At 43.8% G+C, this 69,543-nt stretch overlaps 5 protein-coding genes and 1 long non-coding RNA gene across 9 annotated transcripts in view; 4 read left to right on the top strand and 2 right to left on the bottom strand.

Moving 5' to 3' along the window:
* The window catches only part of LOC310711152 (uncharacterized protein), a 27,222-nt gene extending 7,392 nt beyond the window's left edge, over positions 1 to 19,830 (top strand). The window contains exons 7-17 of the mRNA XM_083512620.1: positions 163 to 271; positions 2,384 to 2,535; positions 6,047 to 6,127; positions 6,375 to 6,378; positions 11,998 to 12,096; positions 12,968 to 13,091; positions 14,289 to 14,537; positions 14,947 to 15,073; positions 16,593 to 16,687; positions 18,621 to 18,801; positions 19,618 to 19,830. Coding sequence (XP_083368746.1) covers positions 163 to 271; positions 2,384 to 2,535; positions 6,047 to 6,127; positions 6,375 to 6,378; positions 11,998 to 12,096; positions 12,968 to 13,091; positions 14,289 to 14,537; positions 14,947 to 15,073; positions 16,593 to 16,687; positions 18,621 to 18,801; positions 19,618 to 19,727 — 1,331 coding nt within the window. The 3' untranslated portion in view covers positions 19,728 to 19,830. The remainder of the gene's footprint in view (positions 1 to 162; positions 272 to 2,383; positions 2,536 to 6,046; positions 6,128 to 6,374; positions 6,379 to 11,997; positions 12,097 to 12,967; positions 13,092 to 14,288; positions 14,538 to 14,946; positions 15,074 to 16,592; positions 16,688 to 18,620; positions 18,802 to 19,617) is intronic.
* On the bottom strand, positions 377 to 8,367 carry LOC310711007. Its single transcript, XR_014528334.1, has 2 exons — positions 8,233 to 8,367; positions 377 to 2,196 (listed from the first exon to the last, which is right to left on the bottom strand). It is a non-coding gene; the product is annotated as an uncharacterized lncRNA (long non-coding RNA).
* Positions 19,831 to 23,339: 3,509 nt separating the features above from the next.
* On the bottom strand, positions 23,340 to 25,050 carry LOC310710990 (cytochrome c oxidase subunit 6B1-like). The gene is made up of 3 exons (XM_083512416.1): positions 24,914 to 25,050; positions 24,246 to 24,346; positions 23,340 to 23,568 (listed from the first exon to the last, which is right to left on the bottom strand). The coding sequence occupies exons 1-3, from the start codon at positions 25,017 to 25,019 to the stop codon at positions 23,515 to 23,517; spliced, it is 261 nt and encodes an 86-aa protein (XP_083368542.1). The 5' UTR covers positions 25,020 to 25,050; the 3' UTR covers positions 23,340 to 23,514.
* Positions 25,051 to 29,209: 4,159 nt separating this feature from the next.
* LOC310710968 (sulfotransferase 2B1-like) lies at positions 29,210 to 36,436 on the top strand. 2 transcript variants are annotated; one of them, XM_083512357.1, is made up of 7 exons: positions 29,210 to 29,376; positions 30,266 to 31,141; positions 32,586 to 32,794; positions 33,526 to 33,652; positions 34,524 to 34,618; positions 35,240 to 35,420; positions 36,234 to 36,436. In XM_083512357.1, the coding sequence occupies exons 2-7, from the start codon at positions 31,135 to 31,137 to the stop codon at positions 36,341 to 36,343; spliced, it is 729 nt and encodes a 242-aa protein (XP_083368483.1). In that variant the 5' UTR covers positions 29,210 to 29,376; positions 30,266 to 31,134; the 3' UTR covers positions 36,344 to 36,436. The 2 variants fall into 2 exon arrangements, with proteins under 2 accessions (XP_083368483.1, XP_083368482.1); XM_083512356.1 differs by having other exon boundaries at positions 29,211 to 29,376; positions 30,266 to 30,414.
* A 2,164-nt stretch (positions 36,437 to 38,600) lies between these two features.
* Positions 38,601 to 48,722, top strand: LOC310710962 (sulfotransferase 2A1-like). Its single transcript, XM_083512337.1, has 7 exons — positions 38,601 to 38,795; positions 40,317 to 40,461; positions 40,839 to 41,035; positions 43,355 to 43,472; positions 44,958 to 45,052; positions 46,424 to 46,604; positions 46,799 to 48,722. The coding sequence occupies exons 1-7, from the start codon at positions 38,616 to 38,618 to the stop codon at positions 46,906 to 46,908; spliced, it is 1,026 nt and encodes a 341-aa protein (XP_083368463.1). The 5' UTR covers positions 38,601 to 38,615; the 3' UTR covers positions 46,909 to 48,722.
* Positions 46,927 to 68,110, top strand: LOC310710964 (alpha-tectorin-like). 3 transcript variants are annotated; one of them, XM_083512347.1, is made up of 8 exons: positions 46,927 to 47,062; positions 61,078 to 61,125; positions 61,398 to 61,472; positions 62,186 to 62,316; positions 64,377 to 64,658; positions 65,741 to 65,878; positions 66,913 to 67,223; positions 67,964 to 68,110. In XM_083512347.1, coding segments are annotated over exons 2-8 (975 nt in total). In that variant the 5' UTR covers positions 46,927 to 47,062; positions 61,078 to 61,088; the 3' UTR covers positions 67,965 to 68,110. The 3 variants fall into 3 exon arrangements, with proteins under 3 accessions (XP_083368473.1, XP_083368472.1, XP_083368474.1); XM_083512346.1 differs by lacking the exon at positions 46,927 to 47,062 and adding an exon at positions 57,946 to 58,499; XM_083512348.1 differs by lacking the exon at positions 46,927 to 47,062 and adding an exon at positions 58,550 to 58,573.
* Positions 68,111 to 69,543: the final 1,433 nt, after the last annotated feature.

The raw sequence follows: 69,543 nt of genomic DNA, 5'->3' as shown, positions 1-69,543 counted from the left end.
AGGTTGCAGATTCTCCAGGCCATTAATACACATCAATAACATCAGCTACCTGAGGGGTTGCCTGCCTCACAGCTGAGGACGAAGAAGAAATGTCCCAATTTAAGTTTACGTAATTTCAGGTGAACATCTTGGTGGTTGCCACTTGCTCTTGTCTTGTTCTAGGGATCTGCGGGGACTGGAAGAACCACCTGACAGTCGCACAGAGTGAACGCTTTGACCGTGTTTACTGGGAGAACATGCGTGGTGTGAATATGACTTTCCCTTGGGAATGAAGTATACAGATTGTTGATCCTGTTTTTCTCCACATTCTTATGTATCATATGGTTTGGCTAGTTTCTGCTACCACTGTGCTAATAAACATACCTGATCAGGAATGGTACAGTTGTTCTTTATTTTTTTTACCAAATCACAAAGTGTCTTTAGAGCTTGGAAGTCTCACTGCAGCAGCTCCAGGAGAAATGCTGAGACTGAGACTCCCCTTGAACATCGCCTTCATAGACCTGATGAAGGCCTTCAACCTCGTCAGCCAAAAGGGACTCCTCACACTGCTCAAGATAGGATGCCTACGGAATCGTCACAAGATGATTGTGTTCTTCCATGATAACATGCCTGGCACCTTCCAATATGAGGGCACATCCTCAGATACCTTCCCTGTTTGTGTTCTTTTCTCAAATGCATGAACTGCTCTTATGAAAGTTCCTCTCTGAATGCTAAGCAGCAGGGTAAAATGAATAAATTTATATAACAGGTTAGAGACTGGGTAAATGAATATTTATCTGTTCATTCCTAAAAATATTTATATACCACTGTATCATAAAACTAAACAGTAAAATCACAAAAAGCTAAGAACAAGTTAGAAAGCAAACAAAAATTAAGTAAAAACAAACAGCAACAGACCTTGCTGGAAATGTACTCTTAATGGCCTGCACTGGGCAAGCAAAACAGAGAATTTTCAAGCAGGCGTTTAAAAGGTGGTACAGAAGGCTCCCACTGAATCTCTGTTGGCAAGGGGTTCCACAGGGCAAGGCCAATGACACTGAAAGCTCGGTTTCTTGTTTTCTAATGAGACACATCAACATGGGGCACAACTGAAGATGCTCCTTTGTAAATCAATGCAAGTATCTTGAACCTGGCTCAGTAGCAGATGAGCAGGCAGTGCAGCTGTTTTAACAGTGGTGTCACATGTTCTCGACCAGAAGCTCCTGTTAGCAATATGGCTGCAGCATCATGCAGCAGCTGGAGTTTCCGAACCAGACCCAGAGGCAGGCCCACAAGGAACACATTACAGTAATTTAGCCTCAAGGGTGCCAGTGCATGAACTACAGTGGACATGCTATAGATTGGGGCAAAAGCTATTCTCAGCTGGTATGTTGCTTGAAGAAAAGTGGGAAGAGCAAAGACTAGAAGAAAAATAAGAGAAGAGGCAGCCAGTGGTGGAAAGTTCTTCACAAGTTAAATTGCAGACTGATTCAGGCCTATTCCAGTGACGGTGGGGGCAGGGATCTAGGCTTAGGCTGAGTCAGGTTGAGGCAGCCCAGGATATCAGAGAGATCCAGGCCTGTTACAGGACGTGGCGTTGTGTAGGGAGCCTGAGGGGTCTGCTTTGCTAGGATGTTCCATGCAGTGAATCAGTGGCGTAACTAGGTTCCCTTGTGCCCTTGGCAAGGAGCTTAATTGTGCACCCCTCCCCCCCAAATTGCCTTTATCCTGCGGGTGAGAAGTACACACAGTGATTTTTGCACCACTGGCAGGAACCAGTTTCATCAGCTCCTAAGTTTCTGCTGGGAATGCCCTGGGGAAGCAGATCTGAATGATGAGCTGCTGAAGAATCACGGAAATGGCCCTCTCTGGCTGCAAGACGCTCCTCCTGTATCCCGAGCTCAAAGAACATGCAAGATCATGAGGAGGGGAAGAGAAGAGACCAGAGATGAACATAGACAGTTGGAGACTGCTTGGGCAACATCTGGGAGAGGAGGTGCCTTAGAAAGTGTGCAAGAAAGGGACATTCAGTCCAGACAACAGCTCTATATGGGAAAGACTGACCTGGAAAAATTGTTGAGTTGCCATTTCCTTGAATAAAGCATTAATTTCACTGACAACGGACTCTGCCTCTTCGTGCTGACCAGTATCTGACCCAGCGCTGCCAGATATGACATGTATTCAGAATTGAGTTTCTTGAATTTTTTCCCACCACACCTGGTGGTACCACTTGAGCATCTACTGATGGCCCACCACCACTTCCTGAACTCTCCCCTGCCCCCAGTTATCCCCGGAATTTGGCTCTAGAACAGTAGCTACCTGAATGTCCCTAAGGATGTGGCATAATCTCTCTCTCTCTCTCTCTCTCTCTCTCTCTCTCTCTCTCTCTCTCTCTCTCTCATAGCTTTAGTTTTTCAGTATCATCAATGCCTTATTTCAAATACAAGGGGATCCCATTTTCTCCAGAAATGTACTCAGAGGAAACACTCAGCTATGTGGAAAACGACTTCAAAGTGTTGGATGATGATATAGTGAATGTCACTTACTCCAAGTCAGGTCAGTATTGCAATTAGGTAAATAGATTTTGGATTTAGTGGACATAGTGTCCACTAAACCTGTCAGCCATAAGTTTGCTTTTGACATAAGTCATGAACAACCACCATGTAGCTGCATAGTCCTAAGCTTTGGCTTTATCCCTGGGAACCCATGAAAAATGAATGAGTTTTTCAGATACAGTCATACCTTGGATCCCAAATGTCTCTGAAGCCGAACCTTCTGGCTCCTGAACAATCAAAAATGGGAAATGAGTGTTCTGGTTTTTGAACTTTTTTCGGATGCCAAACATCCAGCACAGCTTCTATTGTTTCTGGCACACCTGCACAATCGGAAACCAATTGGATGCCTTGCCTTGGTTTCCGAAAACGGACTTCTGGAACGGATTCCGTTCGATTTCCAAGGTACAACTGTATTGTGATATATAGGAGCTTCGTAAATGAGGTATGAAGGGGAAGTCCGGTTTGTTCTCCATCTCTGGATAATGATTAGTCAAGGAGCAACAAGCAAATAAATGTCAAGAAATTTATAAAGAAAGAAAGATGGGCAGCAAACAAGTTGAACATCTGAATAGACCTGTCTGCCCAAGATATCCTTCATTTCCTGTAAAACCTGGTTCCAAACTCTGCGCACGTGAATAAGTCCACCACATGTGAAAGTTACATGTTTTTCACTTTCTGAAGTACACAAAGTGAAACAAAGGCAATCCCTGAATTTTGCAATGCACTTCTTCAGCTAAGTAATGTGTACAAAAATGCATATACTAGACTAAGTGTGCATAAAATGTATACTTTAGTGGGGAAAAACATAGAAATGCATTATATTAGGGGGAAACGCTTTGTAAAAATGTGCAAGAGAATTCACAAACTGATTTGGAAATATGGAGAACTGAATTTAATATTTCAAAAATGAGAAATGTTGTGTCAGGATGCACCCCCGGATTCGAAAGAAGGGGGTGCCAGTCACTTGGCACCAGCCCTTGGTGAAGTCGGCTCTTCCTGACGCTGTCTCCAATCTGCGTGTGCTGGTTCGCTTTAGCTCGAAAATATAATTGGAAATATATAATTGGAAAGAAGCTAAAGCACATACATCAAGCAAAGTTCGGGAGATAAGACTGCTGATTAATGGATCTCTGGGATCGGAGCGGCGGTGCGGGACAAATAAATCAATTGGAATCTAAAGGACGAGGAGGTGAAGGAAGTGATGGCACATTCGTCTACATACTATCAACCTTTAGAGATGGTTTCCAGGTCCGTCTTTCCCATATAGAGCTGTTGTCTGGACTGAATGTCCCTGTCTTGCACACTTTCTAAGGCACCTCCTCTCCCAGATGTTGCCCAAGCAGTCTCCAACTGTCTATTTTATTTATCACAAGCAGGAATTTAAAAACTGTGTGTGTGGGGGGGGAATTAAAGATCAAAGAGAGGATCGGTAAATATCGGAGAATGGAAAAATTCTATGACGCGGTTTTAAATGGCGTCTCGCAAGACAGGCTTGTCTAAGAAAGACGGGGGGAGGAGGACCAGGATTACTGGAATGTGAATGATGATTGTAATGCGATCTTATCCTGGCAGAGCCCTCTTTGAGATATCTGACAAGCCTGGGAAAACTAAAGGGCAGACCGAAGATAAACTTTTGAAGGAGGAGGGGAATGGCGGCTGTCCCTATGAGATATGACTTGTGGAGTGTGTAAAACCCACACAGACGATGTTTGCTTTCAACCTGCTTGTGAAGATTATCAGAGATCGCAAAGAAAGGAATATATGACAACAACAAGAAGATGAAGAAAGTAATAAAGAGACTATCTGGACAGAACTGGATAGAACTGTTTAATTAAAGCAGTAATAGAAGTGATGTTTGGATCCTCGTTCGGAGCTTGATGTATGGGTACTGTCAGGGAACTGACATCATTTGGTTGTCTACCAAAGGGTTACTGTTCAAAGGAGGGTGCAAGAAGCTACGGCCAAAGAGACTGGGACCGTTCGAAGTAGCCCAGCAAGTTAATCCGGTGGCCTTTAGGCTCAAATTGCCATCTCACATGAAACTGCACCCCGTGTTCCACAGGTCCTTACTCTCACCGTTCAGGGAGGGGAGGGAATTTCTGGGTCAGCAAAGTGAAACACCCTTGCATCCACAGATGGAGGAAAGGGAACTCAGTGGCGATGCAGCTGAAATTCTCGATTCCAGGTGGAGAGGGGGGCGAGTGGAATATTTGGTGGCTTGGGAGGGGGAGCCAGTAGCGGAAAATGCATGGGTCCCAGCAGAAGAGATTAGGGATGAGTATCTGCAGGAGGAGTTTCATAGCAGGTATCCGAGAAAGCCCAAACCACCAGAGAGGTTCTGGGGGGAGCAATTTGGCACCACCGATGAAGAGGAAGAGTTTGAGGGTTTTCCCGCCTCCGAAGAGGAGAAAGGGGAATTGTCCGAAGAAGAATCCGACTGGGGAGATTGGGGAGAGAGAAGAGACAGCAGCAAATGGAGAGGGGTGTTTGAATCATCAGATGAAGGGGAGAGTTCCTTCCGGGGGTTTCCTGCATCACCGTCCGAGGAAAGGACAGGGGGGTTGGAGGGCCCTGGGAGGGAGGTGGATGTCAGGGAACTGACATCAGAGCAGAGGGGAGAGGCGAGGCTCCCAGATTCTGCAGGAGAGGGAACGAGTAAGGGAAGAGAGAGAACGTTATCTGGGGAAGGAAGTCCAGGTGACACCAGGAAGAAGGGAGAGGCAGAGAGCATCTCGGAGGTGAGGCTCCGAGACTTCCAGTGAAGTCAGTGAGGAGGTTGGAGGACCACCACTCGGCACGCCCACTCTGCGCAGAAGGCTTCCGCGCAGAGAGGCGAGGCGAAGGTTGTCCGTTAAGGAATTCTTATGCTTGAGGAAATTTAGGAGACGCCCACTCACGGATTCTGCTAGCGACTGAGCAGCAGCGCAAAGGGCTGCTCAGTCAGGGAAAGACACAACCACACCTAAGTAGTTTGGAACGGCTGGAGATTTACACACAAGCAACCCCATTTCCCGTGACAGGTACCCCCAACAAAATTTTAAAATTTGGCTGTATAATTTGGAATTAATGTGTTTTGAAACAATGTGATTTGATTGGCCTGTTAATAAAAAATATGCTTAAAAAAAGGATTGTTTATGCTAGATTTGGCAGGTTCTGTGCCTTTCACATCTACAGTATTTGGAATGCAAGCAGAAATTCAGCAGGCAGAGCAACAGACACACAGTTAATGGAGATCTCTGTGATGCAATAAGAAAACATGTCTGGATGAGACACCCAGCTGGTCCAGGTACCCAACATGCATGCATTAGTGCTGTTGGAAAGCCAGATCAGGAGGGTGGGAATGGCTGGCGAGGGGTTCAGAGCAAAAGCCTAGGGGGCATGTGTTTTTTCCCCTAACATCAGCTACCTGAGCTGCCACATGCCGGAGTACGAGGAAGAAAAGTTCTAATATAAGTTGAAGCAATTTCAGGGGAAATGCTTTGTGGTTGCCACTTGCTCTTGTCTTGTTCTAGGGATCTCCGGGGACTGGAAGAACCTCCTGATAGTGGTGCAGAACGAATACTTCGACCATGTTTACTGGGAGAACATGCATGGTGTGAATATGACCTTTCCTTGGGAATGAAGAATCACAGAACATTGTTCCTGCTGTTCTCCACCTTCACATTCTTATGTTTGATATGGTTTGGGTACCTTCTGCTAAATAAACAGATACTTGATCTGGAATAGTGCTGTTGTTCTAAATTAAAAAAATTTACATGTGTGTTTTCATACCTGCCAACTGTCCTCCTTTGAGCAAGAGATCCCAGCTTAACAGAAGGTGCCCCGGCTCCTCTTCTGCAGGAAGGCAAGGCCTCGACTGCAAGTCCTCCATTGAGGCCTGCTGTGGCTTCAGACGTTCTTCTAGAAGCTGGGCTGCACTTCAAATTGCACTTCCAGAAGTGTGGCGCTGGCTTCTGGAAGAACAACAGTGGCTGTGGTGGGCCTCAACTGAGGTCTTGTGGTGGCAGCAGCCTTGGCATCGTCATGGCAGCATCAAAGGAGGAGAGACAGTGAAAGTAAGGCACTGGGCCCAAGACAGCAGGCTGGGCCAAGGAGACCTGAATGTGTGTGTCCTGGATTTGGGTTGGGAAATGTTGGATATTATGGTGTTTTCATTTAACACATGCTGGAATGCAACAAAATGTCCCTCTTTGCTCCCTGTAGTTTATCAGCAGAGACAAATTAGTCTCCACCACAGTGGAAAAGCTGAAAGCAGGTTTTGCCCAAACCCAGGGAGATTGTGTCTGGCCACGTTTCTTTTTGCAACTCACAGCATGCATCAATTTGCCAGAGAATGGGGTACCATAATGACTCACTCTATCCCAGCCTACTCTTGGTCTGGGCAGCAGCAATCTGGTCACAGCATTCTGCACTAGCTGGAGCTTCCTAAGCAGACTCAAGGGCAGCCCTACAAAGAGCTCATTACAGTATTCTTGCTTCATAGTTACATGGACTACATTGGTCAGGGTACCCCTGCCAGGGACGGCCATGGTTGGTGAGCCAGACGGAGCTGATAAGATGCATATAACAGACTATAGACTGGGGGGAAAGCTATTCTCAGCTGGCATACAAGTTGAATTCCAGTCTGATTCTGGAATTTCCCAGCAACGATGGGGGAAGAGATCCAGGCTTAGGCCAAATCAGGTTGTGACTCAGGCTGGGCAATGTATTGGTACACTGGTCCAAAAATGTTTCGTGATAGTGATTTCATAATATTTGACCTGGAAATATATCATAAATCACGACGTGTGTGTGATCACTTCTACATTAATTGGGGGGCAGTACCATGGTTTCCAGAAGGTTTCAAATTAACTTCAATATTCTACAAATGACTGCTGCAGAGGGAGATAAAAGTGACAGTAGGTCCATTCACCAGCTCTGCTGCACCTCCTGGCTCCTCTCCTCCCTGAACTGTCTGCTATCGGCAGTCCTCCACCTGTTTGCAGCAGTGAGAGAGAAGGGAGAGTAGTGTGTCTGTCGAGAGACCCGCTTCATTTCACTTCTCTTCTTCCCAAATAGATCCCATGCAATCTGGTTATCAGTTTCAGATCTTTGAAATTTTTACGAACAGGTTTTCTTCCTGCTCCCTCTCGACCCTTCGCCTTCCCCTTTCAGATTGTATTTCAAGATTTTAAGGCTGTGGGTGGGGACTGTTTGCTTTGCTTTACTGCTGTCATATATAGCTGTTCGGGAAATGTTTTCAACTGCTGAACATGTGAAATGCTTTAAATCAATAAATGAGTATCAAAGGTTCCAAATTGAGGGAAAAGTTCACCTCACCTGGCCTCCTATTGGCAGAAGTAGGGAAGATCAAAGATTGTTTTGCACTTCAGGTAAATAGCCCCAACTCATCCTATGAGAGTAGGCCCAGAAGCAGTTATGCATGTGTGTGGATGGGGTGTGTGTGTGTGTGTGCCTTGCTTTGGGCAGGTGTGACTATGGTGCTGCATTCTCTTCTTTGTTTAAAGCGATTTCCCTTCAGTTGATGCATAGTGGTAGTGAGCGAGAGGATGCAATTTGGGCCTATTTCCTAATGGGAAGTGGAGGTGATTTGAGTTAATTGTGCTACAACTTGTGCCCATGATCTGACTGAGAGATGAAAGCCTGATATGATGTGCACTCATAACTGAGTTCCTTGGCCAGGTGTCACCACCCGGACTGGTGACACCACTTGAGCATCTATTGATGGCCCATCGCCACCTCCTGAACTCTCCCCTTCCTCCTGCTCCCCAGCTATCCCCAGAGTTTGGCTCTAAAACGGTAGCTACCTGAAAGTCCGTAAGGATGTGACATAATTTCTCTCTCATCTTCAGTTTTTCAGTGTCATCAATGACTTATTTCAAATACAAGGGGATCCTTTTTACTCAACAGCTGCACTCAATAGAAACACTCAGCTATGTGGAAAATGAATTCCAACTGTTGGATGATGATATAGTGAACGTTACTTACCCCAAATCAGGTCAGTGGTGCAATTAGGTAAATAGACTGGATTTAGTGGATTTAGTGACGTCATCAGATTAGATGGTAATTGTTATTACTTCACTAACTTTAAATATTAAACACACAAAGAATAATATAGAATCATAGAGTTGGAAGGGATCCCGAGCAACCCCCTGCAATGCTGGAATCTTAGCTAAAGCATCCATGACAGATGGCTATCCAACCTCTGCTTATAAACCTCAAAGGAAGGAGAGCCCATTACTTCCCAAGGGAGTCTGTTCCATTGTCAAACAGCTCTTACTGTCAGAAAGTTCAGTGATATATTATTATTATATTTTGTTACATACCGTACAAATGTTTGAGAGATCCAGAAATGAACAGTGGCTTTCCTGTTTGGCATAATATGGTTCACAACTTAAGAAAGAAAAGTGGGAGAATGGTTACTGCAGAAAGATTTTAAAAAATGCTATGAATAATAAGATCATGATTCCATTGAAGCATAAAGGAATGGTCAATAGTAAGCCCGGGAATGCAATCAAATCCAGATAAAATCATATTTTGCAGGAACTTGCCTGCCGTAAGTTTGATTTTGATATGAGTCGTGAATGATCACCATGTAGCTGCATAGTCCATACGTTCATAATGAATGAATGAGTTTTCAAAAATTGTGATTTATATACGACCTTCTTTAACCAAGGGGTATCAAGGGGAAAATTCAGGTTAGCCTGGAGTGCCCACAATATCCTTGATTACCTCTAAAACATGTCCCCAAACTTTGCATACATGTGCACAAGTCCACCACATGTGGAAGTTACACATTTTGCACATTCTGAAGTTTACAAAGTGAAACATAGGCAACCTCTGAAATTTGCACTTCTCTGAATTTTGCAATGCAGCTCTTAAGCTAAATAACGTGTACAAAATGTGTATATACGGCAAAAGTGTGCATAAAAGGCATACTTTGGGGGGGATATAAGTGCATTATATTAGAAGAAAGTGCTTTGAAAAAAATATGTTAAAAAATTCACAAAATGAAGTGGAAATATGGAGAACTGAATTTAAGATTGCAAAAATGTGAAACCACAACAGACATATTCTGCATACCTAGCCACTGGTGATGTTTACAGAAGGAAGAAAAAGAATATCTGAAATTTCAGGGGATGTCAGCAAACCTTGAAAAAAGAGAGATATTTTCAAAACATTCATTCTTTCTGGAATATCTGAGCCCATATATATTTACAGCATGAAAATTGAAGTACATGAGGTTACTTGAAAATAATCTTAGGATAAGTTTATATGCTATAGTATGTTTCAGGGACATGATAACTGGGTGGCCCTCCCACAATGACAGCTCTCCTGCCTTAAGGAAGAAGGAAGGTCCTGAGAAAGGAGAACATCACCTTGAAGAAGAGGGAGGAGTTCCCTTAGAAAGGACCCATTTCTTGGGAGTTGGTATGTGACCTGTGCTTCTTAACGTTTTCATAAAAGATCTTGAGTTAGGAGAGAGTGGTGAGGATTTTGTTGAGGACACTAAATTGTTCAGGGTTGTTAAAACAAAAAGAGATTGCGAAGAGCTCTGAAAGGACCTCTCCAAACTGAGTGAATGGGCAGTAAAATGGCAAATGCAAGTCAATGTAAAGAAGTGTAAAGTGATGTATTTTGGAGCAAAACGTTTTAATTTCCCATACATGCTCATGGGGTCTGAACTGGAGGTGATGGACCAAGAACGAGACCTTGGAGTCATCTTCGATAGCTTAAGGAAGAGGTTGACCTAGTGTGCACTAGTCATGAGAAAGGCTGATTCCATGCTAGGAACCACTAGGAAAGGAATGAAAACAAAGCTGTTGCTAACATAATGCTGTTACACATATCTATGGTGTGACCACACTTGGAGTACTGGGTACAATCCGATCACCACACATCTCTTTAACATTAGAACTTGTGGATATCCAATGAAGCTGAATGTTGGAAGATTTAGGACAGAGAAAAAGAAAGTACTTCAAGCAGTGTATAGTCAAACTGTGAAAATCACTCCTCCATGAGTCACTGATGGTCACCAACATGGATAGCTCCTTGAACACTGGAGAAGAGACAGCATTAGATAACTTTCTTTCTCTGGCAATAGAGATCCTGCCATCTTCCCTTCTGTGGGACACACGACCAAGCCAGCGTAGACATCACTGAGACAGAAAGTGCAAGCATGCCGGGAATGTGGGCTTGGGAGAACACATCTTTGTTTGGAATTCTGTCCTGCCATTTGGTACCCAAAATCCTCCTGATCTTCATCTTGGTATTGGAGGTTAGCCCCACATTCTCTCTCCCAAACCCTTTTGGAGAAGTGAGCCGTTGCCAGAGCTGCCATTAGGCTTGTCTGGCTCAGTAACAATGGAGAGATTTCTGGTTATGGTGGAACCTAGGTGGACAAAATGGTCTACCGCCTCAAGCATGTAGCCACCAATGCAGATGCATTGAGTGCTGGCGACATCCCGACCCAAGGTGTTGGTCTCCGTCAGGCTGATGACAAGGCCGGACTTCATGCAGGCTTGGATATAACAGTTGTTGAGTTTCTGTGGAGCTTCCCTGAATGTGCTACCAAGGCTGCATTGTCTGCAAACAACCTCTCAGATTACGTGTCATGATGCAATGTATGAAAACCACCTTTAGGGGGCGGGGGGTGTTCTTTGTAATTGTCAGTCCTAGTTTGTTCTTCTGGGCTTTCTGTAGAGGTTTCCTGTGTGAGATGGCAAAGTCCTCAAGAAAACTCCGTGTATACCTAGGAAGACAATTCCTGCTTCCTTCTGTTAGGCTCCCTTTTCTTTCCTTAAAGAACGATTGCCTGATTCCCCTCTGTCTGATTTCCAGAATGGAACATGCACGGATTTAAAATTAAATGCTAAATCAAATAAATTCTATAATTGGCTGCGGCAGAGGGAGAGATGGGACACTCCAGTGCCTCATTTTGCTCTTGAACTGGCACTTGAGTTTTGTTTCTTCCTCCTCCCTGTCCATTCCCTTTTCCTTTGGAGTTGTGTCTTTTAGATAGGGTCTGTCGGCTTTGTTCCAATGTAAGCTTCCTCTGGGATGTTCTCAGCCACAGAGAAGAATAAAATGCTGTAAATCATTAACTGGGTGTAAAAGGCCATTGTGAACATTCTTCATCTCACCTTGCCATACTGCTGGCAGAACAAGGGAAAGGAAGAAACCAGAAGAAGGAAAGATCAGAAGCAGCCAGTGGTTGTAAGTATGGTACAGGCTGAATTCTAAGGTGGGTTGGAGGATCCTTTAGGGCTATAAACACATCATAAAGCAAAAACAAACCAATACCTCCCCTCCCACAAACACATTTAAAAGGCCATATAATGTTCAATTGGCCAAAGGCCTGGGTCCCCCCCCTTATGTTTGCTTTGCTACTATGTGAGCTTATGTGGGAGTGTTTCACAGAGCAGAATGAAAAGTTGTGAATCAGGAACTGAGCATCAAACAGCACCTTGAGCAGCAAGTTCATCTCACCTTGCCATACTGCTGGCAGAGCAAGGGAAAGGAAGAGACCAGAAGAAGGAAAGATCAGAAGCAGCCAGTGGTTGTAAGTATGGTACAGGCTGAATTCTAAGGTGGGTTGGGGGCTATAAAAGGAGGGGGGTTGTTTCAAAGGTTTATCGTTACTCAGAACCTCCAAGTCCCATAGAGCCAAATGTATACCTCTTTGGTTCATAAAAGCCCTCACTTTTTTACACTTATTCTTTGGGGGGTCCTGATGCAAATTCTCAGGCTCTTGGAATGTAACAGGACCATAAGTTAATGCAGATTTTTGCTGCGTTTGTGGCTTTGGTGAAATAGCCATTTAAACTCTGATTCCATGACCATAGTGTGAGAGTTAGTCCACAAGCAATTACATGTGTATTTACAAGCAATTACAAGTGGAAATATTCCTACCCGGTCCCAACAATAAGGCGGCTGACATTTGTCCATAGCAAGGTCATGCATACCAAAGTTTGAAAAGGGGGCGGTTGAGTTGGGAGACCCGGCGAGGAGGCGAGAGAAGGAAGCCCCTGGCCGCGAAGCAGTTTAAAACACCTGTGGTCACGTCCCCCACCGGCATAGACTGGCCGAGAGGTGTGACGCATCTGGGGCAGGTGCAGAAGGGGGTCTCAATCCTATGCCCACAAGCTGGGTCATTGCAAGGGCCCAGATGCCCAGCCACAATGCTGCCCAATGCGAAAGGTGAGGGGGTCCTACCTGAAGGTCCCAAAGGATGTGGTATCAAAACTCACTCTCTCATATATCTTGATAAATATGTTCTAATGAATAATAATGTGTTTGTGAGAGGGGGTTACTGCTTTGTTTTTGCTTTATTGTGTATTTTGTATTTTTGTGTGGCGAACCACACTGTTATCTTTGGCTGTATACAAATTTAATTAATGGTGGTGATGGTGATGATGATAACATCTTTACAGTTTTTCAGTGTCATCAATGACTTCTTTCACATACAAGGGAATCAGTTTACCTGTAGTGGACTACTACTCAGAGGAAACGCTCCGCTATGTTGAAAATGAATTCCAAATGTTGGATGATGATATAGTGAGTGTCACTTACCCCAAGTCAGGTTAGTGGTGCACTTAGGTAATTTTAAACTTGGAGTAAACGGTGTTTCAAAGATGATGATGTCCTATTTCAGAAACATTAAACAATAAAATAGCTAATCTCTCCCTGCATCCATTTTTGATGCTTCATATCTCTTTGTATGTTAAGACACACCTTTTTCTTTTTCTTTTTTGACAAGTCGGATCACGAAATTAAAGTTTCATTTAAAACCAATTATTATGGTTCTGTCATGTCTAAAGGCTGTGTGTAACATTCCACTCTACCAGGAGCGCCATGCAACTGACAAATGCATCTTAAACTCCTGATTCAAAACACTGGACAGCTAAGCGGGTGGCTTGCATCATAGATTTTTGTTTTTCTAGATACACAGCTCCTGGAAATGGGGACTCTCTTAACACCACCATGCTAAACCTCCTTACTCGGAGGTACCTCAACAATTAAGGTATAGCTGACCTATAAAAAGATCAGGAAGATACACTCTTGCTTAAGAGAAAGATGCTTAAGGAAAACAGGTCCAAGAATTTCAGATAGTCCATCCAAAACTTCTACAGCTAACTTTAATCAATAATTTCGTTTCCCATTTTCTCTCACCTCATCCCTCCCCACCCCCCTCAGTATAAAGCTGTTTTGGATTCCTGATTAAGCAGACAATGTTCTTATCACTGAATGCAGCAAAATCAGGTGGTATTCTCCTTTAAATTGAGGGCCACCTAAAAAATCTGAGGCTTAATTATGCCCTCTTGCGGAATATCTGTTCTTCAATACTGGAATAGCTGGATCACATGTTTGGCCAAGTATAAAGCTGTTCTGCTATATTTTAACAGGAAGATTCTAGAGATGTGCCTCCTGCAGGTGTGAGCAACAAGTCATCCATGAATGCTGACTGTATATAGAAAGCTAAGTAATATGTCTGCTATAGATTAGTCACACTGGTAATATCCTCACTGGCTACACCCTCATCAAAATAGTTCATTCAGTTTGGTTCACCATGTTAAACTAGACATGAATTTTTGGAATCTTGCCTGCGTAGGAGGGTGCTGAGTAACTTGCTGTTCACAAGAAATCATTCCATTTTTTTCTGATCCTTTCAGTTGATTTTGCATGGGGCATACTGGTTCTATTGAGCCATGGAAGGGGAGAGGGAACAAGATAAAGGAAATGTGTTTATTGCAGAATCAAGAGGGGTTGAGAAGACTACCTAATATTCCTCTAGGTACCCATTGGATGCAGGAGATCCTGGGCTTAATCTGGCGTGATGGGGACCCCTCCTGGGTTCAGAGTTTACCAACGTGGGAACGGATAGCTTGGATTGACAGTATTCCGGGCCTACAGCTTGCCTTGAAATCTCCTACACCCAGGCTCCTGACATCTCACCTGCCTTTCCACATTTTCCCCAAGTCCTTCCTGCACTCCAAGGCCAAGGTAAGAGAGGAACAATTGACACATCAAAGCTTCTTTTGGCTCTGTTAGGCAGAATGACCTGCTCAGTGTTTCAAACACTCCACCTATGGCCCTAGTCAAGACAAGTATCTAACCCAAAAAGGGTGGGGAGATAACCCCTGCCCAAATCAAGGATGGAGGAAGACAGTTTGCTGCCTGAGGTGTGGCAGAAAACACACATTACCAAACACTAATTCCTACTAGCTTCTGGGGGGTATAAGGATGGTATACAAATTTAATAAACAAAGAAAGAAACAAATAAAACAACAGTAAATTAAACAACAAAGACTTTGCTTCCTTTTCATGAGACCCAACTAAGCTTCCTCGGTCCGTCTCTAGTTAGGGCTGCTTCTGTTGCCTTCCCTAAATATGTCCCCTCCCTCTCTTCCAGGTTATCTATACCACGCGTAATCCCAAAGATGTGATGATCTCATACTATCATTTCAGCAAGGGCTTAAAAATAGTGGAGGACCCTGGAACTTTGGAAGAGTTCATGGAGGAGTTCCTGAGTGGGAGTGGTAGGGAAAGGGGGAAATCAGCCTGTCTCATTTGTTCTACCTCACTGTTCACTATGTTATCAAGGCTCTTTCCTGCTCTTTCCTCTCATTTCCTTTCGTTGTATCAGAGAAGTACAATTCCCAGTGAGATAGGTGGGGAGAGGGTAGGATGGGAAAAGGTCTCGCAGTACTCGCCTCATTTTCTTTTAAAAAGTAATGAATGTCATTAAAAGGGGAATTGGAATGGCTGCAAAATGTAGGGAGAGGATATTATGAATCCCTGGCTCTAGTGTCGTATACAATATTAGATCTCTTGTCTATGTAAATAGAATCATTAGACAACCCAGTCGCTAGGTAGTACTAGGCTTAGTTGTATTTGGTTGTTATTGAAAGTTCCCTGCTTCTGTAAATAGGTGCCACTGTGGTGGGAAGGTAAACGGTGTTTCCGTGTACTCTGGCTTCTGTTATGGTGTCCTGTTACACCAGAAGTGGTTTAGTCAATTTCAATTCAATTCAAAATCCTTTATTAGGCATAGCACACCACACATTAACAAACAAACATCATATACAGACTGTATAAAATACGGGCTCAGCGAACACAATTTATCCCAGTCCTATTCTTAACTCCAAGAAATAAATCGATGTACATAGATAATATAATACAACACAGCAACATCACCTACCATTAAAAACCACTAAGTCTCTTTATCATGGCCCATTCTTTCATCATGGACAGCACTTAAAAATTCAGCCGCAATTAAAGTAATTTGGTCATCGCTGTCCGCCAACAGGTCCTGAACAGTTGGTTGTTTAAAAATCTGTCCATTAAATTTTAGGGCCTCAAATAATTGTTTTCTGGCATAACTGCCAAAATCACAGGAAAAGAATATATGCTCTAGAGTATCGGGTTCCTGTTTTCTGCATTTGCAGAGACGCTCTGATTCTGGGATAGCTAAGTATCTTCCTCTCACTACCACCGAGGGAAACATGTTAAATCTGGCCAACATAAACAGCCTACACGATTCATGTTTCTTCAGATTTGTCATGTATCCCTTTTGGAAATCTCTACACAAAGGGAGATTTAAGTGGATAGGAGAGCAGGTGCTGTGCTTTGCAATCTCAAGCATGGCGAGCACACTTTTTTCTGTGAGAGTCTTCCTGATAATTTCCCATGTTTCTTTGGGATCAGAGATTTCAAAGTCAATTAGAGTGAGCCCTATCGAATCCAGTTTTCTCCTACAGATCAATGATAGATTGTAGATTACACTATCACTTAAAAGATCGTAAAGTAGAGAAGTGGTTTAGTCATGCTAGCTGCATGACCCAGAAAGCTGTCCGTGGACAAACGCCAGCTCCCTCAGCCTGAAGCAAGATAAGTGCCACACCCCATAGTTGCCTTTGACTGGACTTAACTGTTACCTACCTTTTACCCGATTGGGTGAGTAAAGGCCCTTTGTAGGTTCCTGACTGGTGTATCCTTTATGTCTTTCCTCTCGCCTCTGAAACTGTTTACTTTGCTCTTTACACTTTGCTCTTCAAGTGTCTTATGGTTCCTGGTTTGAGCATGTGAAAAGCTGGATGGAGATGAAGGACAAATCCAACTTCTTCATCATCACCTATGAAGAACTACAGCAGGTATTGGCCCAACCTTGACAATATTCACACTTCCAGGTTGTGTCTCCAACTGTATGTCATGTGACATATTATTTTGCCATTTTATTTTATTTTTTGTTCTGAAAAAGTCTTCTACAATTGGCAAGGTGATTCTGAGTTAGAGAGGTGCAAATTCCCAAGTAATTCTCACCTTTATCTGGTGCTTTCTGTCCAGTTGCAGTTGCTTGGTTCTGCATAAGTCTATGCTCTGTTTCATTGTTTGCTGATTCAGAAATATATGCATTTTTAACACACACTACCATCGCAGCTATCTACAGATATTTACAAATCAGTTCATCTTCCCTGCATGTTCCCTTTCAAAATTAACGAAACAGGTAGCCCTCTTAGCCAAGAGCCTTGGGACACCTTAGAGACAAAGCTCATGGTGTGACTAATGGCCCATCACAAATCCACCTGTCACTGCAAACCTAAACATGCCCTTTCAGAAGTAAGTCCTATTGAATTCAGTGGGGCTCACGACCAGGTAAGTGGAATTAGGATTGAAGCAATTCTTGCTACCTTGATTTCAAAATTTATTATAAAGTTTCTATCCTGTCTTGTTTCTCTCACGTCAGGAGAGGCAGTTTAGTTATGCTGTAAGTGCAGAAAACTTGGGTGGTGGTGGGGATGTAAAAGATTTTTAAATTTAATTTCACTATTGAAAGGAACATTTAAGGTGGTAAGAACGGGCAGTCAAATCCAAATGGTTCTCCACTCTTAAAAAAACAACCTGTGGAGCAGTGATAACACTAGCAATTTTCAGAAGAGATTATTTATTTCCTTGTGAAAAGAACAATAATGATTGATGTGTTCCTTTGGTCTTTAAAATGTTATAGGGGAAAAAATCACGATAGGGTTTCATCCTTAATCTGCCCCCTAAAACCATATACCTGTGGATGAGTATATCTGAATTTTGTGGGATTTACTTCTGAGTAGACGTGGTTAGGATTGCAGCATAATCCTTTAAACACATAATAACACTTCCGAAGAGGCACCTTTATGCATCAGTTAATATATTAGCAACATACTTCAAAGAAATTTATGTATCTATTTATATACAAAGTATGTGTGTTAAAAAAGGAAAGTGTCCTTTGCAGAGAACTAAGGGACGCGGGTGACGCTGTGGGTAAATCCTCAGCGCCTAGGACTTGCCGATCGTATGGTCGGCGGTTTGAATCCCCGCGGCGGGGTGAGCTCCCGTTGTTCGGTCCCAGCTCCTGCCCACCTAGCAGTTCGAAAGCACCCTTAAGTGCAAGTAGATAAATAGGTACCACTTTATAGCGGGAAGGTAAACGGCGTTTCCGTGTGCTGCTCAGGTGCCGGTTCGCCGGAGCAGCGTCATCACGCTGGCCACGTGACCCGGAAGTGTCTCCAGACAGTGCTGGCCCCTGGCCTCTAGAGTGAGATGAGCGCACAACCCTAGAGTCTGTCAAGACTGGCCCGTACGGGCAGGGGTACCTTTACCTTTAAGGTGAATAGTGCTCACAGCAAATCTGTGCTACAGAGGGGGTTTGAATGAGCAGATGGAATGAAACAGTTTGATAGTCCATTTTCAATTGATTTCTCCAACATTTCTATTTTGAGTTCAGAGTTCCTTTCTTCTTCTCCAATATATTTAAAATAAAATAAAAATGACTTAAGGCCAAAGAGCCTGATATTACATGCGCGGTGGCATTCCTTTGTTCTACAACAGACCAGGTGTAGCCTACAATCTGCTGTTCTGTACTTAATTCAACATCTTCGAATTCAGAGCTGTCTCCAGTATTCCCTGGGTCCTGTACCAAATTTGAGGTAGCCTTGAATCATTCTTGCTAAATGCTCCCTGCAAGAATGGCCTCTGTATTCTTCTTTCTCAAGAATCTCCCTGTGGCAGTGTCAATATGAGAATTCGGTCATTTGCTTTTTCCTTCTGCAGGACCTACAAGGAAGTGTGAAGAGGATTTGTCATTTTATTGGTAAAGAGCTGAACAGTCAGCAAATCGACTCTGTGGTGGAAAATGCCTCCTTCCACAAGATGAAGGACAACAACATGTCCAACTTTACTCAATTTCCAGATACCTATTTTGATCACACAAAAGGAAAGCTCATGAGGAAAGGTAACAAAATACCCTGTGATAAACAAAGGCCGTGGCTTGTGCAACCTATGAAAAGTGTGTGTGTGTGTGTGTGTGTGTGTGTCTGTGTAAGAGAGAGAGAGAGAGAGAGAGAGAGAGAGAGAGAGAGGGAGAGAGAGTGTAGTGGTGGGGAAGAAACTTGATTCAGTTCACATTGAGTAAGCCTACTCAGCTCACACTTTCCTGTACTGAAACTCAACAGTTCTTTGAAATTCACACTTCTCTGAAATTTGTGTGCTATTTTCTGCACAACTGATCAGTGCAAAAATGAAACTGCTAACATAATGTAGGCTGGCTTCACCCTCCCAAGGCTGGATACCTGGAGGTCTCCGCCTACCTCAGCCAATTGCCCAACCCCGCCTGAGGAGGCGTTGCCAGGGGATTGGCCAGGTAAGAGGAGAGACCGCCCTGCCCACACAACAGAAGGTAAATCTTACATGCGAAACATCAGTTATTTAAGATTTGAAAAAAGAGAGAAAAGGAGAAAAACTAAAATTGACAGATTTGCCCATTCTTACTTGTGAAGCTTTAGGAAAATGCAGCTAAGTAAGTCTAGGCCATCAACATGGAAGCATAACTACTCTTGGGGTACCAGTTGAGGGAGGGCCTGGGAAGAACAGCCAGGGAGCAGGTCCTGCTATTCCTTAAAAAAGCCACCTGAGGCAGCTGCCTTGCTTCATCCAGTGGAAGGGCAAGTCCTGAGCAAGATGAAATGGGGTCCTGATTTTAGTTGAAGTAATTTTAGTGGATCCTTTTTGTGGTTACCTAGTGGTTTCACACCCTCTTGTGTTGTTCCAGGTATCTCTGGGGACTGGAAGAACCACCTGACTGTGGCACAGAATGAACACTTTGACCGTGTTTATCGTGAGAATATGCAGGGTCTGTGCATGACATTTCCATGGGATTGAAGAATGTCAAATTACTCCTCCTGCTATTTTGTCTCATTCTTTTATGTCTCTAGTGGTTCTGGTATTTTTGAACAGAAATTGAAAGGTTTTATTGTGATCGTTACTTTTGTGCCTCCTTGTTGTTATTATTATTAAGCTTCTGGTCTCTCAACACCTACTGGAATGCATTAAAATGTCCTTCTTGGCTCCCTGAAGTTTATCAGCAAAGCTGATACTCTGATCATTTCCTTGGAAGGTAGGAAGTGGGTTATCAGCATACTCTTGTACGACCAGTTTCCTTGGATCTGAAGTGGTAAGGTCAATGATGGAAAATCACTCCTTCAAGTCCATCTCTTCCTGTCTCTTCCACTTCTGGAGAGTGATGGATCTTTCACAGCCACTTTGGTGTGTTCTGAGGTCAGCAACTGATGCCCTAGCTCCTCAGGCCCAGAAGTGGTGTCTGGGGTGAGAGCATGCAATCAATTTTGCAGCTCCAGCGACACAGCATGGCTCCCGACTGCCCTACTTCTGTGCATCGTATTTCTCCAGGGGCTCATCTCTTACAACGGATGATCTTCCTCCTCCCTAAGGGCACCCCACCTGTGTTGCTGTTCCAGCACATCCCACTCAGCTCTATTGAGAAACTCTGCATGTTGCCCTGTACTGTACAGGATTGCCCTGTAATTTTTTTATTCACCTCTCCATCCAGGGAAGCAAGAGGCATTATCAGAGTGAAAGAGCACCTCACAGCCAGGCAGAAGCACACAGAGGAAGCTCAGTGATGGTGAAAGATGCAGCCTAGGGAAAGGGGGAATGGCCAGAGGAATCCCAAGGGCCAGATAAGAGAGGTGTGGAGGGCTGCAATCAGCCCTGAAGGCCAAGGCTTTCATTCTTACCTTGTGTGTTTATTCAGAAGCAAAATCCACAGAGTTCAATAGTAAATGTACATAGGTCTGTCACTTTACAATGCAGCCCTACAGATATTTACACAGCAATCTGAATCACCCTGAGTAGGGCTTGCTTCCTAGCAGTCAACTACCTAATGTTTTCCTTTTGTCCAGGTGAAGGGCTTTTCACAGTGTGAGAAAAATATCACCTTAGTTGTTTTTTTTAATAAGTTTTTATTAGGATTTTCTCATTTTTTAAAACAAACACACAAAAACATAAACATACATATCAACATTACACCCAAATAACACATATAATTTTAAAATCTTATTTTCTTAACCACTTTCCCGGACTTCCCCCACCTCCCCTTCTTGCATCCCCATTAAAAGTTTAGCCCAGCAAGTTCTTTGTACCCAAATTAATCCCTTATTAATATTTTACTTAGATCATCTTAGTTAGCCAATTTCAAACTTCTATAATTCATTTTAATACCCAACATCAACCCCTTTTTCTAAGATCGATCCACATTCCCTTTCACGAAATTCCCAATTATTAAAATACTTACAAAAAATCTTAACAAATAAGAGCATATACTTGTAACCCTTTGGATTCTAAGGCTCCCCCCCCCCCCGGTTTTGATCCCTAAAAAATTGTCCTTCAATCTAGCAGTTCTCAGCCTGGATCTATCACATCCGAGGCCTTTAAGTCTCTTTCAGTCCCTTTCAGCCGGTTTTGTTGACTGTCCTTTATGTTGATCATCCGATCTTGGAGCATCTTTGACCCAAAAGGGTCTATATTTTTTCCAGCCAGTTCTCCATATTCAAAGGAAGAGTCCAGATCCTGCTTCTTGTTCTTTCCAAGTCCAAATATCCCAAATGTCCCAAACGTTCCAGTTTTCACCTTGGTCAAATTTGTAATCCATAATTCTTCCGGACTCCCCATGGGGAAGAGTCCCCACTCTTCATTCTCGATTTCAAACCAAGTTTTCAACATCCGAACTTTATCTTCCTTGTATTCTGACCTTAGAGACTTCTGGTTGTCCTTTTTCACTTGCATCATTTCTGCTCCTCCTTCACATTCCTCCAAAACAGCACATATATCTTGCTTCCCAGCTGTAGATTCTTCATGAGTCAAGTCCACCGCTTCAGCAGAGTTGTTTATTTTAAAATTCAAAGTTGTCAGATTCGTAGCCATAACAAGACTCTGCTCTTGCAGCTTTCCCAGAAGTTCAAAGACCCTATCCAGCTCTGCTTGTAATTTTCCATCTGGAGCCATTGTAATGTCCCAGATCCCCTCTAGAGGGATTTTGGTTACTAAGTGTTCTTTTTCCAACAATCAGGTTATTTTGTTATTATTGCCACTCTAATTTTAAAAGCTTACAGTCCAATGTAACAAAAGTAACCGACACAAGTAACAAAAAACGGAATTTCCTGACTTTGACAGCTCAGTTGACAGCTGTCAAACTCTGTAGATATCTTCGCAGGCTCCCTCACGGGTCACTCCCGGATCCGGGGGGGGGGGGGGTTACACTTCAACTCTAAAAATCAGTTCCAATCCTCCAGCAATAAACTTATAAGTCCAAATCGTGTAATTAAGAATTTTATCTCAAAGAGAGAAAGACAGTCTCTCGATCTTAGTTGTTTAATTCTTGCTTTAAATTGCCTGCAAGGGGGGGGGAGGCGGACTTCCTTTTGGCACCTCCCCTGGTCGTACCGAATTCGATCAAAAAGAATTTTTAATTCCAAATTCCGTATTACTCACGGGTTGTTACATTTTAAGTCCAAATGATCAAGGAAAGAAGTCAGCGCTCTCCAGCCATGGCTTGCGGCTTCACTCCGTGGAAGAAGCGGTCTACTCACAGCACCACGCCACTCTCCGCCACCCGCTCCGAAGCCTTTAAAAAGGCTTCTTTGTGGGTCGGAGGGGGTGCAAATGGTGCCCGCCGAGTCACCAGGTCCACAGGCATCCGCACCTGTGGTTTCTAAGGGTCCCCGCGTCGCCGCCGCGGCAGGACCCCTCCTCCACCGAGCCGATTCCCTCCGGAGCTTGGAGGGAATCCGCCATTAGCTGGTCGCACCAACCCGGAAGTCCGAAAAATATCACTTTAGTGCAAGAATGCCAACTTGAATAAAATATGGGGGGGAGCAGGTAAGCCTCTCTCCACGTAATTGATCACAGGATGCAGCACAAATGCACCATTTAATTGGTAATGGCTATCAAATATTTTACTGAGGGCCCGAAGTGACATCAGCCCCTAGGAGTTGACTCCTATGCTACAGTGCCAAAGCAGCAGTGATGAAGTCAGGCCTTAAGCCCAGCAGGAAAATAACTCCCTTCTGTAAAATGTGTTATCTAGGCTCCCGCCTCTTGCATGAGCACAGAATTCAGGGACTTTTATTATCTGCTCATGTAACTTATTACAACATATCCAAACAACCTGCGGAACATTCTTTTATCATGAGCACCAAGTGGGAACTGGCCAACTGCAAGAGAAGGCTGACTGTGATGTAGCCAGATCAGCCTCCAATCTAACAAGCAAGTAGGAAATTCAATATGCAAAAGTATTCCAGACTGCTTATCAAATGGAAGTGGAGAGGTGGTGGTTTATGGCAAAGCAAGGAGGGGTGCTGTGGAAAATTATGTGAGTCGTGTATCCTACACGTTATAAGAAGCACCCCAGTCATTGACAACAATACCACAAATTCACACATAATCAGCCAATCTTAACACAAACCATGGCCACAGGTTTTTATGCCTTTTATTAGAATTTGCACTGTTCACATGATGTTGGACGCTCAAGTCAGCATGACCAAGAAAAAGCATTATTTCAGACTATCCTTCAGTCACCGCATTTCGGTGGGGGGACCTCAGCAGCACAGCAGTGTCATGAGAAAGGGAGCAACTGGCAGGGGCAAGACAATCAGATCTTGCCAGGAAAAGTCCCCTCTTCTATGCGCTCATCCCAGCTAGTGACCTGCAAAAGACCAATAAGCTTCTTTGATTAGTCATATCTTCTGGGCTAGTACAGAGGCAAAGTGACTAAGACTACAGATCTCCTCCTGCCCATGGAATTCTGCAGCTTTCTTTGTAGAAAATTACATTTCTAATCCTCATAACTATAGATTATAATAGTCTTCTTTTGTGGGTTTTGTGGGAGTTGCCTGCAAAATGTTGCAATGTTCACAAGGTGATATTTATGTTTCCTGCATAGCTATCTAGCTTATCCTCATATTTAATAAAATTTTGACCTTGCAATTTGTCCATGAAAAGGTCCCCAAGGAAAAACAATGAAAATAGTAGTAGTTCCAGTTATGTTCTTTTATTACCCATCACTTACCAATACATATCCTCCTTGTTCTTTTGCTACATGCAGCTAAAAATATAGGAACACATCAGGCTCACATTATTAATTTTATGCAAAATAATAGGTTTTAGTGGTTATCATTTTGAGCAGATTGAAGTTTTCTGGCATACATTAAGCACCTGTCTATTGCATCTCTGAGGCTTCACCCAACACAGCCCATGGTCCACAGAACCTCCCCTCCAGTCAAATAACAGAGCACTGAAATGTGCCAAACACCACCATCAAGTCCACCCTGACACCTATTTCTCTTTCACATTCCTTAACCCTGTTCAGTTCCATTCACATACCCAAGAAACGGGGCAAAGGGACGTGTACACTCTTTTGTACCACTGGCAGACATAAGGGTCTCCTCCCTTGGCATTCATGGCTTTCTCACAGCGGTGGAAATCTGTGGAGAGAGAAATGTTTCAGACTTATGAAGACAACCACTGTAGCTCCTCTAGTACAGAGCCCAGGAGACAGCTTTTTAAACCCCAAACTGTTTGCAAGACTCTCTTGATGTATTCTGCACAAGGTGGCGTCAGACATTAGTTTAGCCTATCTCTGCTTATTTTATTCTTATTTAATCCTTCTTTCCTCCTCTACTATAGAAACTACCCATATCAACTTACAAAAAAGAATACATAACACTTGCACATTCTCGTAATAAGGATATTATAGTGATAATATTATGGTCTGACCTGTTGCATTTTCCTATTTTTTCCACTTACTGCCTCATTTTATGCACAGATCTAGAAGTGCTGCAGCCTGAAACTTTTAGGAAGACTTGCACAGTACACTATGGACCTTGCCTGCAATAGTGAAAGTCAACAGTTTGGAAGTTCAGACATGGTACAATAGGACAACTACATTTTTTATACTTCTCTGGCAACTCAGATGTCAGATGATGAATAGTCCTAGTTTCTCATTACTCACCCAAGGATGCAAAAAATTCACACAAATAAATTATACTCACCAAGATAATTCTGCCAGCAGTTCCAGGTTTGGTTTTGATTGGGGAACCGGCTGTCAAACGGAGCCATTCGGTAGTTTTCCAGCTTTTCATTTATGGTTTCAGACATGTTCTCTTCTCTGAAAGAATATATAAAATCAGCAATGTGAAAAGACCCAGAAGATTCACAGCAGTAACACTTAGAAGCCATATCCCATGTTAAGGGATTATGTGTCCCAAATGTATTTATATCTTCAAGGAGCATTCCAACAACTGGATGGCAGCACAGTCAGATCATGGGAGCAGAACACTGCTTAAAAGGTAAAAGTAAAGGACCCCTGGACAGGTAAGTCCAGTCAATGGTGACTATGGGGTTGGGGCGCTCATCTCGCTTTCAGGCCAAGGGAGCCAGTGTTTGTCCACAGACAACTTTCCAGGTCATGTGGCCAGCATGACTAAACGACTTCTGGTGCAACGGAACACTGTGATGGAAACCAGAGTGCACAGAAACGCCGTTTACCTTCCCGCCACAGTGGTACCTATTTATCTACTTGCACTGTTAGTTTTCTAACCCCAGCCCACCAAGCACGCATACACACACACATGTATACCTATCAATCCATGCAGCAAAGAAATACATTAACACAGTATTATCTCTGTTATGTACTGAAGTTCTCACCCTGGGCCAGCAGGGGGATACTGTAGATAGTTTTCACTCAGGTCCACATATGCAAATAAGGGATTGAAAGTGACGTTCAGTGACTGGATAGTTACAGAAAGTTGCTACAGTTGCATGGTAGTGGAGCTCTATATAAGCAGGTTGGCTGAACCCTTCAGTTCAGTTCTGTTCTGGCCTGTGAATAAACAAGAGCTGTCTGAAGAATCGCTGTGTCGTCTGATATGTTCACCCACAACTTAACAATCTCTGTACACCACCCCCTAACAAATCTACAACATTAAAACCCCATCACCCAATATCTGCCTGATAAGAGGCCAGAAAGATATTGCTTCAAGTCCCAACATTGCTGTGGACATGCTGGAAGGAGAGTAATAGTATGCAGAGCAGGTATAAGGGAACCTCTGGCCCTCCAGATGTTGAACTACATCCCTGGCAAATGGTGATGCTTGCTGGGGCTGAAGGGAGTTGTGGTTCAGCAACATCTGAAGGGGCAAAATTTATTCGCACCTGCACTGCTGCGAGTCCTGGAAGACCCGCTCCCTACTCTGCTAGTTTTTTTCCACCTGGCCTCGGGTCCTGGCTGACTCCAGCTACACAAGCTGAGGTTGCTGAACAGACTCTTGGTTTGGGGTATTGTTTGGTGGGTTTTATTGCTATTGCTGATACAGTGGTACCTCGGGATACGAACGCTTCAAGTTACCTTTTTTCGGGTTACCAACAATTGTAACCCGGAAGTAAGTTTTCCGAGCTCTAGGAGGCCTTGCCGCTGCCTGGAGCCAAGCCCCAACATCCGTGGGGCCTGCGGAGGCTCTGCGAATGCTGGGAGCCAAGCCGATTGTGATTGTGGAAGAGGACCCTGAGTCCCCATCCAAACATCAGCACAGGTAAGAAAAAAAACACATTTTCATTTTGTACTGTTTTATTGATTTCATTTTATGGATCAATGGCCTCGTTAGATAGTAAAATTCATGTAAAAGTACTGTTTTAGGGGTCGCTTTTCACCATCTGGCTCCTGTTTTGGTGTGTTTTGTTTGTTAATTGAGTCCCTGGCTGCTAATCAGAGGCTTCCTGTTGAGTCTGCCATCTGTTGAGTCCCGAGCACCCATACAACACAGAAGTAAGATTTGGAGGTTTTGTTTTTGCTAAATTTTTTTTGCGTTTTGGTTTGTTTGTTTGTTTTCGGTTTTTTGACTGTGACTTGTTCTTCATTTTATGGGACTGACTTGTGACTTCGCTTTTGTGACTGTGGCTTGTGACTTCATTTTTGTGACTTGTTTTTGTGACTGTGTGGAACCCAGTTCAGGTACTGATTGATTGTGTGACTGCAGAAATGGATAAAAGCCCCCCATCCAAACTGACTATCATCAGTGTACGTAAGAAAAAAGAAAATGTTAATTTTTTTCCATCTAAAATACTGTCTTATTTATTTTATAGTACAGTACATTGATTATTGCCTTCATTTTATGGCTCAATGGTCTCATTAGACAGTAAAATTCATGTTCAATTGCTGTTTTAGGGGGTGTTTTTCATCGTCTGGAACGGATCAATCCACTTTCCATTACTTTCAATGGGAAAGTCTGCTTCAGGTTAAGAACGCTTCAGGTTAAGAACGGACTTCTGGAACCAATTAAGTACTTAACCTCAGGTACCACTGTAGTTCAAAGTGTTGCTAGGTGGCCCTAAAGTTACCTCCAACTGTTTGGAAATTTCCAGTTCCAATGCCTTCTGTTCCAATTGTTTGAAAGCTGGCTGGAACATTTTGTGACTTGCTACGTTTTGCAACGAATTGCGTTATGGCAGATTCATTTATGCCAGCGCCGTGAAGTATTTTAGAAACCTTTTTTGCAGGATGGCATAGCAGTGCTTAATTTTTTTTTCTTGGCTTGCAAAAGTATAGAAAATGAGTGTTCTGCTTAATGGATGCATCAGACCAATGAAGTGTTTGATCCTTCTAATAGATTTGGCAAGTGTGTAATGATCTATTGAGAAAAGGAGCACCCACAGATAGATGATATTGAGGCAGTAATTCATCTTACTTTGTCTCCCCCAGTAATCCAACAGGCACAAATGAGTATCATTGTGCATATTGCACCATAGTCGCAGTGTGCTGGTCCCAGGGGGAGGTTACTGTGAGGCATGGTCAGAGACCGGTCCTGGGTCGAGGGTCTGGAGACTGTCCACCAAGGGCGAAGCAGGGTCCAAAGCAAGGAGCCGGGCAAGGTCGGGAACTCTGGAAGAACAGGTCTGGGTGCCAGCAGAAACAGGTTTCCAACGACATTGCTCCCGCAACCTGGGACCGGGCTGACTGGCCTTTATCTTCTCTGAGGCCAGGGGCAGTCCCGGCCCACAGGTGACTCACCTCTCCTGGCCTTAAGGCGAACACTCCTCCTGAGAGAACCCAGTTCCCTCCGCCTCTCTGACCTGAGCCTCTGCAGCTCAGGAGAAGCTGGAGGGTTACTGGACCCAGGGGGAGGCTCACCTTCCCCTTACAGGGCTGGGAGAGGTGCACCTGTAGGCAATGGGTCCTCAACCACCTCCGGAGCCAGAGTGGATTCATCTGGTGTCTGCTCCTGAGGAACCGGCACAGGTGCAGGCGCTTCAGATTCAAGGCCCTGCCCCGGCTCAGCCGGCCCTGGAGGCGGGGACTCCTGTGCAGGCTGGGATTCCTCCGGTTCAGCCTCTGAATCAGATTCCCAGGCCATCACACGCAGCCTTTGATTCAAGCAGAAATCAAGCATGGCTCTCACTCTCTGGCTTCTGCCTGCTTCTGGCCCAGCTAGCTCTCATGCACTCTGGCTTTTGTCTTCCCATCTGCCCTCCTGCAGAAAACTTTTATTAAACTAACAACCTGTATTTAGGGCCATTACCAAGAAGCTGGCCTGGAACCCCCCAACTTTACAACACTACCTCTCTTCAAGAACAAGACACCTGTCTATCCCCCACCGTGTAGAAACAAGCAACAGAATAATAGCTTCCCAGTTGGAAAATAACACAAGTTAACAAAGACGTTAAACACACATAATCCAAAACAGTCGAACACAGTTACACTTCTAACACCTCAGTTACACTTCAACACTGGTCCAGTAACAACTTTATATTTTATTCTTCATTCAATTTATATATTGCCCTTCATCCGAATATCACCGGGGTGTGTGTGTGTGTTTCACAGCACAGAAATACAAAAAGAGAACACAGAACACATCATAAAGCAGAAACAAACCAATACAGTGGTGCCCCACAAGACGAATGCCTCGCAAGACGGAAAACTCGCTAGATGAAAGAGTTTTCCGTTTTGGAGGTGCTTCGCAAAACGAATTTCCTATGGGCTTGCTTCGCAAGACGACAATGTCTTGCGAGTTCCTGCTGGTTTTTCCCCCCCTTCCCCCCTTTTTCTAAGCTGCTAAGCCGCTTATCAGCTGATCCGCTAATAGCGCTAATAGTGCTAATCCGCTAATCCTTCAATGGGCTTGCTTCGCAAGACAAAAAAACCGCTAGACGAAGAGAATCACAGAACGGATTCTTTTCGTCTTGCAAGGCACCACTGTACTTCCCCTCCCACAAACACATTTAAAAGGCCATATAATGTTCAATCGGCCAAAGGCCTAGGTCCCCCCCCCCCTTATGTTTGCTTTGCTAAGACGAAAGCTTATCTGGGAATGTTTCACAGGACAGAATGAAAAGTTGTGAATCAGAAACTGTGTATCAAACAGTACCCTGAGCAGCAAGTTCATCTCGCATGACATACTGCTGGCAGAGCAAGGGAAAGGAAGAGACCAGAAGAAGGGAAGATCAGAAGCAGCCAGTGGTTGTAAGTATGGTACAAGCTGAATTCTAAGTTGGGTTGGGGGCTATAAAAGGAGGGGGGTTGTTTCAAAGGTTTATGGTTACTCAGAACCTCCAAGTCCCATAGAGCCAAATGTATACCTCTTTAGTTCATAAAAGCCCTCATTTTTTACACTTATTCTCTGGGGGTCCTGATGCAAATTCTCAGGCTCTTGGAATGTAACAGGACCATAAGTTAATGCAGATTTTTGCTGCGTTTGGGGCTTTGGGGAAATAGACATTTAAATTCTTGATCCCATGAGCATGGTGCGGGAGTTGATTCCACAGGCATTTACTTGGCGTGTGGAGGGAAGAGTGTTCTGCTTTGGGCAGTTGTGGCTGTTTTACTACACCCCACTCCTTATTGTCTGAATCGAGTTTTGCTCTGTTTATGCACAGAAGTCCCAATCCTAGTGATGTGATCGTGGCTTATTTTTGAATGGAAGTAAATGATTTGAGCAAATTATGCAAGCAAATAGTGTGAGGAATTTGCCCTGTTGATTTCATGGGATTTGAAAACCCACTATTAGGTCTACAAATGACTGAATTTGTTAGGGTTTGTTTCCATGTGTCCCAGAGATATGAATCATTGTGGTTGATGACACAGCTATGTCCACAATTCGGCCCCAAAACAGTGACTACTTGAAGGTCCCTAAGGATATGCCATCAAAACTCACTCTCTCATACATCTTGATAGATATATCTTAATGAATAATAATGATGTGTTTGTGGGAGAGGGTTATTGCTTTGTTTTTGCTTTATTGCGCATTTTGTATTCTCAGATTTTATTTTTGTGTTGGGAACCGCACTGTGATCTTTGGATGAAGGGGGGTTTACAAATTCAATAAATAATAAAAATAGTATTATCTTTACAGTTTTTTAGTGTCAACCATGCCTTGTTTCACATACAAGGGAATGAGTTTGCCTGTAGTGGACTTCTACTCAGAGGAAACGCTCCGCTATGTTGAAAATGAATTCCAAATGTTGGATGATGATATAGTGAATGTTACTTACCCCAAGTCAGGTTAGTGGTGCACTTAGGTAATTTTAAATGCTGGAGTAAATGGTGTTTCAAAGATGATGATGTCGTATTTTAGAAATGTTAAACAATAAAATAGCAAATCTCTCCCTGCATCCCTTTTTATGCTTGACATCTCCTACAGGCTTTGTATGTTAAGGCACACTTTTTTTTTTTTTTGATAATTTAGAAATAAAATAGTTTCATTTAAAACCAATGATCATGGCCCTGTTATGACTACAGGCTGTTTGTATCATTCCATTCCAGCAGCAACACCATGCACAAATGCACCTTAAACTTGTGATTTAAAACGCCAGACTCCTAAGCAGATAGCCTGCACGATATATGTTGTATTTCTACTGTAGCTGATTTATAAAATAATCAGGAATATACACTCTTGCTTAAGAGAATGATGCTGGGGGGGGGGGGGGGAGGAGTCCCAACTCATCCCAAATTTTTGCGATAATTTCAGAAACCATCAGATAACCCAACCAAAACTGACCAGTAATCTGGTAATGGACTACAGTTTAGTTTGCACTGTCCCCTATTCGCCCTGGACTTCTTTTTTCACAGCCAACTTTAATCAATCCCTTTATCTCCCATTTTCTCTCCCCACATCTCTCTGCCCCCTGCCCCACCCACTGAGGTACAAAGCTGTCTGGATTCCTGACTAAGCAGAACAAGTTCTTATCACAAAATGCAGAATCAGGCGGCATTTGCCCTCAAATGGAAGGTCAGTTAAGGAATCTCAGGCTCAATCTTAAACTCTCAATCGTAGCCTCTTGTGGAATATCTGTTGCCTGTCAGGGTCCTCAGTACTGGAATAGCTGGATCACTGGAATAAAGCTTATCAGCTGTAGTTCCAGGGGTCTTCCTCCTACAGGAGTGAGTTGATCATTTGCTTGGCTTCCAACCTAGCACAGTTAATGTGACAGGAAGTGGCTTGGTCAGAGGGCAAACCAATGCTGCTGTGGTGTGGTGTGGCATGAGGGGCTCAGCTGCATGGTGGGCTTGGTGGGAAGGGAATTGCAGGGCTGTAGCTGCAACAAGCATTTTTATTACTTCTGTTTTCTCGAATGATTTGCTCATGTCAAAAGCAATTGTATTTCAGGATATTCATCTCTGAATGTTGTTTCTTTATATAGAAAGCTAAGTGATATGTCTGTTATAGATTAGTCACACTGCTGACATCCTTACCTGCTACACCGTCATCAAAATGGTTCAATTTGTTTCACCATGTCATGAATTTTTGGATTCCTGCTTGTGTAGGAGGGTGCTGAGTAACTTGCTGGTCACAGAAATTCATTCCAATTTTTATGACCCTCTTAATTGATTTTGCAAGAGGCAGGCAAGTGCTATTGAACATAATAATAATAATAATGATAATGATAATAATAATGATAATCTATTATTTATGCCCCTGGCTGGGCTTCCCCAGCCACTCTGGGCGGCTTCCAACAAAATACTAAAATACAGTAATCCATCAAAGATTAAAAACTTCCCTAAACAGGGCTGCCTTCAGATGTCTTCTAAAAGTGTGGTAGTTGTTCTCGTTGACATCTGGTGGGAGGACGTTCCGCAGGGCGGATGCCACTACCAAGGAGGCCCTTTGCCTGGTTCCCTGTAACTTGGCTTCTCACAGTGAGAGAACCACCAGAAGGCCCTCAGCGCTGGACCTCATTGTCCAGGTAGAATGATGGGTTGGAGACTCTCCTTCAGGAATACTGGATCGAGACCATTTAGGGCTTTAAAGGTCAGCACCAACACTTTGAATTGTGCTCGGGAACTTACTGGGAGCGAATGTAGGTCTTTTAAGACTGGTGTTATATGGTCTCGGCGGCTGCTCCCAGTCACCAGTCTAGTTGCAGCATTCTGGATTAGTTGTAGTTTCTGGGTCACCTTCAAAGGTAGCCCCACATAGAGCGCATTGCAGCAGTCCAAGCGAGAGATAACCAGAGCATGCACCACTCTGGTGAGACAGTCCACAGGCAGGTAGGGTCTCAGCCTGCATACCAGATGGAGCTGGTAAACAGCTGCCCTGGACACAGAATTGACCTGTACCTCCATGGACAGCTGTGAGTCCAAAATGACATGAAAGGGGAGAGGGATCAAGATAAAATAAATGTGTTTATTGCAGAATCAAGAGTGGTTGGGAAGACTACCTGACTTTCTTCTAGGTACCCATTGGATGCAGGAGATCCTGGGCTTAATCTGGCGTGATGGGGACCCCTCCTGGGTTCAGAGTTTACCAGTGTGGGAACGGGCACCTTGGATTGAAAGTGTTCCAGGCCTAGAGGTTGCCTTGAAATCTCCTACACCCAGGCTCCTGACATCTCACCTGCCTTTCCACATTTTCCCCAAGTCCTTCCTGCGCTCCAAGGCCAAGGTAAGAGAGTAGAAATTGACACGTCAACCCTGCTTTTGGCTCCTGGGCAATCTGTTAAGCAACATGACATGCTCAGCCTTTCAAACACTTCACCTACGACCAAATCACCGTGGGCAACTTCTGTCATGATCACAGCTAGTTAGAGAAGGCTTATATATATCCCCACCCCAGATGTTGTGGTTGTGGTGAAAATTCCACTTTGCCTCTCACTTTACATTTAACCTCCACCTAAGTAACTCCCACCGTTCCTGGAAAAATCTTGTTTGAGAAGTCATCCACATTTTTCAAAATTTTGGGGAAAGGTGGTTAGTCTCCAACTGAGTTGTGTCTGGTGAAAAGGTGTGTGTGTGGGGGGGGGTTTATTGTGAAATTATTAATCCTGTAGGATTCACATAAATTTTGGACAGGTTGCTTAGAGGTAAGGAAAGGCAAGTATCTAACCCAAAAAGGTGGTGAGAAAACTCCTGCCCAAATCCATGCTGGAGTAAGATGATATGCTGCAAGAGGTTTATCAGAAAACCACAAGCATCAAGCACCAAATCTTACAAGCACCTGTCCTGTGAGTATAGGGTGGCATACAAATTTAATTAATATAAACAAACAATAACAGTAAATTAAACAACAAAGACTTTGCTTCCTTTTCATGAGACCCACCTAAGGTGCCTCGGTCTGTCTCTAGTTAGGGCTGCTTCTGTTGCCTTCCCTAAATATGTCCCCTCCCTCTCTTCCAGGTTATCTATACCACGCGTAATCCCAAAGATGTGATGATCTCATCCTATCATTTCAACAAGGGCTTAAAAGCAGTGGAGGACCCTGGAACTTTGGAAGAGTACATGGAGGAGTTCCTGAGTGGGAGTGGTAGGGAAAGGGGAAACCAGCCTTTCTCATTTGTTCTACCTCACTGTTCACTATGTTATCAAGGCTCTTTCCTGCTCTTTCCTCTCATTTCCTTTTGTTGTATCAGAGAAGTACAATTCCCAGCGAGATAGGTGGGGAGGGGGTAGGATGGGAAAAGGTCTCGCAGTACTCGCCTCATTTTCTTTTAAAAAGTAATGAATGTCATTAAAAGGGGAATTGGAATGGCTGCAAAATGTAGGGAGAGGATATTGTGAATCCCTGAAATATACTCAGAGTCGCAAAGTGATTTCATGCTCTTTATTCAGCTCATAGTGGTGAGGAGGAATGAATGAAAGTCCCCTCAAAGTATCTGCTTTATATACATTATTTACACAATGGGCTGCACATGATTGGTTAATTCTGGAATTCTACTGTAAGCCAATCAGGTTGTGGATTCACTTATATCTGGAGCATGATTGGGTGGTTCCTGCCAACCAATCATACTGCTGCATTGTTCTTGGACCAATCAGACTGCTGCATTCTGAATCCTATTGTTCTAGGACCAATCAGACTGCTGCAATTTGGATCCTATTGTTCTATGACCAATCAGACTGCTGCAGTTTGGATCCTATTCAACTCAGTACATAACAATCCCCAACTCCAGTGTTGTAGACGATATTACATATCTTGCCAGTGTAAACAGAATCATCAAACAGCTCAGCCACTAACTGGTATTGGGACTTGTTGTATCTGGGTGGTGTTGGAAGTTCCCTGCTACTGTTCTTGTTGATCAGGTGAAGAATAAAGGTCTTTTCTAGGTTCCTGACTGGTGCATCCTCTATGTCTTTCCTTTCTCCTTCAAAACTCTTTACATTCCACTTTGCTCTTCAAGTGTCTTTTGGTTCCTGGTTTGAGCATGTGAAAAACTGGATGGAGATGAAGGACAGATCCAACTTCTTCTTCATCACCTACGAAGAACTACAGCAGGTATATTTATGCCCCCAGGATATGTCTCCAACTTTGTGTCACGTGACATATCATTTTGTCTTTTTTTTTGTTCTTAAAAAAGTCTTGTACAATTGGTAAGGTGACTCTGAGTTAGAGAAGTACAAATGTGGGGTTAGGATTGCAGCCATTCTTGTTACCTTGATTTCACAGTTCAGTATAAAGTTGCCGTCCTATCTCGTTTCACGTCAGGGAGGGACAGGTTAGTTATAAGTGCAGAAGTAAAGGAATTTTAAATTTAATTTCATTAATAAAACAAAGATTTAAAGTGGTAAGAATGGGCAGTCAGGTCCAGAAGGATCTCCCCTCTTTGACAAAAAGACCAGGATTTTAACTGTGGAGCAGTGATAAAACTGACAAGTATCCGGAGAGATCACTTCTTCCCCTACAATATGCTATTCTGTATTTAATTCAATGTCTTCTAATTCAGTGCTGACTCCTGTGCTGACTTTGAGGTACCCGTTGACAAACATTTGCATGATTTTTGCCAAGTGCTCCCCGCAAACGGACACAATTGCCTTTGTGTTCTTCCTTATCAAGGGACAGATCTCCCTGTGGCAGTGTCAATATGAGAATTCAGTCATTTGCTTTTTCGCTCTGCAGGACCTACGAAGAAGTGTGAAGAGGATTTGTCATTTTATTGGTAAAGAGCTGAACAGTCAGCAAATCAACTCTGTGGTGGAAAATGCCTCCTTCCACAAGATGAAGGACAACAAGATGTCCAATAATACTCAATTTTCAGATATCTATTTTGATCACACAAAAGCAAAGCTCATGAGGAAAGGTAACAATTTACATGAGAGACCAAGGCCATGGCTTATGCAAGCTATGAAGAACCTTTGTGTGTGCATGTGAGTGTGAGAGAGGGAGGGAGGGAGGGAGGGAGGTGGGGAGGAGAGAAAAAAAGAGGTGTGTGGGGGGGGATTTGACTCAGTTCACCTTAAGTGAACCTACTTAACTGACACTTTCTTGTACTGAAACACAACCATTCTTTGAAATTCACACTACTCCGGATTTTTCAATGCTGTATTCCAGACAAGTAATTGGTACAGAATGTCACTGCTAGCATAATGTAGGCATATAAATGCATATACTGACAATAACATACATATTTGCAACAAAAGCAACAACAACCTGTTTCTTGCGTGAAAAATATGTAATTAGGATAAATTTGCATTAAAATGCTGGTAGATTTTGGAAGGATTTTTTTCTTTTAATTACAAATGGATTTTATAATGTGGACAACTGAATTTAAGATTTGGGGGGGGGGGAGGAGAAAAGGAGAGAAACCAAAATTGACAGATTTGCCCATTCTTAATTGTGAAGCTTTAGGAAAATGCAGCTAAGTAAGTCTAGGCCATCAACAAGGAAGCATGACTACTCCTGGGGTACCAGTTGAGGGAGGGCCTGGGAAGAACAGCCAGGGAGCAGGTCCTGCTATTCCTAAAAAAAGCCACCTGAGGCAGCTGCCTTGCTTCATCCAGTGGAAGGGCAAGTCCTGAGCAAGATGAAATGGGGTCCTGATTTTAGCTGAAGTAATTTTAGTGGATCTTTTTGTGGTTACCTAGTGGTTTCACACCCTCTTGTGTTGTTCCAGGTATCTCTGGGGACTGGAAGAACCACCTGACTGTGGCACAGAATGAACACTTTGACCGTGTTTATCGTGAGAATATGCAGGGTCTGCGCATGAAATTTCCATGGGATTGAAGAATGTCAGATTATTCCTCCTGCTATTTTTGATCCTTATGCCTCTCATGGTTGAAGTGTGTCCTGCTAAATAAACAGATTTCTGAATAGAAATTATATGGTTTTGTTGTGTGACTCCTTTTATTTTATTTTTTTAATGATATTTATTAAAGTTTCAAAAAAGGTTACAAAAATAAGAAAAAGAGAAAAAAAGAAAAGAAAAAAATACAAAATACAGAAAAATAAAAACACTTAAAAACAAATCAATCTTTCCATGTCTTGTCTTTCATTTGCTTGTTTCCCTGACCTCCTGACACCTCCCTTTTTTGTATTCCAGTTCAGTTAGTTAATTCAGCAAATCCTTTCCCTCTTTGCTTTTATCCTAATCCTTTAACTTAATATATTGTAACTTTGGATTCTCACCTGTTCACAAACCATTTTTACACACTCCTTTATAACATTGCTGCTAAAACCACTTAACTTCATTCTGACATCATTCTAACATTCATTAATTTTGCAGTATTTCTGTAAATAGTCTTTAAATTTCTTCCAATCTTATTCCACCGACTCTTCTCCCTGGTCTCGGATTCTGCCAGTCATTTCCGCCAGTTCCATATAGTCCATCACCTTCATTTGCCATTCTTCCAGAGTGGGTAAATCTTGTGTCTTCCAGTACTTTGCAATAAGTATTCTTGCTGCTGTTGTAGCATACATAAAGAAAGGTTTATCCTTCTTTGGCACCAATTGGCCAACCATGCCCAGGAGAAAGGCCTCTAGTTTCTTCAGAAAGGTATATTTAAATACCTTTTTCATTTCATTATAGATCATCTCCCAGAAAGCCTTGATCCTTGGGCACGTCCACCAAAGGTGAAAGAATGTGCCTTCAATTTCTTTACATTTCCAACATTTATTATCGGGCAAATGATAGATTTTTGCAAGCTTGACTGGTGTCATGTACCACCTGTATATCATTTTCATAATATTCTCTCTTAAGGCATTACATGCCGTAAACTTCATACCTGTGGTCCATTGTTGTGTGACTCCTTTTAAGGGTGTGGGTTTTTTTAAGCTTCTGGGCTCTCAGCACCTACTGGAATTTATTAAAATGTCCCTTTTGGCTCCCTGTAGTTCATCCGCTCAGCTGCGTTTGCTGGAGTTACCATAGGAACAAGATGTTTTTCATGGGTGTTCCAGTAAGATCTGGCAAACTACAAAAAGTCGCAGGAGTAATTTTAATTTGTTTAAGTTGTTTACTTCAATACTGTCACTCCTTTTCACTCTACCAGACAGGTTTATGAGCCCTCCATCCCACACAAATGGGATGGAGGGCTCATATGCCCCGCCCCCAATTCTTTAGGCTGCAGCAGCCTCATTCTTCCATCATTGCCTGCCTTTTCTTGTTGCACCAAGGAAGAGGCGTCACCATTTCTTGCCTACCTCCTCTCCTTGGAGTCAACATGTCTTCTTGCTAGTGGTTTCTAGTTAGAACCCTTTGCTCACTTCTAACTGGACACTACTGGTAGAAGCTGTTCTGATTTCTGGCCTTAAGGAGGGCCTTAAGATACAATCTGGCCCAGAGGAGATGAAATAATTTGGTGCATGCCTCATGGGTTTCTCTGGGTGCCTTGGGGCTTGTGAACAGGCTCCAACTCTGCAAAGAAGCCCTGTGACACAACTGCATTTATTTTGATCTGACAAAGAGAGTCTCACAACTCAGCCTGAAACAGCTTTCTACCATCAACAACAGACAGCATGACAGAGAAGCAAACACAGGAACTAGAAGCTGCAACACACCAGGATGCCAGCTCAGGCCACATTCATGCCATACATTTAAAACACTACGCTAGCACTTTAAACAGCCATGGCTTCCCCCAAAGAATCCTGGGAGCTGTAGTTTATTAAGGGTGCTGAGAGTTGTTAGAAGACCCCCATTCCCTTGCCAGATCTACAATTCTCAGTTTCTGGTGGAGAACAATAGCTTATTAAACCACACTGAAAATTGTTTACTGACCACCTTTGCATGGTTAATTGATAAACTGCAACTGGTTCACTGAGGCACGGCATTGGGGGAAAGAAGACATATGGAAAGCCCAAACCCACCTTGTCCATTATCCGTATGTCTTTAAGAGATAATATACAAGGTTTGATTGGGTTTTTTTTAATAAAAAAATTCTGTCCCTCTTGTTTTTAATTGTTTGTATTTTACATGTAAGCCACCCTGAGTCCCTGTCAGGGAAAAAAGGTGGGGTAGAATTTTATTGTTGATGATGGTGGTGTTGAGGAGCAGCAAAACATGGTGGGCAGCACAGGCAGTTTCTGGGCCACCTCACTTGGAATGTCTCACTGTGAGGAAGGACCCAATTGGCTCCTCCTCCTCCTCAGAATGAGACAGGTAGAAGAAGGAGCAGCAGAGAAGCCTCCAACTAGTCATCTGCCTCATCATTGGACAGCTCACTTGCCTGGTCTTCCGTTGGTAGGTGCCATAGGCTGCCCATTAAAATCTATCTATCTATCTATCTATCTATCTATCTATCTATCTATCTATCTATCTGCAAAGCACCATTCTCAGGGATTTCAGAAGTAATCTACCCAGCTTCTACTCATATTGATCCGGTGCCGAACTCCAACGTATAGTTAGCAGAGTAAAAAACTTAAAACACGATGCAGGATTCCCAATAAATAGACCAGACACAATTAATATTTCATCCAGCAGAGCTTTACTGCTACTGAAGGCAAATGTGCATAATGGTCACAAATCCAATACATCCAGGATTGGTACTGTCCATAAGAAATCCAGTTGCAGCAGACTTAAACTTACAATAACTTTTAATAAGACAAAACCTTAACACTATATACAGAACACCACACCAGAAGAGAGATAGAAAGTGAAACCCAGGCTCCTTCTGGCCTTACTTTTATAGCATGACCTTGACAGAAGAGATAACACAACCAGTTTAAGCCAGCTGTACTCAGCTTCTCTGAAGGAATAAGTCAAACATCATGAACTTTCTGCTTGTTTCTTTCACACAGAGAAGCTTCCAGAACCCTCTTGAATTAATTAGAATAGGAAAGATATCTGCATGTCAGATCAATGCTTTCTGCACTAAGAAATGCAAACTGACACTTAAGGCATGATAACATATCTATCTCTAAATCACTGTAAGTGTATCAATATATATTTAAGTGTGTGTATAAGAGAGAGTGAGAGTTTGAGGGGGGGAAGACATAGGGTATGTAAGACTATGTAGCTAAATGTTTAGACTTCTACCTTCCTCAGGGATACAGTTGGGATTTCAAATGAACACCATTAGCCTGGATGACAGTTTTAAGAACACTCGGGATGGAATAATTCTAAGGAGTGTGTCATACACAATACATTGTTGTTGTTTTTAATTTAAGAAAAGGAAAAGGCTACATGGGAAACAAGCATTGTATTCTAGATGGAAACCATTGTTGATTATTTGTGTCTTAAGATGATTGATTCAGAAATCCTCTTTCTTACAATGGTGGATTTGATGGTTGCCCCATAGGAAAAAATATGTATTTTATATCTATTTATTACATTTCTTCAGGGAGCTCAAGGTGGCGTACATAGATCTCCTCTTTTATCCTCACAACAACTTTGTGAGGTAGGTTAGGCTGAGAGTGAGTGATTGGCCCAAAGTCACCCAGTGGCTGGGTGGAGATTTGAACCCTGGCATCCTAGGTTCCAGTATGACACTAACCACTACACCATGCTAGCCCTTTAGCAAGATTCCCATTCATGGCTCGGAATGAAGGGCTGAATGTTTAATTAAACATTGCAACTTGCTTTATACCATATCAGACCATTGATCCATCTACCAACTTTCCCGTTGCTCATCTTTATGCAGAAATGTTTCTACGATACCTCCAGTCCAGAAAGGGTGAGGGCCATCAGAATTAAAATGCTTTGTAACAGGTTGCACAACTTTCTTGGTCCAGGTTACTGATCTATTTATTTTGATGTCTTTAGCGTTTTTCAATGTCATCACCATTTTTCGTCTACAATGGGATCTTATTCCCCACAGCGCTGTCCTCAGCAGAATCGCTCACCTATCTGGAAAAAGAATTTCGCTTCTTAGATGACGATCTACTGAGTGTCTCTTACCCCAAGTCAGGTAGGAAAGACAGTGTGTGGAATGAGAGCTGCAGAACATAAACAGGGAAAGGTCATTTGAATTGGCATTGGCAAATCATTTATCTTGTTTATTTATTAAATGCCCATCCTGCTCTTCTTCCCATAGGAGCCCAGGGCAGCAAGCACTAAAATGTTAAAGCAATGATATTAAAATAATAAGATTTTTTTTTTAATAATGCACATGAAAATACCTGACAATTCAAAAACATTTAAAACGGTCACATCCCCTCACCACTAATAATTTCATATTGCCAGGAGGTTTGCTTTGGTTGTCAAAGTAGTTGTAAGGTGTGCATTGCAGAACCAAAAGGCCTGTGGGAGAAGAGGTAGCCCTATGATTGCTATACTCCCTCCTAGGTAGCCATTGGATGGCAGAGATCTTGTCAGCGATCCAGCAAGAATGGGACCCCTCGTGGGTTTGCAGTGAGAAAATAACCTGGATCGAGACTTTTGATGGCATGAAGACTGCCTTGAAATATCCTCCACCCAGAATCTTGGCTTCTCACCTTCCAATAAACCTTTTCCCTAAGACCTTTCTCGAGTCCAAGGCCAAGGTAAGAGAGGAACAATTCACACACAAAAGCCTGATCATGTCTGTCTGCAGTAAAGATACTGGGAATTCCGTACTGTCGATACAGTATATGGCACAGCCCATTTCCAGGAAGGTGCCACGAGGGTTGTTTGTAGTAGTAGCAGTAATAGTACAAGCTTAGAGATCACTATAGGAAAGACTCTTTAACCATCATCTTAATTCTAGAATGGCGCTGTGGGTTAAGCCACAGAGCCTAGGACTTGCCGATCAGAAGGTCGGTGGTTCGAACCCCCACGACGGAGTGAGCTCCCATTGCTCGGTCCCTGCTTCTGCCAACCTAGCAGTTCAAAAGCATGTCAAAGTGCAAGTAGATAAATAGGTACCACTCCGGTGGGAAGGTAAACGGCGTTTTCATATGCTGCTCTGGTTCGCCAGAAGCGGCTTAGTCATGCTGGCCACATGACCCGGAAGCTGTATGCCGGCTTCCTCGGCCAATAAAGCGAGATGAGCGCCGCAACCAAAGAGACAGTCACGACTGCACCTAATGGTCAGGGGTCCCTTTACCTTTACCTATGAATAGGTAATGTTCAGTCCATGACCTCAGCAGAGGACTGCTGTGGCCCCAGTTTGCTAGGCTGCCCCCAAAGCTCTCTCTGTAGCTGGAAGTTGCAATGAAACGTCTCACTTTCAAAATTAGGCAAAATGTCAGAGCAGTGGCGTAGCGTGGGTTGTCAGAACCCGGGGCAAGGCAAGTAACCCGTGGATTTGCGCCCCCTAACCCGTGGATTTGCGCCCCCTAACCCTAACCCCCAGAAGTTGCGCCCGGTGCGGCCGGCCCCCCCTGCACCCCCCACGCTACGCCACTGTGTCAGAGTTCAAACTGTGTTTTCAGCTTTCGCTTCTGAGGGCCAGACTAGCTGATGTGATGATTTGGCAAGTAGGAAGCCATGCAGGTGGGTTCTGAAGCCATATCTGTATGGTGAGTCAGGGACTGAATTTTTCAATCCATGCCACTGGCAATGTTCATGTATCTTTCCTTAATGGTGGGGATCTTCATGGAGAAATGAATTAAAGAAAGTGATTTTTTTAAAAACCTCACACCACTCCCATTTCCTCTGTCCCTTAAGGGGCCACCAGACACCTGCTCTTGAATAAATCTCAGACCAACAAGATATCACAGGTTTCTACTATTTACACCTACTTAAGGTTCAGGAAAACTTTTTAAGGACCTCTAAAAGTTAGCCCTTTTTGAAATTCAATTCTTTTTTAATTTTTCCCACCCCACCCCCAAAAGGTCCCTTAAAATTGAGGGGGCAATGTGAAAGGCAAAGTGTGACTTATGAGACTATAAATTCAGGGAAGGTTGCAAATAAAATTTAAGCAAGAAAATTCCCCTTCATTTTGCTTCCAGCTTTTCTCAGGGTCAAACTTCCTATTATAGTAATTGCATAGCTAATAGCTTGTTGTTGCTGTTTGGGGGAGGGGGTGATTTTCATTGGAACCATAGTATACAGAAAGGCAAAGTTTAACCTTTCCCTTCCTGGCTGTGATCCTGATGAAAACTGCCCATCCTCTATGGACTCAAGGCAAATCACCCAACACCTGCTGTTATTTTTTAAACCCCAGACATAGTTGCTAAGTGCAGGATTAAAGCAATTTTCAGAGCTACCTACATCTCAAAATCCTAAATCCTCAGAGATACAAAACTCTAAAATATAGGTGCTCTGAGGGAAAATCAGATATGATCTGGGATTAGGGATGGGAGAGATTCAGTGTGCATTGAAAGGCAAATCTACTGACAGTGATCCTTCTAAATTTGTACCTCCTAGTTATTCTCAATGCCCACCAGGTAATTTGTACAAAGATGAACATAAAAATGCATATTATTATGGGCCACCCCAGTCTCTGCCAAGTGGTGCACAGGATTTCAGGGGTCTTGGCACTTAACCAGGGTTGTGTTTTCTTTGGAAATGTGGCACAATGGAGGCTGTGCTCCATTTCCATATTTCTTAAAGACACTCATCTCTGCTATGCCTCGATTTCCCAATTGAAGCAACCCTGCCAGAGAGCCTGGAACCCTCTGGGATCTTGCTACTGCTCAGCAGACTGGAGTGGCATGCAACCTTTGTAACAATACGACTATTTGATATGATTTATTTCCATGCTGCTTTTCATTCAAATGAATCTCAAAGCGGCTTACAAACAATAAATAACTATCACATAATAAAACTACAATAAATATTTAATTTCCTGACTCCCAACTTGGCCACCACATTCTACCCAACGTTAGAGCTTGTCCTGCTGCTCCTCCCTTAAAATGTGCCTGCTGCCTCTCTTCCAGGTTATTTACACCCTACGTAACCCCAAGGATGTGCTGGTATTGTTCCACTACTGCTATAAAAAATGGAAGGATCCTGGAAGTCTGGATGAGTTCTTGGAGGAGTTCTTAGATGGGAACGGTATGGAAAGAGCCAAATCAGCTCACCCAGGGCCGTCTTTAGCATATGCGTGGCTGGGGTGCAAAGATCCACCCAGCACCCCCAAATTTAGTTAATTTCGCATGCATGGCACCATTGAGAATGGCAAGCGCCCTCGTTGAGTCTGACAAGCGCCGCCGTGGTGATTGACAAGCTGGCTCGGCGCTTCTTTGGTAAATGAGCGCACAAAGTCAAAAGTCCTTTAGTGAAACAGCAGGTATACATTTCGGTAATACCTAGGTATATATGTATTTTGTTTTTCTAGCTTGATCAAAATTATGTATTATTTCATAACAGGTAGATAGTTAAGAACTTAGGCTGCTTCAGCAGCGGGCGCCTGGCACCCCCCAGAATTTGGCGCCTGGGTGCCTCTTGCACCCCTGGGTAAAGACGGCCCTGGGCTCATTCCCATCTGTTGCAGCCCAAATGTCTGCTCCATGGCACCACGAAGGCTCTCTTTTTAACCACTGCTAGGGCCCTATCATAGAACTGTAATTCCAGCAGGGATAAATTAGAAGGAAGGTGGGAGGTGTCATGATAGTTAAACTCATTTCCTTTTAACATTAATAACGTCCTTAAATAGTGAATGGCCTGAATGTGTGGGGTGGGGATATAGTGGGGTCTCAAATTCAGTGTTTTGGGGCAATATTATAAGGAATGTGTGAGACTGGAGTTGTTACTGGACTACAAATGCCATCATCCCTGACCACAGGCTATACTGCTGGGTGTCAGGGACTGGGCAGAGGAGGAATGGTGGAGACCGCCTCTGCATCCTGACCCTTCCAGGGAGGAGGAAGAGGAAGACAGTCTAGATTTACAAAAGGGGTTTGAGGGAGGTAGCTGCTCAGAGGAAGATGAGGGGTAAAACTTGAAAATCATGGGATAGCCGGGACAACACCCGGCTGACACGTTGCCATTAGAAAGCACCCCAGACCCACCATCTCCCAGAACCCGGCGAGCCTTGAAAGTAGGAGAGCAAAGAGCTCAAAGACAGAGGGCGCTTAGCAGCACCCATAGAAGTGACGAATGAGGAAGTGGGAGGGACGGAGGGGGTGGAGATTCACTTGGAACAATGCCATTATCCAAGAGGCTGGGTTCTATAGCCTCTCTCTGTAAAGATTGAAATGAAAAAGGTCAGTAAGAAACTTTTCCTTGTCTGTATACTTTCCTGGGCAACCAGCTGGAAGCCACTGACAGCACCCTGACACTGGGGCTGATGGGAGGTGTGGTCCAAGAGAAGTGGTAAAGTTGCTGTCTCACCCCAAACTCCGTGTCATTATGTAGTCTAGTAACTAACTGGCAGTATTTGGATAGGATTCAGGAGTTTCCTGTTGCTATCCTGCTTTTGTTTGAGAAAAGCATTAGATGTTCCTTGCTACCTTCTTGGTTAGTCTGTTCTCCCCGAGTCTTCCTTGACACACCTCCCTACTGTTGATGCTTACTGGTGCCTCCGTTTTCCTCTTCCAGTGTCCCATGGCTCCTGGTTTGACCACGTGAAAGGCTGGCTGCAGATGAAGAAAAGGGAAAATTTCCTTTTCATCACGGTTGAAGAGTTGAAACAGGTGTGGTCCAACCTTAGCGCTCGTCCTGGAGTTGTCCACACTTCAGCTTGTCCCGTAGCTAGGAAGCATGGGTCCAGCCGGTTTTCTGCTTGTAACTCATACTTTCTAGGCATGAGTACAAGCCGTTTTGTATTTGCCCCATTGCTTTCCCCTGGAAAACCTGCTCTTTAGCGCCAAGTCTGAGCAAACGTCCATCTGGAGAAAAACCTGATTGATGTTTGCTCCAAGTCAGCTATAAACAGCGGGTTTTCCTGGGGGAAAGTGGCAGAAAAGCGGAAGTGTAGATGAGCCCATTGTTATATTCACACATCCATAGTTACCTCACCTTGTTTATTGCTTATCTATTTCATAAAATCTATATAGCACTTGATTAAAAAAAAAAAACCCTCAAAGAAGTTTACAAAAGGTTGCCACTATTTTCGTTTTTGTAAATTCTGGTACTGTTTGGTAGATACATTTAAACATGTACAGTATTCCTTTCTGCGTCTCTACATGATTAATAATAATAATAAATTTTTATTTAAACCCCACCCTCCCCAGCCAAGACCGGGCTCAGGGTAGTAAATAAACCTAACAGGAAAGTCACTTAATGGAAAAGAGCTTTATATCATGTGCAGAGTGCCCTTCCTTTGTCCCACATCAGACCAAGGATGCCATCAGATTAGCTATTTTGTATTTATTCCAATATCTCCTTTTACTTGTATTTTCTTCAACTTCTTACTTCAAAAAAAGACTTTTTTCTTTTAGGTGTCTGTGCACAGGGAAACAAATACTTGCATGCATGCCCACAACATGTGGAACCTCACACAAATTTATTATTTTGTGCAAATCTGATAGTTTAAAAAACTTGTATTCCTCTCCCCCCCATTATTTTTTTAAAGTGTGCACACAGATAAACAAATAGCCTATAATGGACCTCAGTTTTCCAGAACTTGTGAAGCACAAGGATATACTAATTGAGAAGGAATGTGGAGACACACAGCATGAAAACATTCCATCAAGCATCACCCACTAGTATAGACAGGAAGCAACAGGACGGATCAAAACTGCTCATATGTGGATGAAGGCAAACAAATTTGCACATGGACTCAATGACCCATGCATATATTAGTGCCCTAGTGTGGACACAACCAAGGTCTGCTGCTGTCTCAGATGCCCCTTCAGTGCTGAGCAGGCCAAGAGGCAGTCTGAGGCAAAAAGAGAGGCAATTTTTTGAGAACAGGATTCTACTCTGGCTTCTGCACCATGGTGGCTGAGAGGTCAATACACTCATGGCATCAGTATTGTGAAATGCACCCTACAAACTAGCAGTAATGCTCTCTGTGTGCCTCTTAATCAGCTTCACAGTCATTTGCTTTTCCCTTCTTGCAGGATCTTCGAGGGAGTGTGGAGAAGATCTGCCAGTTCCTTGGCAAGGAACTGAACAGCCAGCAAATTGACTCTGTGGCGGAAAACCCCTCCTTCCAGAAAGTGAAGAATGAGGCTATGCCTATCTCATCTCGGAAGCGAGGAAGTATTTTGATGCACAATAAACAGCCGCTTGTGCTGACAGGTAACAATATAGCTTATGGTGGAGTCCATGGATAAAGGCCATTAGGCAAAGGTGGGTGGGGCGGGGCGGGTGAGAGTCTTTCCCTGTGAAGTGCCATTGACCAATGGATAAAGTTAATCAGGAACTGAAGCCAGTGCTGAAATAATTCTGGCTGAACATCTTTGTGGTTACGAGTCCCTCTTGTGGTCTTTCAGGGCTCCCCGGGGATTGGAAGAACCACGTCACAGTGGCACAGAACGAACGCTTTGACCATTTTTATCCATCTCACATTAAGGGTGTGGGTGTGAGTTTCCCCTGGGACTGAAGAAGGACAAATGGTGGCTCCTGCTTGCTTTTTCGCATCCCCATACCCTTTTATCTCTCCTATGATGCATGTCCCTCCTACCAAACCACCAGGCTGTATTGCTACCGAATTACTATTTCTTCAGATGTGATCAGAAAAGGCTGGTCAGTAAATGGTATGGTTGTATTGTATTTTGTGTTTTCAAATATGGTATGCAAGAGGTAGGCAACCTGTGGCCATCCAGATGTTGTTGAACTGCAAGCCCATCACCCCCGACCATTGGCAATGATGGCTGGAGCTGATGGGAGCTGGAATCTATTACCATCTGGAGGGCTACAGGTTCCCCATCCCTGCTGTATGCTGTTTGTTTTTATTCTGTAATAAAATTGTATTGTATCTTATTGTATCCATAATTGTATTGATGCACAGCTAAATGCATTCAATTACCCATACCAATACAACATATGGTAATGCTGTCAGCTTGATGTTATGGATTTCAAAGTTATTTCCCAAACTGGCAGTCTCTCTCTCGCTCTCTCTCTCCCCCCCCCCCCCCATTACAGAGCCTGTTCTGGCAGCTTTTTCCTTGTGATTGAAGCAATATCCTCTCATGCCAAAGAAACTCCTCCAGGGGGTGGGAGTTTCCTGGTAGTGAGTGATTCAATCATTAGGGTTTGGAATGGGTGTGTGGACTTCATGGTGAGTTGCCTACAAAAGTTGAGAATGTGACACATCATCTAGATAGCTTGCTTGTTAATGATGGGGAAGTGTCAGTGGTTCAATAACCTGTGGAAGTGTAGACACGCAGTTCTGGAAGCAACATTTCAGGTGTTAGGTAGAGGCTTGAAAACCAGAATCTTCAAAGTTGCTTTCTCAGAACTGCTACCAGATCCACATGCAAGGCCAATAAGACATGAAACGTTGAGGACTCTCAATGCATTGATGAGATGATGGGTGTCAGTAGGAGGAGTTTGATTTGTTAGGCATGGGGGAATTTGGGGTGTGTGTGTGACAAACTGGTCCTCTACAAAAAAGTGTCAGGCTTGAGGTCAACCAAATGTTGGTGTTTAAAATCAGAACACACTGAGAGGGATGCAGAGGAGGTCAGGGAAACTGTCAGCTAGTTAGCTTAACATCTGTTCTGGAAAAACTGGTGGAGAACATTATTAAAGATGAAATTGTGAAGCATCTAGGAAAGAAGACATGCTGAAGGAGAACCAGCATGGCGTCTGTGAAAGTAATTCCTGTCTAATCAACATTTGAAGTTCATAGAGGAGGTCCATAACTATGTTCATAGAGAGGGTCCATAACTATATGGGGGGGGGTGATCTAGTACAGAGTGTGTATTTAGACTTTCAAAAAGCCTTTGGCACTGTCCCACACCAAAAAAAAACAGAGTAAGCTTAGCAGTTATTAGATAAGAAACATATTATTTCATGGATCTGTAACTGGTTAAGAACAGGAAACAGTTCTCACAATGGATGGATGTAAGAAGGGGTGTCTCCAATGATCTGTACTGGTGCCAGTGTTTTTAACTTGTTCATAATAGAGTTGGGAGTGACAGTGAAGTGGTCAAGCGATGAAACTAAAATATTCAGTATTTCAAAAGAAAGAAGGGATTGTGAAGAGGTCCAAAAGAATTGCTCCAAACTGGGTGAATGGGCCTTAAAATGGAAAATATTGTTCTATGTAAGTGTATGTACATTGAAGCAAGAAATCCTAACTTTATATAGTGGATCACTCAATGAAGACATTGACCCATTGTACAGTAGCTGTGAAAAAAGGTGAAATTCATGTTAGGAAAGAGATTGAAAATAAAACTGCCAATAGTCTGATGCTAGTCTACGGTGTGATCACATACTTTGAATACTGTGTTTTGGTATTGTTGCTGCACCTCGGAAAGGATATTGTGTAGATCTGGAAAAGGTGCAGAAAAATGCAAACAAAATGATCAAGGGGCTGGAGCTCTGAGGAAAATATTGCTGTCGTGGGGACTTTTCAGGTTAGGAAAAAGCAAGTAAGGGGAGACATGATGGGGAACAATAAAATTGTGCACGGGGTAGAGAAAGTGGAGAAAGAAAAATGTTTCTCCCTTGTGCATAAACCTAAGAACCTGCAGTCTTCCAAGGAAGCTAAGGGCTCGTCCAGATTTCTGCTTCTTATATTCTTTTGCTGTGGCTGATGGAGAGTAAGTAAAGATTCCTACTAGAGTTCCGTGCAATGTGTAGGTGACTGCATATGAGACAAATTTCCTACACGGAAGAAAGTTATGGGTAAGGCCACTAAACCCATTGCCAAAATAGTTGAAATGCACTAGCTGCTCGTTCCACATGCTCACAGTTGATAGGCAACATCAAGACCCCTACTCTTGATTTTTCAGTTATTGACCTTTAAACCAGACTTGGATAGTCCTTCAAAGAGAGGATTCCTTGAATAGAACTGACTTTTGTAAAGAAACAACCCCTGCTTCTAGGTAGGATATGCTGCATGTGTCTTGGGTTTCATCACATCTGCACAGTGTTGCAACTCAAAGAGTATGTAGATAACAACCATACTATCACAGGAACATTAGTGGTTGCTTTCTTCTGATATTTTTCGGACCTAAACCGAGCCAGACCGGAAGATAAAATAGAAATTGAAAGAAATATAAGACAAAATAAGTTGCCAGAAATTCCATATGAAAAGTTGAATATTTTAAATGCACCAATTAATATAGCAGAAATGCCATTAAACAAGCAAAAACAGGAAAAGCACCAGGCCCAGATGGACTAACAGCAAAATACTACCAAAAAATTTAGAAAATTACTTAATTCACCCACTACAAAATGGAATGAGCAAAATATTAAAGATAGGGGAAATACCAAAGACATGGAAAGAGGCTTTTATTACTATAATTCCACAAGACAAAAGATAATAAGTGCTGGAAGTGTAAAGAAGTAGAAGGTACGTTTTACCATATGTGGTGGTTATAAACCTTACCATATGTAAGGTTATAAAAAGTTTTTGGGAAATGATTTATATTGAATTGAAAAAAAAAGTTTAAAATAACATTTGTTAAAAAGCCAGAAGCTTTCTTAATAGGTATAACTGGAATGGATATACCAAAAGTATACGAAATTTATTTATGTATGCAACAACAGCCCCCCGATATTGATAGCTCAACATTGGAAAGAAGTCCCAACTAAAGAAGACTGGCAACTTAAATTAATGGAATATGCTGAAATGGCTAAATTGACTGGAAGACTAAGAAATCAAGAAGACAACAAATATAAGAAAGAACGGAAAATGTTTATTGCATATTTACAAAAGCACTGTAAGGAAGTTAATACAATAGCAGGTCTTTAAAAACATTTGTAATATTAAGGAGAATGTTTAAAATGGGAAATTGTTAAGGATAAAGAAATTATAGACATGTATAATATATTATAAATGAACCAGGGGAGGAAATGGAGGGAAGTCAAGGGATCTGAATAATCTGAAAATATGGATTTAATATGGTATGAAAATGTTTTAGTTTCTATTTTTATTTTAATTATTTTTGTATGTTATGGTTTATATGATGATAATGTTTAAATGTGAAAATAATTTCAAAGAATTATAAAACAACAACAACAACAACATGGTTCCATCAACCTCTCCAGGGTTTCAGACAGGAATCTTTCATTGCCCTCCCTGCAGATTGAAACAGGGACCTTTTGCATGTAAGGCATGTAAGGCACTGAGCTATGGTCCTTCCCAACAGATCAGCCCGTGAATTCACAAGTATTGCTTCTAAAACATTTTACTTCCATGAAAATGCAAAACAGCCTAACAAGCTGCGCTGAAAGCATAAACAACAGACACATTGAGAAAAAACTGCTACGTGTCAATTGACATGAACACTCTTTTCTTCTGGAGGTTTTAGATACCAAGCTGGGTTTGGGGTGAGACATTTGGATAAAATTAAATACTTAGTAATGCTGTCCAATCTATGTTGTATTGCCCTTGTAGCACTGAAATGTCTGGTGAGGACTGGATGAGCTGTTGTGATGGCTGCTAATATTCAGTAGGCATCTATTGCAACAATCTTCAAATTAATACATTTGACAGCTCCCTAAGGTGCATCATGTACCCGGCAGAAGCATCATCTTGCTCTCTTAGCAAAAATTCCATGTTGCTTAAGGATCATAGAGCCAGCTATCTTCCCAAAGTGTCAGCAAGATCTTCCAGCACAGAATCACTACATAACCCCCCAAACCCCTCCTTTCACATGGATTTGGTGACAACAAAGCGCCTTTCTGTTGCGTCGGTGCAAACCTGCAGGCATAAAAATCCACTCCTGCTTTTTGGTCGCAGCTCCTTTCTAGATACAGTAGTATTCTATTCCTCACACCCTTGAACCCAGAAGAGGTAATTTCTGACCCCTGTTATTTCTTACAGTAGTCAAGGTGCTTTATTATTATTATTATTATTATTATTATTATTATTATTATTATTATTATTATCTCTTTGGCATTATGAATGGGCTATTAATAATGCTGCCACATATCCCAATTTTGTGCCTTCATTTTTATTTTTTATTTTTTTAATCCTAACCCAAAAGAAAGCTTTTATTTGGGTCGGCATTCTTTGAATATACCAGCAGGTTCAAATTATAACCCCAAGGACGTCAGCTAAAGGACTTGGTATCTATATGAGCTGTTCAAGCTCAGGAAGTGGTGGGTGATTTTTCACCTGAGATTCTTAAGTAGCTACTGAATGGCCACCTCTATTCTAGGCTATAGTAGTGCTGTAAAAGGGGGTTACCTTTGTGGTCCCCTTCAGCTCTGTGGTTCTGTTATTTTAACCCCCTGCTCTACTCAAGATCTGTGGTACAGGTGCAACTCCAATATCCCTGGACTGATGGCCACCCAGCTTCTGCATAAATGTCTGCAACACAGGACAACCCGCCATCTTCTGAGACAGCCTGTTCCACGGTTGGACAGCTCATGCCATTAGCAAGTTTCTCTTAATGGTTAAAGGGAATCTCCCTTCCTGCAATTTCCACCGATTGGATATACCTGTTAGGAGTCCAGGCTTGATAACACAGTAAACGTATGTAATTAAAAAGGAGAACTTATTGCAAAAACAAGCAATTAGCTCCGGATTGCTCTAGCCAAGCATCCGGATGTTAGGATATCCTGTTCCACCTTAAGTACAGGCATGACTATTGTGTGTCACATGCCTGTTTACACTCCAGCACAGCTTGCTGAGAATTTCCGTTTGTGTATAGCTTTCACTTTTAGCGTCTTGTTTGGGACACAAAGGAGATTGGACATGTTTTTCTTTTGTCCTGCTGTACGCTGAATAAACTGCTTGTAAATATGCTCACACAGCCGTCTCCTGCCACTTCTGTTGCGTAGCGTTTGCTCTGCTGAGTAGCGTGCTCTAGCTTCTGAAGCTTGAGTCGCTGATGCTGCACCAAGGACTGGAGATTGCCTGGCACACCGGCCGGTGGGCTGGGGCCAGCTGGGGGCCTGCCAATTGCTCCCGATTCCTTGGCTGCATCCCAACACTGGCACCATCCCTAAGTTGACCCTTCTGATGAGTTCTTCCTGTCAGTATTCTCAGCACGCAGTCAGAGGTAACTGGCCTCACTCCAGGCAATCGGCTGAGATACTTGTTGACCTTCCCGTCTGCGTCTCCCGGCAGGATACAGGCAAGGCCATAAATCGGCGATTCTCCTCAAACGTGAGAAGAACACACCCTCCTCCTTCTCCCTCCCTGCATTCCCCAGGGAGGGGAAAAGAGACAGTCAGGAGTCCTATTTACATGTCTTTATTCCTGTCATTCAGCAGTACAGAGAAACGTGTCTGTACCCTCCAGACTCCGGCAGTAGAGTCACAACTCCGCCCCTGTACTTCCAGTACAGGTCAGATGACACTCTGAGCTAACATCCGGTGCTCAGTACACTGAATAGTTCCAACAGTGCAGTTCCAGACATCAACATCCTGTTTTGCATTCCAGCCACCTGCAGCTGGCTTTTGCATTGCTGCTTTTTCCTGACAATTCCTGCGTTGACAGAAGATACTGAACCTGTTACCCTTACATCTCTTGTTTTGTTTCCTGTCTGGCAGCCATCCTATTCATCTACGTCTCAGGCTCCTTAGGTCATCTGCAGCCCCTTCCTGTGACGAAAGACTGTCTCTCTCGCTTTTTGTGCCTGTCTGTGCTTCCTGAGAGCTTTGGCTGTGTTCCAGCCTGCTCTCAGCTACTGCCTTATCAGTCTGCTGCTCAAGGCCAGGAGCATGCAATGCTTGCATCTGCTGACTCTCCTCTGCCTTAGTAAAATCCAAGCCTCTCCGTTCTTGGTTGCTTTTTGCAGCCGGCTGCAAACCTTCGCTTGGAGCTGGCATATTTATGACATTACCCCTGCAACAGTGGTCCAGCCTGCTTCTAATCTTCTGAAAGGCAGATCTTTAGCATTTCAAAAAATGCAATTTAAACAAATCAATGTCTAATATAAATGGGCTTCCAGTCCCTTCTGCACAACTGTATCCCTACATTCTTCTGTGTCTCATGTAGTCATTGTTACTGCTGCTGAAGAACCACATCCTATTACCAGACAATTTATTGTATTTTTTAAAAAAATGTATTATGTTTCCTTTTACTTTTGAGCTCCCTAGAAAATGTTGCTGATGTGTGGCTTTTAATTTCAATAACATAGCTCAGGAGAGGTAAGGTTGTCAGAGTGGTGCTGTGGATTATAAATATTTCTTTCCAAGACTGTCTTCATTACTCTTGCGAAGTCCCTACTCTCACTGCTTCTTGCTATTTAGTGTCTACAGAGAGTAAGTAAGCATTCCTACTAGAGTGCCTTGCAAACTATTCCACACATTTCCTTCATGAAAGCCAGCTTGAATAGGGTGCATTGCAGACCCTCCAAGTGTCCCTATTTTCCTGGGACAGCCCCGAATTTACAGAAGCTGCCCCAGTTTCTGATTTGATCCTGGAATGTCCCACTTTTCCTAAGGATGTCCTTATTTCCATCGGAGAAATGTTGGAAGGTATGGAGTTATCTGACCTCCGAGTTATCTGAAGGTAGGCATGTATGGGGAAGGGCTTTTTTAAAATGTTTAATGTTTTAGTATGGTTTTTCATATGTTGGAAGCCATCCAGAGTGGCTGGGGCAACCCAGTCAAATGGATGGAGTATAATAATAATAATAATAATAATAATAATAATAATAATAATAATACATTTTCATCAGAGAAATGTTAGCAGATATGGGTTCTGCCCAGTACTGACCCAAGAGAGTTTGGGACCAAATAAACCCTTTAAAGGGTGAACCAGGGCAAGTGCCCACCCCCCAAGTTATTTGATGATGTGCCGACTTGGATCCTAATCTAAAAACAACTCCTACTTTTCACACTTGAGGCCTGGCTGCCTTCCAAGGTGGTATCTGGAATGATAAAAGCTGGAATGAGTAATCCTGGGGAATGGATCTCAAAAAATAGAGATTGTCATTTTCAGACAATTGCAGCCACCTGGAGCTTGCAGTGCTGTGCAACAATATAGAGCTCTACTCTCTTCTTACAACTGAATCCAGGCAGGTGCCAACCGATGGCTCTCCAAGGGCTTAGGGCTGTCCTGCCCCACCCAAGTCCTATTCTCTGCTAATAGTTACACAGGGATCAGTGCACCAGCAAATGAATCAGCTCCAAGCAGATTCACTGAGCCGTAGAGATGCACATGGGATGGGCAAACAACTTTAAAATGTGAGTACATTGCAAGACCTCAACAGCAGGACCTTTGGTGGTCAGGAAGGAGATCAGCGTTTGGACCAGACTCTGGCTCTCATCTTCTGAGAAACACTGGCGAAAAGCAGAACATGAATGGACACAGATGAGTCCTTACCGTGCCAGTGACCTCTAGGTCAAAATCTGACTTGAGGGGTTCTTATTTCATCTGAAAGTGGGATTCACAGAAGCAAGGCAACCCCTTGATAACCAACTTTCAGTTTCCCAAACACTCTCTCACACCCTCTAGCATTTCTCTGGTGAAAATAGGGATGTCCTATTCCACCGCCTCTGTAATATTTCTCAGGTGAGGGAGCCTGTTGTGGGGGGGGGCACAGTTGTGCCTCCTCAAAAAAATGCACCCAGGGCCACGCCCCCCAGCCCCCCACGCTACGCCACTGTACCAGAGAGAGGTTGACAAGAGAAGTGGACAGCAGCAAGAGGGAGACTCTTTAAAATGTCTATGTTAAATGAGGAATTCAGTGTCAAAAATCTGTCAGTTTGGTTTCTCCAATTTTGCGTTTTGTTAATCTTAAAATTCACTTCACTTCATAAATGTATATATTTAGGGCATTTTTTTAAAAAATGCATTTTAGAATGCATTTTTCACACATCCTCTTGCCTTGCTGCTTTCCCTCAGGGAAAACTGTTCTTTAGTGCAGTGTTTCCCAACCGGTGTTCCGCGGCACACTACTGTGCCGTGAGACATCGGCTGGTGTGCCGTGGGAGGGAGGCGGGCAAGAGGCGGCGGCGGCGAGGATCCGGCGGGGGTGGGGGGAGCGGGGGCCGTCGCGCGCAACCGAACTCACTTGGCGCGCTGCCGGCTTGTCCTCCTTCAACCCGGGTCGGGCCAGGCCTGCTCACGTCCCCGGATCCCCTAGCAGCAGCCGCACGCTCTCCAAAAGCGCAACGCTGCGCGCAACCGCTCGGCCAGCTGGTGCTCTGCGACTCCGCCCTTTCCCCTCCCAGCGCCGGAGGGTTCGCGCGACCGCAGCTGTTCCCTTTCGCAGCGCGCGGGAAACAATTCCAGGCCGATTGCCTTGTGCCGAAAAGCACCGCCTCTCCTTCCAGCTCAGGCCCGGGCCGCCGGCTCCCCGAATGACGTCACGGGGGCGGGGCTTTAATGGTGGTGTGCCGCGAGATTTTTTTCCGGTAAACAGGTGTGCCGTTGCCCAAAAACGTTTGGGAAACACTGCTTTAGTGCTCCATCTGAGCAAACGGCAATCGAGTTTTCCGTGAACTGCCATTCGTTCTGATTTAAAGCTAAAGAGAAAAGGAGTGGGTCAATTGGAAAACTGCTTGGACCTGTGCTTTCTAGGCATGGGGCAAGCTGAAATATGGATGAGCCCTAATACAAACATTTTCGTATGCATTATTTGGTTATGTTGCAAAAGAGAAGTGCAAATTTTGCACTAAAACGTGAACTGAATGAATTTTTTCCAAATGCCTAAAAAAGGGGACCTCATTTTCTATCTCACATTGAATTACCAGTTATTCTATCCATGGTTTCCTGTTCCTCTATGTTTCTTAGCCAGATATTTGGTGTGTGGTCCCTTTGAGACAGAGCTTTCCAAAGTGTGTGTCCCGACACGTTAGTGTGTAGGTGTGTCACGCAAACAGTCCCCGCGCTCCTGCTGGGTCTGGAAAGGGGTTAGTTTAACCTCCTGTTTGCTAGCAAAAATGAATTACTGTGTTGCGAAATGATGCATGTCTAAAAAGTGTGTCGCCAACAAGAAAAGTTTGGAAAGCTCTGCTTTAAGAGATACAGCTGCTTCCTGGTGAAGTGATATAGATAGGATTTACAGGTCTGGGAAACTGAGAGTTAGTGCATTTGCCCTGTTACTTCTTCCGTGTTGTTGTGGATGCTCACTGCTGAGACAGAGGACAATACAGCCCTTAAAAGGGATAGCATTACACCAATTCCCAGGGGTGTGGCAAGATCCTGTTCCCCAATCCAGATCTCCTTTTACAAACATTTGGGAGTTCAAGCCAAGTGGGATGATCATGGCATAGAGTCCACACTTTGTGTGTTTACCTAATCCTTGTTGATCTTCTCTCAGTAAAGGAGCAAACAAGAGGATCAAGGCCTAATCCACATCCGCCTTGCCCTCTCAGCAATGAGTTGCTTTCTCCTTTCTTAACTGGGACTGCTAGATTGGGGCCCTTAGATCTCCTTGTCAGAAGAACACAGGGTGGAGGACAGCTAATACAGCGCTACCTCGGGTTAAGTACTTAATTCATTCCGGAGGTCCGTACTTAACCTGAAACTGTTCTTAACCTGAAGCACCACTTTAGCTAATGGGGCCTCCTGCTGCTGCCACGCCGCCGGAGCACGATTTCTGTTCTCATCCTGAAGCAAAGTTCTTAACCTGAAGCACTATTTCTGGGTTAGTGGAGTCTGTAACCTGAAGCGTATGTACCCTGAAGTGTATGTAACCCGAGGTACCACTATACTGATTTTTATAGAGTTGGGATAAAGCACCCTGAAGTGAGGTCTTGAGGAAGGAGCTTTTTTCAAACCACACAGTCAGGCTGGATGTTTTAGGACAGAGCTATCAATTGGTAGCTCTGGGGTCCCTTTACCTTATCAATTGGTAGCTTTTTAGATTTTGGCGGACTCCAACTCCCATCAATCTCAGCTAGCATGGCCAGTGGCTGGAGATGATGGGAGTTGTAGCTCAGCAACATCTGGAGGGCCACAGGTTCCCCTACATCTGCATTAGAAGACACATCAGCCTGTGAAACATGGTCACCTTAGTCTATAGTACAGCTTCGCTTGTGCCCTGACATCATGTCAACTGTGTTTCTTGGCCCCCACCAGTACTGAATTTAGGGGTGTGGGGGCAGATCCCCCCAACAGGGTACTGAGCTGAGGGGTACAAAACTGAAAAGATCTACAATTGAGAAGATACATTTGGGGGCTGTGTGTTTTCCTATACATCACAATGTTTCAATAGCTTTAAAAGATGAGGCTATTCAAAATTTTGCTTGCAGAGCACTGAAGAGGTGGTTTATGGTTAAAGCACAGCTCTGGATATTTTTTTTTTAATAGTTACAAACTTGATTTAAGCTGTTTTTTGTTGTTGTTTTAAATCCTATATTGCTCTTTTTTAAGAAAAGCAAATATACCTCACATTACTTCACAGGCCGTGTTCTAGACAGGAAGCATGTGCAGAATGGCCAGTGTGAAGGTTAAAAAATTGGGGGAAAAATATGAAGACAAAAATGCACACACTTGGCTACCTCTTAATTATATTTAAGGCAAGGAAGAGCAAGAAACCCCCCATGGTGCCCCTTGTTTGGACTTATGGAGGAAAGTGAATCTCTTTTATTTACAGAAAGCTTCTGAACCCATTCCACTGCAATTTGGCAAGCTTAATCCACTCTGAAGGGACTCATAAATGTCACTCACTTTGTCAAAAGGGGAGAAGTTACAGCTGTTTTTAGATTTCCCATTATAGTGAAAGGGGAACCACAGAGCTTCATTTGATACAGCTCAGAACCCAAATTAAAGATCGAAGCGGGAAAAGTAGAGTGTCTGAAAACAGATCAGTAATTTTAAAATGCACAAACTCAGCTACAAGACAAATCTTGGGGCCTGCGCACACCCCTAAAACATACACAATGGATTAAGAGTGGATTTAAGGCTTCCATCTTGCCATTGAGTTAGGAATCCCTTTAGGGCATCAGGCCAGATCAGAGGGAAGGGAAGAGCAGTTGGGAGGCAGGTCAATTTTTACAGGGGAACTTGGGTGTGGAAATATTGCAGGGCTGTATATATAAAACCAGAAGAGACTCCTTAGGGATGTCTGAGCCTGGGCGACAACAGACGTGGAGGAAGAAAGGAGCAGAAAGGTAAGTGAGGTAGGGCCTAAAGGCAAGTGGAAATTTCCACATCCTCAAGATATCAGGAGCATGAAGACAGACAGGTATTTTTACATATGCACACACATAATACGGCCAAGCTAGACATGAGATTGAATGCAATTAACTTGCATGCTTTTGTTACATGAAGAGCAGCATGGGAGAGCCTTAGCAACATCTGGGACTGCAATGGATGGAGACGGAGGGATGGGGGGAGAGAGGGGGCGCGCAAAAGGCTTTACTCCTTCCCTCCCCCTGCCATGATACCAACAAAAAGTGCCCTTCCCTCATTGCTGTTTGCATTGAGACAGAAGCCTTCCTGGGCCATTTCCAGGTTATCAGCACATCTGAAATAGCTTAGTGAATGGCATGTCCCAAAACCAGGATGCGTGTCACAAAAAAGTCACATGACCCATGTGAGATCACAGTGCCCAGAATGGCCGCCATGCTCTTGCACAAAAAACCAGGATGTTCCGCCCCCCCCCGGACACTTGCAGGGGATAGCATGTTGATATTGGATTGGGGAGATTTGGGTTCAAATGGTGGCTCAGCGATGAGGTTTAAGGGGAAGGGGCAAGTTGTAATTATGAAGACAGACAATTGTGAGTACAGTGCATTAGCTGGCTCCCCCCCCCCCGCCAACCTGCCACTGCTAACATACATGCTGGCCCCATAACCCAACATTTACATGTGAGCTAGCCGTGTGTAGCGTCTACACATGCGAAACTGTGAACATGCCTAGGGATTCTCAGCATGCGGGAGAGACCCAGATTTTTCCATTCATGTGCAAGTGAGGCAGCCACACTTTGGAACTCTCCGTCTGTTGACGTTAGGCAGGTGCTTTCACTGTACTCTTTTCGGTGTCTGCTAAAGCATTTTTGTCCTGGATTTTAATTATTTTTGGGTGGTTTAAATATGTGGTTTCACTTTCTTTTCAGTGGGTTTTTTTATTTTAGTAAATCACTTTGAGGTTTTATTACAATCAAGACGTATATAAATATTGTGAAATAAATTGTCCCGCGTGCATCAATCAGAACATGCACAAAAACTGCCCGGTTATGCCGTCAAGGCAGGACTTGCGGGAGGGGTCTATTCCCCACCCAGCAATCAGAAGATCTCCAAGCACAGCAGAGCTGGCTTACTACATTTTGAAGGCAGTGAAATGATAAACGCTGTCATCTTAAGAGGGTGGTGGCTGTAAGACCATAAAGTCCAGAGTCTAAAATGACCAAATCACCACAGAGGCTCCTAAATGAGGTTGATGGGGAGATGGGTAGGTGGGATGGGCAGTGAGCACATCTTTGGTGGGGTGACACAACACTGTGACCCCCTCACCTGTGCTAACAATGGAACACCCACCCACCTTCCAATATAGTGGTACCTCAGTTTACGAACTTAATCCGTTCCTGAAGTCCGTTTTTTAAACTGAAACCGTTCTTAAACTGAGGCGCACTTTCCCTAATGAGGTGTTCCACCGCCAGTGCCCTTCCACCGTTCGGTTTCCTTTTGTAGAGCAAGGTAAAGTTCACAAACCGGAACACTACTTCTGGTTTTGTGGAGTTCGTAAACTGAATCATTCGTAAACAGGACTGTTCTTCAACCAGGGTACCACTGTATATTGGGCTACCTCATTTCACAGAATGAGTCCACGTACGACACCTTGTGCACTTTGATAGCTGTTGGGAGGTTTGCAATGCAAGAGTTAAGTGCCACCCAGGACCTCCTGATGATACCTTCCATTTTTCTAAGGCGGAAATGCTTGAAAATGCACCAAACTTTCCAATTCTATCGCTTTGATTTCTGAAAATGCTTCTCCCGCCACATCCTTTGCTTCAGAATTCAAACTCTTTGGTAAATTGTTGGGATATGCAAAGTGCTTAGATAGTTAAATGAATAAATAGAATTGTGCATCAGCTATCAGACACAGGCAAATATCAGATTCTGAAATCAAATCTCTTTAGTCGAACATCAAATGCTGAAACAAAATATCACAGGGTATCAAATCCCGATATCCACATCAAGTAACTTTGTCATATATGTAAAACACTTAGGCTGTAATCCTGTCCACTTACCTAGTGCTTACACCCAAGTAAACATGCCTAGAGTTGCATGGTCAGAGATTGTCTGGAGAATATTCCACATCAAGTGACAAAAATACAGAGGAGCACTAGATTTTTCCTGTTCCAACCATTGGCCAGTTTCACATAGGCAATGGGGAAGAGTGGAACTGACAGGCAGGTCTCAGACCCAACAAGTGTTAGGAGTTCTTAATGCAGGAAGGGGGAACCTGTGACGGTCCAGCTGTTTGCAGACTACAACTCCCCTTATCCCTAACCACTGGCCATATTGGTTGGAGCTGATGGGAAATGGAGTCCAAAAACACTTGGAGGATCACAGGTCCCCCACCTCTACTTTAATGGGATGTGGGTGAGTGGGGGTGGGGGGACATACACACAACTGGAAAAAGCATCTTTCCCTCCTGCATTCATGTCTTAATTCAATTTTATATGCCCTCTCCTTTCTCCTCAATTCCTGGGATGTTGCTTGTCATATGCTGCTGCTTGGGAAGGAGACGCCAATATGAAGACTTCCTTTGCCTTCCTGCTACTTCTGCTAGGTAAGTTGAACCAAGGCAGCAATCTGAGTCTCACCAGAAGCTGGTATTTGGAGAAAGAGGCATAAACAAGACCCCCCAAAAAGTGAAAAGCGCAGAGAAGTGGAGAAGGCCCACCACAAATTGGGGAGCTGCTGCAAAGCCTTGCTAAGTTGACGGATAGATGTGGTGAGATCCCCCAGGGGAATCCACAGACCCAGAAAGCTTCCTAGATCCCAGAAGAGAGAGCACTCTTCCCCTGAAGACTCACCATTGTCTTTCCTTCTCTGTTATAGGTTCAGCTTCGACTTTTTGGCTGCATGAAACAAAAGTAACAATAAAAGAAACAAAAGGAACAAAAGAAACCAACGGTAAAGTCTGACCCTCATGGGGTGTCGGTGGAGCATTCTACAAAGAAATAGTATTTCTAGAAACCTGAGTTATTTAACACTGATTTAGATAATGATGGGCTGACTGAAGTCTTCTACATATCTTCCAATATTTCTCTGATGAAAATAGGGACATTCTATTCCATAACAACCATCATCTACTATTTATACCCTGCTCATCCAACTGGGTTTCCCCAGCCACTCTGAGCAGCTTCCAACATATGTAAAAAACATATCAAAACATTAAAAAAAATTCCCTATATAGGGCTGCCTTCAGATGTCTTCTAAAGGTGGTATAGTCACTTTTCTCCTTGCCTAAGGGCATACCTCCATACCCTTTAACATTTCTCTGATGAAAATAGGGATGTCCTAAGGAAAAGTGAGACATTCTGGGATCAAATCAGAAACTGGGACAGCTTCTGTAAATCTGGGAATGTCTGTGGAAAATAGGGACACTTGGAGGGTCTGCATAAAACAACTACTGAGACCAAGATAGAGGTCCACCTAGCAAAAACTTTTAAGCAGAGTATTTAGGGGGTCACTATTGTGCAAATCTTCCTTCCAGAATCTGGTAGCTGTGAGACCATAGAGAACAGTTTCCTTCCTTTTGAGGATGCTCTGTTATGCCACACAACAGCACCCCTCCCCGATTTTCATAGGTTTGTGTCAAAGTGTTTTCTCTCCTTTCTGTCCAGAGCACCTCCTGTATCCCTATGGGGAAGCTGCAGGAGATATGAAGAACCCCATAGCAGATGATGGGACGTCCCCTAAGATTCCTATTTTGGTACCTTTCACCTTCTATGACAAGACTTACCACAGCGTTTATGTACGTATAATCCCTTTTGGCACAAAGCAAGAATGAATCACAGGAAAGGGGAACGTCACCACTCTCCCACTTCAACCTCAAGTGTTCTGCTCTCAGGATGCCCATTACCCTACAAACTTCCATCTTCTTGTAGCTGGAAGAACAGATAGCCAATACTGTGACTAGAGGCTTATTATCTTTTGCCCTGCTCTTTCCGGGCAGAAACCAATGCTTTGAAGTTCTGTGTCAGAGCACTTAAAGGGTGGGTTTTCACAGGGAAAGCTCTGGAGCAAAAATTAAAAGAGTGCATAGAGCTTTAAAGTAAGGAGGAAAGGTTAGTGTAGATAAGCCCTAGCTGTCAGGGAATGCTAAAACGATACACAGGGGTGTCGTCTTCTTTGGCGATCACTCGTAGCTGAGCAAGATTGTCTTCCATAAACACAGTTTTAACAGTGAGTCCGTAAGTGACTGTGGAGGCCAGTCCTGGATCCACATGTCCTTCCACAGTGGGGACATAGGTTTCTGGGCGGGAGTTGCTCATGGTGAGGGTTTGCCAAGTGTGTCTTCCTCTTAGCACTTTTCTTCCTTTCATCTTGAGTTTGAGCGTCTTCAAAGCCCATGACACCTTTGGTAAAGGCTGTTCTCCAACTGGAGCACTCGCAGGCCAGTGTTTCCCAGTTGTCCGTGTTTATACTACTTTTTTTTAGATTTGCCTTGAGACAGTCTTTGAACCTCTTTTGTTGACCACCAGCATTATGCTTTCCATTTTTAAGTTCGGAATAGAGTACAGTGGTACCTCGGGTTACATACGCTTCAGGTTACATATGCTTCAGGTTACAGACTCTGCTAACCCAGAAATAGTACCTCAGGTTAAGAACTTTGCTTCAGGATGAGAACAGAAATCGTGCTACAGCGGTGTGGCGGCAGCAGGAGGCCCCATTAGCTAAAGTGGTGCTTCAGGTTAAGAAGAGTTTCAGGTTAAGAATGGACCTCCGGAATGAATTAAGTACTTAACCCGAGGTACCACTGTAGTTGCTTTGGAAGACAATAATCAGGCATCTGCACAACATGACCACTCCAACAAAGTTGATGTTGAAGAATCATTGCTTTGACAGGGGTGTACCTAGGGGTTGGCAAGGCTGGCCCCTGCCAAGGGCTGCAGGCCCAGGGTGTGTGTGCAAAAATGAGCCTCTTCACTCTGACTAGGAGCCCACTTGCCTGGCCATCTCTCAGGCCACTCCTTCACTGCTCTGGGTGACCAAGATCTCCTTACCAAGGGTTCAAGGGAACCTAGGTATGCCCCTGCTGGTAGACAGAGTTCCCATGGACAAGGGATCTTCCCTGAGGTCTTTTGACAAAGGGCAGGCTATAAATAGTGTGCATGTACAAATAGATAAACGACGCAGGACGATGCCAATCACTGACGGAGGTTCTCAGAAAGATTGGGGGGGGGGCAGGGACTGAAAACAAGCCGCTAGGCAATGAACATCAGTTCATGCATAGCAACTCTTGGTGATCCAAATGCCTAGGCAAGGGGCAACAATGCAGGGAGGCTCACATGGCACCTTCATCACATATCTTTTGGTGCCAGGCAAAAACGTTCCTCTTCTCCCAGGTATTTGGCTAATTGATCAATAGCCTTTTAAACTATGTACGTGGGGGTTATTGCTTTTGCTTGTTACTATGGCATGTATTTTTGTGTTTTTATATTGTAAACTGCTCTGTGATCCTCAGATGAAGGATGATGATGATGATGATAATAATGCATGAACCAGCTGCTGAATAGGGACTCTCGTTCAGATATGTGCATTCAGAATGTCCTCAGCAGTGCAGCTAGCCTGAGCACGTGACCCAAGGGGTAGGACCAGCAGCACAGTCTCACTTCCCAGTCATGGTATCGACCCCCTTTGCCTGTTACACTGTGCTGCTCCAAGAGTCTAGGAGCCGATACCCGGAGGATTCAGATCAGAAACTGAAAATTCTTAGCAGTGAGAAGGAAATAGCCCTTGGGATGGTTTGCTTGGGGGCACTTTAGCCTTTTGCTGTTTCTGCTTACGTTGCTGCTCTCTGCCCCTTCACAGGTCAACAACAATGGGGTGGTTTCCTTTTCCGTGCCCGTCCCAGAGTACACCCCCAAAGCCATCCCCATGGTAGACGGAAAGGCCTTTGTTGCCCCTTACTGGGCGGATGCCAACATTATTCTAGGTGGCCATGTCTATTACCGGCAGACGCAGAAACCAGAACTGCTGAGAAATGTCACCCGGGACATTAATAACTACTTCCCTGAAATCAGTTTCACGGCTACCTGGCTCTTCATTGCCACCTGGGACCGTGTAGCCTATTTTGGATCTTTGTCCAGTAAGGTAAGTCATTCCGCATATAAAAAAGAGCCTAATTTGCTCGGGCATCTTCCTTCCAGTTGGGCCTTGTCTGGGGCAACATGGGCCTCTGCTCTGATACAGGCATTGGAGGTCTACGTACTAGATTACCACATAGCAGTGTTTCCCAAATTTGGGTCTCTAGCTGAGTCAGACCAATGATCCATCTACAGTAGTTGAGTGTTATTATAGATTGGGGAGGGGGGAACCTCCTAAACCATAGGAATTAATAAATGGTAGGATTTTCATTAATTGGGATGTGGATGAAAGAACAAGATGCAGAGCTGTGTCAGGAATCCCTGGGCTTGCTTATGCTAACCAGTTTGGCTGGCCTAGTGAAGAGCAAATCTGTTAACATGACAAAAGGTGTTGATGGACCATCCAAGAGGAATCCTTTGGCCTGGGGAGGCAGATGGTGCCAGGGTAAGTGGGTGTGAAGTGACAGGTAAAGGGAGTCTTTTAGCAAGGTGGGAAGAAGAAGAGGGGAGAAGAAAGACTGGGATCCATCGGCTGAAGGCTGGCTGGGAGAGATGCCTTGGACTCCAGGGCTGCACTGCTGTGCCAGCCTCATCTGGAGTGCTTGTTTCAAGCATAACCACCAATTTTTACTTGCATACTCACTTTTCAGAGTCACTGGAAATCAGAGTCACTAAAAGTATAGCACACAAAATATCTACAGCTATCCATTGGCCTTCCCCAACATGATGCCCATTCCCATCCACCCAATATGGTTGGGGATGAAAGAAGTTGGAGTCCAAAATTAAGAGTTGAGTAGGCCTTTTAGGGTTAACATATACCAGAAATAGGAACTGTATCCCCAGGAAGCTACCCTTGAAATTAAGGTGCAAAGCAACCCTAATTTCTATAGATATTTTGCCCATCATAAGCAACTCCCAACTTTGTCAAAATATGCACCCCTTTCTTAAATGCAGCTGTAGCACCAAGAAGCCAAATCCACATGGAAGAGCATAGCCAGCCAAAGAGGAAAAGACATAGGCCAAGGAAATTGCAATGAAATTCATTGTGTGTCTTCTCGACCTCACTCTTTCTGCTTGTCTTTGCTCCAGGTAAACACCTTCCAGGCTATCTTATGTACTGATGGCCATGTTTCCTTTATGATGCTCAACTATGCAGACATCCAATGGACTACAGGGGCAGCAAGTCAGGGAAATCCCAGAACAGGTTTAGGAGGAATCCCAGCACAGGTAGGCCCATGCTGTGAGCCGAGAATTTGGTTCCAGGCGGTTTTCTCAGAAGAGCTGCTCGGAGTCCCTTATGGTGCCAGAGTGAATGAAATGCTTTTCAATTCAAATCCAGGAACACAGCTAGCTGACTTATTTTGTTGGTCTGGTCTACAATGATCTCCTCTAACAGGCAGTGGGTGACACTGAGTCATGCTATTAGCCCATTGAGCCGACTGTTGTCTGCTCTGACTAGCAGTGGTCCTCCAGGGTTTCAGCCTTACCTGAAGATGCTGGAGATTGAACCTGGGACTATCTGTTGCAAAGCTCTACCATTGAGTTCTTGTCTTCTTGGTTCCTGAACTTCCCAGTTAATTTTGCCATTTGCGCATAGTCCATCAACTTGGTTTGTCATTCTTTTCTGGTCGGGGTTTCTCTTCCTTCCATCTTGCTAAGGGATATTTCTGACCAGGTGTGGCAAAGCAACAAATGATCGCCCTGGATATCTCACCATGTGGGTAGAAACAGTGCTGGGCCAAATATCTGACAAGCAAGAAACTTGGATATTGCAGGATTGGTGAATCTTTGGCCCTTCAGATGTTGCTGAACTACAATCCCCACCATCCACAGCCAGCTTGGTCCAAGTTCCCCACACCTGAGCATTGGAAGGAGAGTTTAAGTCAGGGATAGGCAACCTGTGGCTGCCCAGATATTGTTGGACTACAAAGCCCATCATGCTGCCTGGGGTGAGAGTTGGAGCCCAACAACAGCTGGAGGGCCACAGGTTCCTCATCCCTGGTTTAAGTAGTTCTGCAGCAAAAAGCCACTTTCCTTGAGGGAGCCCACCTTAGTGGAAGTCTCTAGCAGAGCAACCAGTTTGTGGATAGCTCCTGCAGTAGCTCTGGAACCCTGTCCACCCTGCAAGTGCTTGGACTCCTTCCCTGAGAGGGAGAGACCCTGGGAAGATTCCCTGGAAGTCCAAACTGTTGCTGCTTCTTGCCACAAAGCAGCATTTGACTGCTATGCATGTATCAAGGCTGGTATTGTGGTTATTTCAGGCCGGCTTCAACAGTGGCGATAACAAGAACTACTACAACATCCCTAGCTCCCGCACTCCTCAAGTCATCAACATTACAAAAACTAGCAATGTGGATGTGCCAGGACGCTGGGTGTTCCAGGTGGACAATTTCAAACCGGCTGGAGGCCCTAAAGAGCTTACGCCTAAGAAAGAAGAACCAGAAGTCCTCCAGAAAGAAGAGGACCTCCCTGAGCAAGAAACAGGACATCACTCCCATGAGGACAACCAGGAGGTTCCTGAAGAACAGTCACATGTGGACAGTGATGAGGAGGAGAGTGATCACTGTGAATGGTAAGTATGTCAAGCCAAGGCCTGAAGGGTGGGAACTAGCTGGCTTTTCCTGGAAGTCAACAGGAAAAAGCTTCACAGGGCATTGTATGAAAGCAGAGACCATGCCCTCAGCCACATGTCCTTCCTGCATCTCTCTCCCCCCCCAGAAGATACTGCAGAATCATTTCACATTATTTTCAAGCTTTTGCAAAATCTCACCTTGAATGTGGTCCTTCTTACCATTTCAATATTATAGGGAAGTCACTTCCATATGTTATTTTGCAGAGACACTGGGTGAGATCCAGCTAAGTCATACACAAAGCACATGTTCGCAGAGTAGACTGTATTGTTTTCAGCGACTGCTAAAAGCATTTTTGTTCCAGCAAGCGTGCCCAATTTAGCATGCAATTTTAACACATGCTCTTAGTATGTATAATTGTTTTAAAATGACTGGTTTCATTCCAGGTTTTGCAATTTTGTTTTTAATGTTTTTTATTGATATTTTTGATTAATGCTCCACAAATTTGCAAACACTTTCAGTAGATAACCTTGAAAGAAAGACTTTGTTGCAAGTCCAAAGCGATATCGCCCTGCACAGTGCACACTGTGTGTCCTGAGCTTGCAATTTCTTGCAGTATGAAAGGACAATGTAGGGGACAAAGTAGGGGACAAACTCAAGCTGGGATTGTGGGGCAGGCCTTAAAATGACTTAAATTTCTTTTCAGTAAAAACAAACATCTTGCCTCTTTCCCCCACTCCAGATAAGCCACTTTCCTCAGAAGACCTTTGCTGTTGCCGTCAGAAGAGAGAAACAGCCAGGATGTAGAACTATCGCTCTGTTGCCCTCTAGAGGCCTTCTGCAACTGCAGCTTAATTGTAGTGTAGCAATAAAATATTAAGCTCTTCTAGCATTGTAGTTGTGCTATGTATCTCAAGAGCGGGGGGGAATCTGAAAAGGTTATTTGGGGGGAAATCTGTGTGTAATGACACACACACACACACACACACGGAGAATAACTGCATATATAAGGGTGTGGGGGAAATTAATTTCTAAATTAGTAACATAGGGAGCTGGGTTATACATCAAACCTTGGGTCCACCTAGGTCAGCATCACTTGCACTGCCTGGCAGGAGTTCTCTATTGTTTCTGACAAGGGTCTCTTTCAGTCCTCTGTGGAACTGCTGAGAACTGAACCTGCTCTGCCACTGAGCAATATGAACCATTCCCTATTAACAGGTGCCACCTCTTAAAACATTTTTCAGAAGTCACACTGTCTTCAAAAAACAACATAAACTATGAGATTAACCCCACCCAATGGACCAGAATGTGGTCTAAACCTCCCTTTAAATCCATATCAGCAAAAAGAAAAGAACTCACTCTGAAACTCACTTACAGGTGGCACCTAACACCACGGAAACTAACGCTAATACGCCCAGGAACCTCACTAAAATTCTGGAGAGAGTGCATCTCCACAGGCACATACCTCCCCATGTGGTAGGAATGATCCAAAATTCAACTCTTCTGGACATCAATCACACAAGAAATATGCAAAATAACTAAGCAAGTATTAGACGTCACCCCAGAACTGGTCCTACTAAACAAATTCCAAGACAGTAAGAAGTCACACTGTCTCATTTAGATACTTCCAAGCCATTAGACAGACAACCCCCCACCTGAAATGGCAGGAAGGAACTGGAAAGTCATTGTGGCTCATGAGGAGACCCTCCCCAGAGCTTGAAGAGGATGCCAGTGAGCTGAAAGTCCAGTAAAAGGACTAAAAAATGGCTCACGGGAGCATTTGCTGCCTCAAGTAGGGTGTCCCATTCACCCTACTGAATCATCCTCCACTGCCTTTCAAACCCATTATCATCTAGAGAGGGTTCCCTGTAAGACCATTAAGTCCAGACTCTCAAGTTCCCTAAATCCACCACTTAAACCAATCAGTCTCTTGGACCAATACTCCTCCTAAGTACCTTGTTTGGGCTCCTACCTGCAGCAGGCCCCCAAAGCGCACCTAATTGCTCTCCCCAAATCCACTTAATTTTCTCCCCAAGAGCTCCCCATCGCTAAGGCCGCTCACCTGGCCCAGGATGGATGTGGAGGTCACTCCATCTCCCAGCTCTGGATGATTAATGGGTCTCTTTTCTTTCTTTCATGGAAGCGGCAGTATAATGCAGTGGCAGAATAATGGGACCTGACATATGCTGAGGCCCCACAGCTGGGTGAGAACAATGGCACTGTAGGAAGAGTCAGGTGACACATCCGCCTGGGGAAAAGGAACAGAGGCCCACTGCCTGTTAATGGTTAACTCTACTCTTTCTCTACCTCCTTGCCCTCTCC

Source organism: Podarcis liolepis (assembly GCF_965112155.1).
Source record: "Podarcis liolepis genome assembly, chromosome: 7".
NCBI lineage: Eukaryota > Metazoa > Chordata > Lepidosauria > Squamata > Lacertidae > Podarcis > Podarcis liolepis.
This window is presented reverse-complemented; position numbering and strand designations above follow the sequence as displayed.

Coding starts and splice junctions, on each gene's coding strand:
- LOC310710968 (XM_083512356.1), top strand. CDS start 30,282: ATGCCTTGTTTCACATACAAGGGAATGAGTTTGCCTGTAGTGGACTTC. Junction 30,415..32,585: donor TGTTACTTACCCCAAGTCAG/GTTAGTGGTGCA, acceptor ACTTTCTTCTAG/GTACCCATTGGATGCAGGAG. Junction 35,421..36,233: donor AGCAAAGCTCATGAGGAAAG/GTAACAATTTAC, acceptor GTGTTGTTCCAG/GTATCTCTGGGGACTGGAAG.
- LOC310710964 (XM_083512347.1), top strand. CDS start 61,089: ATGAAGACTTCCTTTGCCTTCCTGCTACTTCTGCTAG. Junction 61,473..62,185: donor AGGAACAAAAGAAACCAACG/GTAAAGTCTGAC, acceptor CTTTCTGTCCAG/AGCACCTCCTGTATCCCTAT. Junction 64,659..65,740: donor TTGGATCTTTGTCCAGTAAG/GTAAGTCATTCC, acceptor TCTTTGCTCCAG/GTAAACACCTTCCAGGCTAT.
- LOC310710990 (XM_083512416.1), bottom strand. CDS start 25,019: ATGTCTGAAACCATAAATGAAAAGCTGGAAAACTACCGAATGGCTCCG. Junction 24,347..24,913: donor CTGCTGGCAGAATTATCTTG/GTGAGTATAATT, acceptor CTCTCTCCACAG/ATTTCCACCGCTGTGAGAAA. Junction 23,569..24,245: donor CCCTTTGCCCCGTTTCTTGG/GTATGTGAATGG, acceptor GGTCTTTTGCAG/GTCACTAGCTGGGATGAGCG.
- LOC310710962 (XM_083512337.1), top strand. CDS start 38,616: ATGGTGGGCAGCACAGGCAGTTTCTGGGCCACCTCACTTGGAATGTCT. Junction 40,462..40,838: donor TGTCTCTTACCCCAAGTCAG/GTAGGAAAGACA, acceptor ACTCCCTCCTAG/GTAGCCATTGGATGGCAGAG. Junction 45,053..46,423: donor CGGTTGAAGAGTTGAAACAG/GTGTGGTCCAAC, acceptor CCCTTCTTGCAG/GATCTTCGAGGGAGTGTGGA.